This window comes from Ipomoea nil, unplaced genomic scaffold, assembly GCF_001879475.1.
Source record: "Ipomoea nil cultivar Tokyo-kokei standard unplaced genomic scaffold, Asagao_1.1 scaffold1407, whole genome shotgun sequence".
NCBI classification, from domain to species: Eukaryota; Viridiplantae; Streptophyta; class Magnoliopsida; order Solanales; family Convolvulaceae; genus Ipomoea; species Ipomoea nil.
In genome coordinates, this window is record NW_017617835.1 from 82907 (window position 1) to 154592 (window position 71686).

Below are 71686 nucleotides of genomic sequence, written 5' to 3' on the forward strand. Positions count from 1 at the left end.
TATACCCTCTAATTAACACAATCAGCTAACAGCAAACAGCTATTAGCTAACAGCCATTTTACCAAACAGGGCCATAAACACACACATATGATACAATAATGTCACTCATTACGTACAATATCATAAATTTACTGTGTTTGGTAAATTTGCATTTTTCATCTTTGATGTATAATAACTTTAACAAAGTACATAGTAAATGTATGTTAACATTCTAAGTGTTTGTATTGATGATTATGTTAGTAAGAACCAATAAATATATGACAACTACTCATTTCAAAATGTTAGATTGAAGATTTTTCTTTTATCCTCACAAAAAAAAAAAAGAGTAATTTTTTATTTAATTTTACATAAAATGTTATATAAGAATGTCTATATAATTTTATTTAAGAATTCTTTTTATGTGAACGATTAAATCACAAATGTATAATGAATATAAAAAATTTATTGTGTGAAGAGAAATGAGAAGGGTGAGCCGCCCCTCTTGGCGGATTGTAAGAAATTTATTGAGAGGAATATATAGGCCCTGTTTGGTAAAAAAATTGGCCTATAGGTCAATTTTAGCTTATTTGATTATTATTAATTGTTTGATTTAGTTAAAATACCAATATAAATGTTTGGTTAATTAGCTTTTTGCAACTCCAAAAGGCTAAAATTCAAAAAAGCTACTCCAAGTAGCTTTTTGAGAAAAGAAATTATACTAAACAGCTATCAGCTAACAGCTAATTTACCAAACACTTTTCTACAATCAGCTAATGTTATCAACTATTTATACCCTCTAATTAACACAATCAGCTAACAGCAAACATCTATTAACTAACAGTCATTTTACCAAACAGGGCCATAAAAGGATGCCAACAACAACAACAATCACTTGATCATCTAATACAAGTTAAATTAATGAGTAGGGAAGAGTATGAGTGTTTAGTTCAAATAATGTAATATTCTAGTTCAAGAATTTCATATAATTTAAGAAACGAAAATACTTTTTACCCCTTATAATTTTCCCTCCTAATAACATGACTTATAATCATTGGATGTCCTGAATAATCAGGAGGTAAAATTAGGTAGAAATTTTGTAGGGATGAATAATATTACTTTTTAAGAAATTAGAGGGACCGTATGTGTTGGGTTGAGATTCCCTCCTATGTGGAAAATAGCTCATGTTTGGACCAAGTATTTTTGTACCCACTATATAGTTTTATTGAGTCCTAATTATTATTATTATTAATGTATAATAATAATAAGGGATTATGAAGGGTTGGAAACAAAGAGACTTTTGGCATCTTGTGACCTTTCATGTACTTCATTTCCTATAAAAATGCTTAGGGATTTTGGATGCAAGATGGCCACTAGACTACACACACATGATATTGATTCGGCAGTAGTGCAAGACAGTAGAGAGCAGTGAAACAAAGCCAAGTTTCTTTTGCTTCTTTTTTTGTCTCCTTGGCCGGTCTTGTGAGGACATTCTCCACTACTTTTAGCGGCACGACGGCAGCGTGTTCGACGGGTTTTGTCACACGTTTGATGGATTTGTCGTGAGGTTTGCCGAAGCTCTTGGGTGTTTTATTCATCAATACTTTTTGGAGGTGGTAGCCAGAAACTTTGTACCCAAGATTTGTGATAGTGGAAACTTTGGTTGTGGTGGTCCGTGGTTTTTCCCCGTGGTTTTGGGGTTTTCCACGTAAATCTGGTGTCCCTTACATTGTTAGTTATTTTGTGCTATTGTGTTATCTCGTATTTGTGGACCGTGTCGGGGTTTGTGATTTTCATTGTCACAGGAAGTGGGATTTTTTCCAACAAAGTGGTATCAGAGCCCTGGTTGTTGATTGGGCATATTTGACATGGTATGTACGAGACCGGATATTGCTCATGCAGTAGGTGTTGTTTGCAGATTTCTCTCAAATCCAGGGAGAGAACATTGTGATGCTGTGCAGTGGGTTCTGAGATATCTTCAGGGTACTTCAAGTCTGAGTTTGTTTTTGTGTACAGGAAACATATTGTTACTGAGTACACTAATTCAGATATGGAAGGAAACATTGATATCAAGAAATCTACTTCAGGCTATTGGATTACCTATGCAGGGCAGCAGTGGTTTGTTGTTGTATCGCTGGGATTGCCATATCTTCCACATAGTCGGGAGGGGGAGTTTGTTGGGTTGAGATTCCCTCCTATGTGGAAAATAGCTCATGTTTGGACCAAGTATTTTTGTACCCACTATATAGTTTTATTGAGTCCTAATTATTATTATTATTAATGTATAATAATAATAAGGGATTATGAAGGGTTGGAAACAAAGAGACTTTTGGCATCTAGTGACCTTTCATGTACTTCATTTCCTATAAAAATGCTTAGGGATTTTGGATGCAAGATGGCCACTAGACTACACACACATGATATTGATTCGGCAGTAGTGCAAGACAGTAGAGAGCAGTGAAACAAAGCCAAGTTTCTTTTGCTTCTTTTTTTGTCTCCTTGGCCGGTCTTGTGAGGACATTCTCCACTACTTTCAGCGGCACGACGGCAGCGTGTTCGACGGATTTTGTCACACGTTTGATGGATTTGTCGTGAGGTTTGCCGAAGCTCTTGGGTGTTTTATTCATCAATACTTTTTGGAGGTGGTAGCTAGAAACTTTGTACCCAAGATTTGTGATAGTGGAAACTTTGGTTGTGGTGGTCCGTGGTTTTTCCCCGTAGTTTTGGGGTTTTCCACGTAAATCTGGTGTCCCTTGCATTGTTAGTTATTTTGTGCTATTGTATTATCTCGTATTTGTGGACCGTGTCGGGGTTTGTGATTTTCATTATCACAGGAAGTGGGATTTTTTCCAACAGTATGAGATCCAATGAATGTTGAGAGTTAGGACATATAACACTTTAAATTGAGGAAATTGTGTGATATAATTAGAACTAAATACCTGTCAAGCGTTAACTATTATGTAGTGTGATTATCACTGTGATGACACATCTGTTACTAGATATTACATTGTAAAGAATCAAAGTGTTTAAAAAAAAAATAAAGCAAGTGACAAATACTACGAGAGTAGAGTGGTGAAAAATGAAATTTTACTGTTTTATTATATTTTTATTTATTTATTCTTGATGGGTAAAAAAATAAATATATAAAATTATGGAAATGAAACGAAAATAGCAAATATGATTTCCCTCGCCCCAAAAAACAAAACAAATGTAGAGAGACATCTCTTTCTCTCTCTCTCTCTCTCTCTGAAGTACAGCAACTAGACGGGGACTTGAAAGTGGTGGTAGGGAGCAAAGGGAGTGAGAGCAAGTATTTGGAACCCATCTTTAGCGCATATCATATTACCCATGTAAAGAGTGAGTGAGAGAGAGAGAGAGAGATTGCTTTCTTCATAAAGCACCACATTTCTCCTCCGCCCGTCATCTCTCCATCATTTCTAATGTAAATTCATTCTCTCCTCTCCTCTTTGTTCTGCTTCACCGCACTGTGTTTGGGAGCTGAGAAAGAAGAAGATGCCTCGGCCTGGACCTAGACCTTACGAGTGTGTGAGGAGGGCGTGGCATAGCGATATTCACAAGCCCATCAGAGGCTCGATCATTCATCGGATTTTGAGGTAATGGGTCTTCGTTTCTTGATTCTTTTTTGTTTTTTTGGTTTCGTTGCTCAATGCCCACCAACTGTTTGATCAGATTTGTGTATGAGAGGCACAGCACTGCTACTAAGAAGAACAGGGAATGGCAGGTGAAGCTTCCAATTGTGGTGTTGAGGGCGGAGGAAATTATGTACTCCAAAGCCAATTCTGAGGTTTGCTCGTTGCCCTCTTTCATTCCTTCCTTGCAGGGTTGGCTTAGATGCGCTCAACATGCTTGCTAAAATGCTGATGTGTTTTCTCTCCATTTCCCAGGCGGAGTATGCTGATCCTGACACACTCTGGGATAGGGTTAATGATGCCATTAGTACAATAATTCGGAGTGATGAAAGCTCAGAGACTGGGCAGCATTTGCCTCCTTGCGTTGAAGGTACTAATACTGTTCTTGCATTAACTTAGTTACAGCATTATAGACTCTGTTTGGTAACTCTTATTTTAGAGCTTATTCCTTATTTTAAGCTACAAATAAAGGTAAAAGTTACTTAAAGTTACTTTCAGTCTTAAAGCTGGGTTTTAAGATAGTTATGCTAAACAGAGTCTATATATTCTTAGTGAGACATGTAATATATATGTGTTTGTTTTGGCATTGACTTTTGTTGTTCTTCAGCTGCTCTTAACCTGGGCTGTGTTGCTGAAAAACCCACTAGGAGCCAGAGGAACAATAATCCAAGAAACTACCTTAGCCCAAGACCTCAGCATCCTGTCCCTCCCACACATTTTAGTGGCAGTTCCAATGAGCATAACTCTAACTTAATGTCTCCCCAGTTTGTGAGCCAACCAACATTTGGGAGACCTGAATGTGGGAACATTAACAAACCTAATGCTTCATTGGCTGCATTTAGCCAGATTGTTCAAGTTCAAGCAGAAAGTAATGCATCTTTGAACTTGGGTTCTGTATTTCCCTTGTACTATGGCACCAACTTCCAGCCTGAAGTTGCCCAGTTGGGCTTCCAGGAACTGCAAAGCAATGTGATTGTTGGCAGGCCTGTTTATCCATCAAATGCAGAGCCTGCACAAATCGACCGCTTTCCAAGCTTATTCCACTCCAGTCTTGATGAAGATGCAGCATCAGATCTAAGGGGGAGATCTCAGGTGGAGTGTGATTTATCGCTGAGGTTAGGTATGTCTTCAGACCATGGCCATGCCCCGCTTTGTGGAAAGGCTTCGGCTAGCAGTTGCCATAAGGTGATGCCTCATGATGATTCTCGAGCAAGAGGAAAGTTCAGTGGTAAACCTACCATCCAAGGCAGGGAGGCTTGCTTCCTCGGGGCTGAACCTGCCACTCATCTCTCTGTAATGCATGAGAGTTGGCGAAACAGGGAGGGTAAAGTTCAGAAAGTAGAATCCTTTCTTAGGAAGCGAAAGATGCCCTTTCGTGAAAATGGAGATGATGGGCAAATTTTCTGGTAAGATGGATCCAACTTTCTGCCATTTCATTTGGCCAAATGAGAAGGCCAGGTCTGTAAACAATGGCATTTTGTTGTATTATAAAATTTTTGAGGGGAAAAAAAAAAAAGAGAAAAATGTCTGTGCTCTTTGCTGCTTCTCTTCCTAACCCATCTATGGTATCTGCTTTCTGTGCATTTTCTAAAACACCAAGTGATACTTAAGTTGGGTTAAATCTTCACTTTTGAGCTAGGTTTTATGGTTTAGTTAAAGTTTTAATTTATTTTGAGTGTTGTGTCAATGGTGCTCTCATTAAGAAGTCGGTAGTGCTAAGATTTAAAGAGAATTGAGAAGAGAGGGGAAAAAGGATACTTGATGTCGCTTTGTTCGCACGGGACCGGTTCAATTGATTTTTCTATATAGAAAGAGGTTTGAACTCTCAACCTCTTTTTTAAGGGATGAGAGGTCACAACAACTAAATTTGTTTAAATGACTTCTTTAGTTAAGTCTTCATTCCATCCATTCTTCAAAGAAGAAGAAGAAAAAAAAAAAAGTCTTCATTACATCGTATTGAATAACACAACTCTCCAAAGCGCAAAACATTTCTTTGACTTCAACAAAAAACTTCATATCTTGTTATTACTCCACTGAAAGAATTTTAGTAGTTTAAAACTCAAGATGCATTTATGTCATTGATTCTCTAAATTATTTACGTACCCCTAAGCGAAGTATATATTTGAATGGAAATTTATATGTTAGTTAATTACTGAAATGGTTCCTTGACTATAAGAAAATTACCAATTTAGTCCTTGATTATTTTTTTGACCAATTAAGTCCCTCAACTTTAAAAATTTTAACCAATTTGATCATCCGTTTGACCGTTAGTCAACCGTTAACTTGAGACCAAATTGGTAATTTACTATAGTCAAATGACCATTTTGGTAATTAATTTTAAGGGTGGACAATTGGGTTCAGTTTTCTCGAACTGAACCGTACCAAACTAGTTAGATTCGATAATATACCGAACAACCGAACGATAATAAATTCTTGTATACGGAACTATTCGGTAAAAACTCGAACCGAACTGAATTTGTACGGTAAAAACCGAACCGAACCGAATACCGTTTGAACTTTGGATTGCTATTTTGTTATATATTAGTCTTTGGATATGGACTATGTAAACACATATAACACATAATATAGAACTTTTGATAACAAACCATAAAGAAATTAAATAAAACATTTACGAGAGATACACGTGAGAATATGAACTGAACGGTAGAGCAAGCAGCCAAGCAGTAAGGGACTTGGATTTACTTTTTATTTATTTATTTATTTATTATTATTATTATTATTATTATTATTATTATTAAAATCAAACAGTATTCGGTTTAATTCAATTTTTTACCGAACAATTCGGATCGGTTTTTTATCGAATCGTTCGGTATACAAGAATCCAATATCGTTCGGTTGTTCGGTATATTACCGAACCAAATTAGTTCAGTTCGGTTTGGTACGGTTCAGTTCGAGAAAACTAAACTGAATTGCCCACCCCTAAAGTTAATTACTAAAATGGTCCTTTGACTATAGCGAAATTACCAATTTGGTCCCAAGTTAACGGTTGACTAACGGTCAAACTAAGGATTATATTGATAATTTCGCTATAGTTAAGGGACCATTTTGGTAATTAACTCTTTATATGTTATAGTCTTTATGAATGCCTTTTTTATAACTCCAATTAGGATATCTCCATTATACTTCACCTTTAAACTTCAACAAGAGTTGAAGACCAAAACTCAACCATCACTATCTTCTAATGTTAAACTATTGTAAATATATATATGCATTTATATTCAATTTAAAATTGAACTTTATATTTAAGTGACTTTGTATTTTTCTTTTTATAATTATTTCTAAGCAACTAAAAATATTAGCTAGTACCAATTCTAGACCATTAAGTCAACATGTGACAACTTAGTTTATGAATCACTAATAAGTCACGCCACCCAAGTAGACCATTCCATGACAATGCCTACTCATTATGAGTCAAAGTCTCCTCTAAAACAATTAAATTAAACCTAAATAAATATTAAACAACCTTATATTTATTTTATAAAAAAAATTATAATTATACAAGTATTTTTTTTTTTAAAGTTAAACCTTAATTTAACAACAAGTTTAGTTTGTGAAATATGTTCAAAATGGAATACAACATCTCCAAAAATAGACTTAATTATTAGATTCCACCATTTGTTATAACTATTTCAGAGAAGTCTTTGGTATTAAACTATTCCTAACAAATTATAATTTTTTTAAATACTTGAATTGCCATTATTTAATTTAACCCCCAACTATATATACCTACATAGCTTCACATTGAAAGCATCTAACGGCAATGTATAAGCTCAACTAAAAGCAATAATATTGACTCGTGTCTGTCCTCCAAGCCATTAGGAAAGAGAGCGAGTCTAGGCCAGAAGCTGACACATTGATCACGGACTGCAGATTCATTATGAATCAGATTCAGGACATTGATTTTGTCCATGTTCTTCGAGAAGGGAATCAATGCGTTGATTATTTGACCAGTCTTTGATCAATTTATGGACTGGGAACGATAATTCTGAAGCAACCCCCCAGAGATAATTAAGGGTTTGTTGGAGAAGGATGCCAAAGGTTTTGTCACTTGAAGAATTTACTAATCTAAGATCTTTGAGTCCCTCAGACGTACCAAATTTTTTTTTTAAAAAAAAAAACAATAATGTTGCTATCTCTATTCAATTTTGTACTCAACTTAGGCATGAGATATGTTGATGTTGAGCTCATAGTTGTTTTCTCTACCTCTATAAGTTATCTCTATCTTCCCGAACACTTGACTTTTCACTATAAATATAATTTTATACTCCTATTTTTTACTTATATACATGTTTAATTGTTTTCAATTACTTATTTTACTTATATGTGTTAATTAGTTGTTTTCAATGTGGTGAATGGTGATTAAAGCCTTCTCACCTGCACCTGATCACATGTTTTCTAAAAAAAAATAGATGGCAATTAAATTAGCAGAAATTCTAATCAAAATTGAAAACATAACACCTTTTATTGATCAACAAACAACAATCAGTAGCTCTCTCACTAGCCAATCAAAGTAATAATAAAAACAAAGATGACTGTGCACGCATGAACTGTCTGTCTGTGTAACTAATAAAGTACAAACTCAATAATGACATCACTAACACGTACACAAAATTCTCTATACCGGACTACAAATTATTTAGCACACGATAACACCAATGGCAATTGACATGGCCACAACAAGAGAAGTGGCAACAACACTAGCTGTGGGAGCAGAGCTAGGCGGTGGCGGCGCCGTGGGTGTTCCCCCGGGAGTGTTGGCCGCCGGTACTGGTGCCGGTGGACCTCCAGGGGTACCTCCACTAGGGGTAGGAGAAGACGGTGCCTGACCTGAAGGCCCAGGTGATGAAGGACTTGGGCTTGAACTTGGAGTTGGAGTTGGAGTCGAGGACGGAGACGGCCCCGGGCTTGGCTTCGGGGTAGGTGCCGGGGTCGGGCTTGGTTTTGGAGTTGGTGTCGGGGTCGGGGTTGGGGTCGGGGTCGGGCGGGGAGTAGGGGCAGGAGTAGGAGAGGGAGGTGGGGAGGCAGCAGAAACATTGATAGCAAGTTTTTGGCCCAATGGGCAATGCTGACCAAAGGTGCAAATGAAGTATTCTTCTCCACTGGAATTCAGAGTCACATTGGCTGGTCCGACTGTAAAAAGTGAAATCGGACTTGTAGTGTTGCAATTATCATATGCGCTCTTTGTTACCTTAGCCACATCATGTACCCCACTAGGAAAGTTGAACACTGTCCCAAAATACAAAAATAGAACATTTAGAAATTAATCATCTTTGGCATAAATAATGCGGACTACTTTTCTATAAACTCATAAAAAGTAAAGCTAAATAACACATTTTACATTTTTACCTATCACATTTACACTCTTATTTCAAATTCTAAATACCAACTCAAGCACACAATATATAATTGACACGGAACAACAAATCAAAAAATTTCCTATATCTTAAGAATTTAACATCACTGTATTCGACCGTAGAAACGCTGAGATATAGAGGTGTGTAAATTTCGGTTAATCGTTCTTTAGTCGAAAAACTTCTGTTTGGTTATAGTTAAAAGATTTGTAAAATTTCGGTTAACATTTAATTTGGTTTGAAATTATCGAATAACCAAATTAAACGAATGGTTACTCAAAATTATATATATATATATATATATATATATATATATATATATATGTGTGTGTGTGTGTGTGTGTGTGTGTGTGTGGATGTTTGGACTTTATAACTTGTGCTTTTATGTTTGTAGTGTTGTTATGGTATTGTGTTTATATATTTTCTTATGGATTTATTATTATAGGTATTATTTTAAAAATTTAGAACTTTAACTTAAAAAACTTGGGTTAATTGTATTTCAGTTTGATTAATTGGTAAATACGAAATTTAGTTCGCTTAACGGTTAAACCTTTAAAAACTTCCATTAACCGATTACACGTCATACTGAGATACACACAAAAAAAAAAAAAAAAAAAAATCCCAAAACTAATTTCCATACAACTTTCAAACTTTATAGCGCAATAACCATGAAATATTATTTATAATCTTCTTTTTACAAAATTAATAATATCATACGTCTTGACTCTTGAGTCTTATGATCTTGAATATTGAAATATGGAGGAATTAAAAGTCAAAAAAATTATTATTTTACAAATAAATAATTTGACACAAACTTTAGCAGCACTAATCTGCAATCCGAGGTTCATAAGTTCAATCTGTAACCTTTTAATGCATAAAAAAAAAATAAAAAATAAAAAATAAAATCATGGTCTCTATATGGTCTAGCTAGATATCAAGGTTTCTATAGAAACTACAGTACAAAACTAAAAATTAATGATCACAAAAGAGCAAAGAGATGTTTAAAATTTAAAACTCAATTAACAAAAAGGGAAAACCATTTATATATATATATATATATATATATATATATATATATATATATATATATATATATATATATATATATATATATATATATATATATATATATATATATATATATATATATATTATTTACCTAAAGTGTCACCGACTTTAATGGTCTTTCCGGAGGCCCAGGTGGCGTAGGTGGAAGTGCTGGGAGGCACAGTCCATCCCGTGGCGTCGCCGACGACATGAACGGCGGCGTTAGTTGTCTCAGGCAACGTCGTCGCCAAGACGGCGGCTAAGAGTACAACAAACGCGGCGAATTTGATCCTCGTAGCCATAGCTAGCTAGGGATAGTGTTCTCAGAGCTCCCCTGTTTGCTTTTTGGTTATGGAAAAAGCCAAGAATTGAGAGGCGTTTGGAGATAATTATTGTGTATGTATTTATAGAGTCTACTGTGTTCCTTAGCTTTTATATATCTAAGTGTTTGGACTGTGCTGGATGGCTGGTGGCCTAAATGGAAGTCTCTGGGTGGTTTTGGTCGTCGGTTAAATAAACCGCGTTGAATATGTTTTCTTAGACTTTCCTGGGAAATTTAGTTAGAAATTAGAAGATGTTGGAGTTGTTTGGAGTGGTGTTTGGTCTAAATATGAGGACTTGTGGAGTTGTGGATATTTAATAATTAGATTAGGGGTTAGATTGTGTTGCCTGTTAGGATTAATAGCATATAATTATGCTAGAAGCTATAATTATTTGAAATTTTAGCATAAAATGGCATGTAAGTCATGATTTTGTGGTATAAATATATGTGTGGTTTATTTTCGATTTGGGTCGGATCAAAGTAGATTCACACTTTTTCTAGTGAGATGAATAAATTGATATATTGTACACTCAAAACGGACAATGAATTTGATGTGTATTATTTCTCGGTAGTCACGCAGTACGATGGTTGGTGCGGGACCCCCTACGTGAGGTGAGCATGGTCCAACTTGTACAAACCGTTTCTCTCATTCTACCCAACCCTCTCAACTGCCGAGCTCCTATAATCGCGTATACGCGGGCGCCCCAACAATCACCAGCTACCCGACCTATCTAGGTCGGGGCCGAACTACTGATCTGGACCCAACAACAGGACGCCTTACCCTTAGAAACATTATCAAGGCATCTGTACAAGACCCATTTGGCCTCCACCGGAGCCTGTGCATGGGTTCCACATGCCATCCATGCTGGGAAACCATAACTTGTTCCCTCCTCTAAGCTATAAATACCGCATTTATTACTGAGAGGGGGACTTTTGGGCTACTTCTAAGCGCTAGCTCTTAGCTCATCAGGAGCCTTCGACCCACCGTCAAGTACTCCGAGCTCTAACACTTAAACCAACAAGTAGACTAGGCAAGGGGTCCGAGCCCGGAACCGACCCTAGAACCATATCTCGTAGCTGATAATATTCGTATATACTACATCAGGGTGAATGAGAAATTGATTTTCAAAGTAGACCCATTCGAGTTAAAAAATGAATGTGGAAAGACTTGTAAAAAACACTTGTCCCGCATTGGTTTGGGAAGTGAGTTTGCACCATTATATGCATAGAGCTTTTTAGAAGGAGCTTGAATTGTATAGCATAGACGCTTTCTCTCATGCGAAAGGGTGGTGCAAATTAAATTCCAAAATGAGCCTGAAAAGTCGACAGAAAGCTTACCAAGTGCAAATCAAATCCCAAAATGAGCCTGACAACTTTAAACTGCGTTTAGCTGTTGATTTGAGAACCTCAAAATTTTGTTTTGTTCTCTCCCTCTCTCTCAAATATTTTTCTTACGAAAAGTTCTGTCAACACATCCGGCAAAAGAAGAAGTGCTCGCCTGTTGTTCTTGTTCGTTGGACTTTTGTTTGAGTGCTCAAACATTAAGTCGTAATCCGTTTTATCCTATGAGACTAACGCTACAACACTCCTAGCACTCTCGGGAGGTAAAGAATCGATTTTTATGAAAGTGTGTACTACACACGACTCGAATTTCATCATTCTTCTCTGTTGGATTTACAATCTCATATTATAAAACCCTTTCTCGTTTTATTTATCTTTGTATAAATAAATTTTTGTTTCGTACCAAGTTTTGGTTGGATTAATTTTCTAAAAATTAAATCTTTTTGTGCTAGTTTCGTACTAGTTTATGGTTGGGATTGTTTTGTAAAATTATAAATTTCATTGTTTTCAAATTATATATATATAAACATTTATATGTTTTTGAAATTTTGTTTATATATATAGACAAGGTGTTCGACTTAGCCCTTCACCAACTCCCGCCCAATCGATTAAATCAATAATTCATTGCTTGCCTTGGAAATTAATAAGGAAATTATGTTACGTTTGGTTGGTCGAATAGGTCAGTAATAGAATAATATTATTGAGATTAGCTAGATTTTGATCCGGAGAGTATTAGTAGATTTATTTTATTGTTTAATTTGATTTCTATTCTTAGAAGTATATCTTTTAGGAATTAGTTATTCATTTTACAGAAGGATAGTCATTTCTAGCTTCGTAGAATATAGAATGAGTTAATATTAAAAATGGCCATTGACTATAATGGTTTTTCTCAATTTCGTTCTAAACGATTTTGGTAACTTAATGTAGTCTTAGATTTTTGTGTTTTTACTCAATTTAGTCCTCCATTTGTTATTCTGTCCATTTGGTGTTAAATAGATGGACAATTCAGTAATTTCAATATTGGAATCTCTTTACTCATAAACCTACGAAGTGTGAAATCCATCTTTCTTATACGAATACTCCCAAACCTGCGAATATAAATTGATTCGCAGGTCTGCGTATAATTCTGGGAGTAATTCATAAAAGAAAGAGACATTTCGCACTTCGTAGGGCTGAGAGTAAAGAGAGGTCAATATTGAGATTACTGAATTATCTCTTTATTTAACAGCAAATGGACGGAATAACAAATGGATGACTAAATTGAGTAAAAACACAAAAGTCTGGGACTACATTAGGTCACCAAAGTTGTTTAGGACGAAATTGAGAAAAATTAATATAGTGGAAGACCATTTTGGGTATCAACTCAATATAGAATTGAGTTAATACCCAAAATCGTCCTCGACTATAGTGGTTTTTCTCAACTTCGTCCTAAACGACTTTGGTGACCTAATATCGTCCCAGACTTTTGTGTTTCGCTCAATTTAGTCCCAGACTTTTGTGTTTTTGCTCAATTTAGTCCCTCATTTGTTATTCTGTCCATTTGGTGTTAAATAAATAGACAATTCAGTAATTTTAATATTGACATATCTTTACTCATAGACATGTGAACTGCGAAATCCCTTTTTTTTATGAATTACTTCCAGAATTACTCCTAAAACTGCGAATATAAAATTTGATTTGCATGTCTGGGAGTAATTCTGGGTGTAATTCGTACAAGAAAAAGGAATTTCGCACTTCACAAGTTGAAAGTAAAGAGAGATCAATATTGACATTACTGAATTGTCCCTTTATTTAACACCAATTTGATGGAATAACAAATGGAGGACTAAATTGAGCGAAACACAAAAGTCTGGGACGATATTAGGTCACCAAAGTCGTTTAGGACGAAATTGAGAAAAACCATTATAGTCGATGACGATTTTGGGTATTAACTCATATAGAATTATTAACTTTTTTAGTATGCTAAAAAAAAAAAAAAAAAAAAAATTGAAAAACAAGATTAGACACCACTTCGATTAGTACATCTATCTACATGTAGAACATGTTGAATTCTGAAGCTAGTGAAATTTGTAACCCACGTTACTCAATTTAAAATTTTGTACATCATATAAAATACTATACGATGCATATATTTATATATACAGCGATACGTACAGTAGGCATACTAGCAGTAAGACAGGGTTGGTTTAATTTGTTGATTGGAACCAAACTGTACGGAAATTGAAGCTTAAACTCTTAAAGTAGTTGAATAAATTAGTTTATATTAAGTATGTTATATAGTTGGGAAAATATAGTGGAGATGAAAAGTGAGTTGGGAAAAGGCAGTTGAACAGCATCTGATTGGAACAGTTAGGGCGGGTTAGTTGAATCTGATTCTATCCCAATTATATTGGGAAATGGGAATGGCATAATGGTCAAAATTAAAGTCGAGGAGGACACTTGTCCTTATTGTAAAGGCTACAGTGTTGGACCATGTCGCACTTTGATCGAATGTGTAGTTGGCCAACTTTGACATGTCCTCGATCATATATATGCCCACTTCCATGCTCATTAACTCATTTCAACACTTAATTAACACCTAAAGTGATGTCTCCAGTAAAATTAAAGGAATTTGACTTGTTTAAAAATAAGATTATAATGTGAATAAGAGTATCATTATTGGTGTTTTTATTTTATAATTTTTGTCAAAGTTCTTTTTTTGTAAGAGGAGAAAGGGGGGAGGGCAGAGAGAGGAAAGAGAATGGACACTGTTGTTTTATAAATGAGTTTTTTGGCATAATTTTGAGAGGAAAAAAAAAAATAGAAAAGTGATCTGCATTTGTATAACTTGCACGTCCAATAGATCTGTGCATTTCATATCTATCTTTAACAAAATAAAACTTATAAGAACTTAAATCTAACATAATTTTAATTTAATAAAATGATTGTGAATATAATTTATCGTTCTTAACATATTACGGAGTATTATTTTAAAGGCACTAATTATTAGTGGTTTCAATGTTCAACGACTATACAAAGTTGATTCGTTGATAAACTCTACTATCCACAGGAGATGGTGTTGTTAGGAATTGAATTTTATTCATGACTTTCGAGCGCAAACAACACAGGAGATAATATTAGCTATTATCGAATTCGTAATTTTTAGGTACGATAATTATGTTCTATCTATTCAACCAGCTAATTTTGGGACCTAGCATATGTTTTCTTGTGAGTAGCCTTTGTAGGGGTTGAATATATCAATCATGGGAGATTTTCATTGTTATATTAAGTTATAGGAAGGTTGACAATGATGTAAAACAAATTAAATAACTAAATGAATGATGAATGTTTGGTTTTGTTGTGTACAATGCCGTCTCCACTTATGTGGCAGCGGCTAATGGCCCGTTAGCATGTCCTTATGATCCCCCTTGGCGGAAGTTATGGCATTATGCGAAGCCCTTTCTTGGTTGAAGGACAATGGGTTTTCAGGTGGAAGCCTTTACACGGATTCATCAGTTTTGGTCTCGAATTTGAAGAATGTTGGTTCGTTTCGTAATTATTTCGGTTTAGTGTTATTGTCATGTATTCGTTTAATTAATGCTATGCCAGGAACTAGTGTCTCGTTTGTTAACAGAGAGTCCAATCAGGTGGCTCATGCCCTGTCTAAACATTTGTTTGCGTTAGCAGGTCGTTCAGTATGGAGGGATTTTCCTCCTACTTTTATTCAGCCCTTGGTGGCTAATGCAATCTGATCGTTTTGGCTTTCAAACAAAAAATGAATGATGAATGAATTGAGACAATGCATATATTGTGTGTTACGTGTGTGTCTCTCACTCTCTCCCTTCATATATAATAACTAAATTAGTAACTTTAAACTTTGATAATATTAAGTAGGAGCATAGTAATAGATGTTGGAAAAGTTCAATGCTAACTAAATTTGAATTAGTTGATACCAAATATATGCAAAAATTCATTAAAAACACAACCATAATATAATAATGTTCTCACATAATTCAATCAGTATTTAGTTATGATAAGACTTTAATGGTTATTTCAAAGAAGAGTGACAATGATGTAAAACAATTATCGAACTAAAGACATACATAATATATGATTATATGACGATATTTTATTTAATAAAGATAAAAATAAACACCATCCTATTATTATTATTATTATTATTATTATTATTATTATTGTTGTTGTTGTTGTTGTTGTTGTTGTATAGTTTACTTTTTAGGTAATCTAAAGCTTGCTTTAATTTCAAAGGTGAATTAACTTTTGTTTACGTTGGGCCACATTTTACAGGAAGAAAAACTTTTTAAGGAATATGCTCATATAATTTGTACTTTCCCAAATTAAACAAAAGGCAATGTTCCTATTATTAGGATTATTTAAATAACGTGTTAAATTTTGATTCTTCTTCTTCTTCTTTTTCAAGTGAACTTAATTATTTATTTATTAAAAATACTTATTATTAAAAAAAAAAAAAAAACTTAAAGACAATAGTATTAAATTTGAAACGATGATAAAATCTATACTTTTTAAAATTTTAATCTTATAATTCATTTCGAACTCAAGTTTTGATTGAACCCAAGTTTCGATCATACTTGTGATCCTAACTAACATGAATTCTCTCTGAAAAGAAACTCTGAATTCTTTCCTTCTCTCAAAGTGTTGATTGTAAAGATTGAATATTAGGAGTGTAAACAATATAAGCTAAGCTCGAACCTAGCAGGTAGACTTGAGCTCGATCAAGCTTAAAATTTAGACTTGAGTAGTTTGACTTGCTAATTTTTTATAAGGCTCAAACTTGGTTTGATTAATTCGAATTGAGCTCAAGTTTGAAATATAAATATGTGTATGTGTATTTTTTTTTTTTTTGTTTAATTATAAAGCTTGAACTCGGCCAACGTACTACTATTTAGTTTGATGACACTTCTGTTACCAGTCTAAATAGATGGTCACGGGATCGGACCTCGGTAGTGGAGGTTGTGTAAAGAATCATGAGTGTTTCAAAAAAAATAAAACTTGATGAACTCGGTTCAATTAACTCAAATAGAGCTTGATCTTAACCTTTCTGTGTATGCGCGCGTGGGAGGGGAGGCTTGCGAGCAACTCAATGAGTCAAAAAGTATTAAATTTGAGCTTGACGTTTGGTTAAGATGAATGGGTCTCTTCCACTAAGTCACACATAAGTTCATTTAGCAATTCAGATGGTAAAGCATAAATAATCCCCAATACATCACCTACTATGTATAAATTTATAATCATAATTAGTAATAAAAATTCAAAACTAAGCTAATTATTTAAAGAAATTTATATTGTTCTATATATAAAGATTTTGATAGTTTGTACCCTACCGCTCTCCTAAACAACAATACAACTACATTGATGCATAAGGACGGTGGACAAACTACTTGGCTACTACAAATACTAAAAAAATTAATTTAAAAATAAAAAGGTAAAACGATGATTAAAATAATTATATTTAATGTGAAGATAAAGTCAGAAATTTGTCTTTTGTGTTTCATGTTAAAGAATTCGAGCCTGATTTTTCTTTAAGTAAAAGTCAAGTTCTATATGCATGACTAGAGTTGAATCTGGATTAGTCTTATAATGGCGAAGATATCATACATCATGTACAATTGTTTTTTTTTTTTTTTTAATTATGATTTACCATTATAAAAACTCGAAGGACTTTAGGAACGCAATTATTGAGTATGATTTCTAGGAAAGTTAGACAAGCGGATTAATGAAAAAAAATATCCTTACTTTATAAAAGGTCAATTCATACAAATTAAAAAAAAAAATTAAAAGTAAGAAATTGAAAAAAAAAATCAATTCATTATTGGTCAACATCCTTCTTTAACTTTTTATTTATTATTTATTATTTTAGGAAGAAGAAAGTGTCCATATTTTGATTAATGAGTTGCTGATGAGGTGATAATAAAGCAAGCCCCGGTATCAAAAGGCTACAAATGAAAATCAACAAATTATTTCCACCTTAGTTTTATCATTAAGAGAGATCTGTTTTTTTTTTTTTTTTTTTTTAATACTTATAATTATTTACAATATTAATTATATATTTTCTCAAATATTTTCAGGCCACAAAATTTAAGTTCCCACCACCAAGATTTGACCTATGACCATCCATTTAAAATAGTAATCGAGATGTCATCACACTACATCGTAGTTGGCAAGAGAGATCTATTTATATATATATATATATATATATATATATATATATATACACACACACACACACACAATGCTTCCTCTAAAAAAAATATGAATTAATCTCATTCATCTATATAAGTTAATCAATGTCTGGAATTTTATTTTTTTTTTAGTACATATTTTCAAGCCGTTAATAAACCTGGATAGATTGGCAGGATTAATACTCATTTTTACGGGTGATATTAGTCGGGAGAATTCAACATTCGCGTATATATTTGGCCTTATATGTTGAGTCATTGAGTCACTGTGATTTATCTCTTCCAAACGCTCTGTCGGGCTGAGGTGTGGAGGACCCTTAAAATTGGGGATTCACCTTTTGGGAGAAGATCTAGGGCTATGGATATCTAAAATTTATTTCGAATTGAATTATGGCTCAAATTAATATATTTATTTTTAAATTTCAATTTGAATTGGTCCAAATGAATCGGTTTCGGTTTTGATTTGTTTGATTTGAATGTTCGTCTTACTCATTGTATCTGGGGAAGAAAACAAAGGAGAAATTAACAACAGAAAATGACATTGATTTCATGAGAAATTACTCTATACCATTCATTGAATATGACATTATGGAATTTTATTTTTTTAATAAATGATTTTTTTTATAGGGATGGGAAGACTGTTGAAATTTTCTTTCTAAAAATAAAAAATAAAAAATCACACAAATTATTTAAAAGTGATGATGCCATTAACTGATTAACTCACTCACTTCTTAACAATTTATTATTTTAATTTAACTTGTTATAAACCAATTTATCAGTAATTAATGAATTTTAAAAAAAAATTCAAATAATGTCAATTTAGAGTGATTTTATTGGAATAGCATATATATATATATTACATTATTTTATGTCCATGCTTATCCAGTCTTGGCATATGTGATATGTGGATGCGACTTGTATAAATTCTATTCCATGGGTTATATAGAATAAATAAAGAAATGTCTCTTCACACACTTTATCAGGACCAATAACAACTGAGATAAAGTTTTACTGTTTAAGTGATTTAATTTTGAGAATAATACATTTTTTATCCTTCAAGATCAGTAGTTAATATAAAATTCGTCTTTTAATTGATTTACAAATGTCGTTATCTAATTTTTTATCTTTGTTGCGAAACTGGTCTTTTGACTGATAGAGCTAAAAAAAAAAAAATATATATATATATATATATATATATATATATATATATATATATATATATATATTGTTTGTAATTACAATGTTTGATAATGTCAAATTATTTATCCTTTATTGATTATTAGTCTTTAATTTTAAATGATTGTAGTGTTATAATTACAAGATTAATGTAATGATAATTACTTTTTTTCCTTACACACATATATCTCGATAACTAAAAAGTTGACAACACCGAGCCAAGAAAATTTAAAAAGAGAAGATATATGAAGCCCTCTAGAAGTTGATTGTACACATGAAGGTCATGTGGAAGGCTGTGATTTCTCATTTTCTTGCCCACCCATCCCCACACTGATTTGTTTCTTTGTATATATATCTGATGGGTGTGCTTATTTATTTATTTTGAGCAAATATTATGAAAAATCGTGGTGTATATTTAAGGATTAATGTACACACCATAACTATTATTGAGTCAGCAATTTTTGGCATCTTTGGACATACATTTGCCCGCACGGGCTTAGCTCAATAGTTCAGTAGGTAATATTTGGGAGCAGAGGCCAATGTTCGAACCTCGGCGGCGGCAATGTAGAAATTATGTCCAAAGTGGGCAGATTCCTTGTGCGCACCGACATTTGGCCCTATCTGTTGAACCATTGAGTTACCGTGATTTACACTCTCTCAAATGTTCTGTCAGACCGAGGTGTGAGGAGTCCTTAGAGTTGAGGATTCAACCTTTTAGGAAAGACCGTGATTTACACTCTCTCAAATGTTCTGTCAGACCGAGGTGTGGGGAGTCCTTAGAATTGAGGATTCAACTTTTTGAGAAAAGAAGAGTCAGCAATTTTTGGCATCTTTGGACATACATTTTGGTTGACCTAGACAAAATCTTAAGGGTTTAATTTACAATCAATTTAAAAGCTTTGTTGATATTGTTGAATCAATCTGGTCCAAATTTCTTTCATTTTTTCTCTGCTGTCACTCTTGTTGTGTTCACTATTGTGGCTCACATAAATGAACCGTGACCTACTATGGCACAAATTTCTTTCTTATACTAGTTTAGTGTTTTTATTTGAATTTTGAGAATTTATTATTATTATTATTATTATTATTATTATTATTAATGTGCATTTTCCCTCAATAAAATTACAATATTTTGTGTAATATAATAAATTAATTAGAATTTTAAACACTTAAGTATGAAAATGAGTTGATTAAGATAAAGGAATAAGTCAAGCAAAATAAGAAAACATATTTAAATAGATAAATAAACATTGGATACTTTAAAGGTGATTGTATTATATGATTATTATAAAATAATCAAGAAAAGGCTAAGATTATATGCAAAGGGTGAATAAAGGTAACAAAAGTGCAAAAAAGAAAAAAGAGTATTTCATTTGAACACGAAGCTTATATTGCTGAAGTAATTAAAAACAAAACAACCAGCAGCTTCTATAGCTAACTAACTACGACAAATGTATCTCTGCATAATATTGAAAGTGTGCTTACAAGAGAAATTCAAACTGGAGTAAAGAAAACAGAAAACAAAAAATATGTTCCTTGTATATTTCTCCAATTTAAAGAACGAGGACAGACAATGAAAAAGTGGAGAAAAGAAAATTGGAAAATTGGAGTAGACGCAGATGAATACCGTAGATATGATTTGGTATTCAGAGAGTATACTAGTATAGAAGTAGAATAGGATCAAAACTGGCTTCATAACCATGAAGGCTAAAGCAAAAGTAACACCCAAATTGCGAACGCCCAGAAATAGGAACCTTGAACTATGATTCCCTGCAATGTTGTGTATTTGGCAACAGATAAGTTCATAATACAAGATGCAATGAAACAAGAGCTTATAAATCTCTTCAAGGTTTTTTTTATGAATATCAACAAGAATTAGTTAATGGAAGGTAAACCACAAACCCCCTAGGGATTTCCTAAACAGCAAGTACAGTTAGTTTTATAGCTTTACAATCAGTGCCATTTATTCAATACTTGTGACTTATGATTAGAATATAGTTGCCATCATATTTGCAAACATGAAATAGAACAAACATGTCTCTTCTTATTTCATCTTTACCCCTTCCTTCAACTCAGAAGCTAGCATGCTCTGATTTAAGCATAAAGGTGGGTGAAACTTCACCCTTGCAAGCAAATCCAACAGACAATCACGTGACCCAACATGTACCAAACAAAAACTTCAAAACTTACTTCAGTACTTCCCCACAAACTAACTTTCAGTTATCAGACAAGACAAGAAACACTTAAACTTGAAAACCTTGTTTTCTCTGCAATATCTTCCTATCTCTTTTTCTCTCCTTCTATCCAGGGCAAATAAATCATTGTAGTTGATACAGCACAGTGGCACACGGAATCATGGAATAAAAGTTACCATCAGTTTCTGATAAGCACCCAAAATAAGAGATAGTTTACTCAGAAAAAGGAATGAAGAAATTCAAGAAAATCAGGCAAATCAGAATACATAAGGAAAGACTTAACTCAAGAGATTTGACAAGAATAAAATCAAAGGCATAATCATCTCCTTTCTATAATTATTTATTCCCTAGCACTATAAATTAGAACCTCTAGATGAGAGTAAACGATCCAAACTTTACCCTTAGTCTTTAAGCTTTAGTAGCTGGGGCAAGAGCCTAAAACTCTTGTTGGGGAAAGTCTTAGGACTTCCTGTTTCTTTATTTCAGTTTCTAGTCAATAAAAATACATCATTGTTCTTTTCTCTAACAGTTTCTAGCTATTTTTAATTTTTAATTATGATTAGTAAGTCCTCTGCAAGACACATTGGGGTCTCTTCATGACATCTAGGTTTTTTCCCTCTTTTAGAAACATGCAAGCAAAAGTTACCTTTAACCTTGTGAAATGAGGGATGGCATAATCACATCAAGTATTTCAAAGGAAAGATAAGCCCAATACCTTCAAAGTCAAAATAGAGGATGTTGCAGATGAATCTTTTAGTCCTGAAAAACCAATATCATAAGAGATCCTCCCATCAGGTTTGAATAATCCATAGTTCTTCTCAGACAATTGGCCTTGCTTCAAATCCTCATTAAAAAGTGCAAAAACATACACCTTCAGCGCTGTTTTTGGCCTCAATGGAGTTCCCTTCTTCTTTGCAAGTCTTTTCCGCAAATTGTAATTGTATGTCCTAGCATTATCTACTGTAGCAGCAGGTTCATTCTGCCCACCATGTGAAGCCCATCCTGTTTCTGTAACTACAACTTCCATTTTTCTAAATCCAGCATCTTCCAAAGCTGCATATGCTGCATCAATCTGAGCATCAAGCAAATTATCATAATGAAGAGCAGGTTTCTCATCATAAATGCCCTTATTTGAGTTAAAGAGAGCATAGTTCATATCAATCTTGTCTGAATCATATGTGTACGCCAAGAAGGGGTAAGCATTTAAACAGAAAGGGGATCCTATCTGGGAGAAGAATTCTAAAAGTGGTTTCATGAGTTGAGCAACATCCTCTTTAAAAATACACGAGGAAGGAGGGAATGAATTTGCAAAAACAGCTTGTGAATGTGCAGTTGTTATCTGAATAGCATCACTAATTCCCAGATTTTTTGTGGCATTATGTAAATTTTTTACAGCATTCAGTAAAGCTGCTGACAGTTCAGAATCACTCCCTGCCAAAACTTCATTACCCACAGCAATCCCAACAATGTGTGTGTCAGGAAGGAATGCCTTCACATTATCCTTTACCCAATTCAGTGCATGATCTGCATTAGCACTCATATCTTTTACATTTCCATTTGAAAGTCCAACCACTAACTCAAGCCCAGTTCCTCTAAATGCCTTAATGACACTGTGATCTGCATCATAAATCCTAACATTTTTTATCTTTGCTGCTCTTAGGAGTTTAGCAACTTCATCCGGTGAAGGGATGTTATCTGCAATTCTTCCATAATTAATCCCATAAGTTCCAGTGAATGCTCTCACACTGAGTTTACCTGAAAATTAAGCAGCGAATGCCCTTGTGTCAAAAAACACAAAAGGAAACATAAAAAGAACAGCTCCACGAGATTATCCAGGAGACCATCAGGCATATTAGAGATATCAATGCATACACAAAAGAGCAATAAGCTAAAATAATTCCTGCAGTTTCCATTTATAGGTCCTAATATCACATTTTTTGCCATTTGTCCCGACACTATAATTGAGTTAACACAATAATCAGCAAAGAAAGAAGTTCTCCTGTAAAAGGCTTTTCAAATTTAAATCCAGTTATTTCAGCAGACTCTTTGTGGAAAATAAATAAGGTTTATTATTTTAAATTATATACTTATTAAAATAAATAAATAAAACCTAGCTGCAAAGCACCTTGTACTCAGATGGCATGCAGTCATGAGATCGAGCCTATGTGGAGGCATTGTTGACTTTGTGTGCTTCATTAGGTTGAGAAAGTATGTTTGAATAGATACTACAATGTAATAGAGTCAGTAGCATTCAAAAAAAATAAATAAAACCTAGCTTTCAGCACATAGATAAATCAATCAATGGTATTCCTAATTCAGTAGGCATATGTCATCAACCAACCGACAGAAGTTACGCAGCACCCTTACATGGAGTAAATACTTGATTGAAAATCATTCATTACTGTGCTAGTGTGCTCACAATGAGCAAAGTCAAGTGTATAATCATACTCGAATTCAAAATAGAGGGGGGGAAACTATTAATAAAACCTAAAAACTAGAAAACTTTTAGTAGAGAAAAGGGAGAATCAAATATATTGAAGCAAAATTGTGGCCCTTCATGATCCAATAAATTATCATCCTCCATGATCTTTAACAGCAGCAAACTTCACAGAATCACCACAATAGCCAAAAAAGTTCTATAATTAGTTATTTTATTTCTTTAACAACTCCATCAGACCATCAACATACAGAGTCTAATAGTTAAAAAAGAAAGGAAATAAATTATTCAAAAGCAGAGAAAGATTACCGTTATGATTGCAGAAGAGGAACAGTAGAAGAATCAATCGCAGAAGAATAAACGAAATCCTCATAGCTCCGAGGCAAAGATCGATGACGACGACTCCCTCTCTGATTCAGCAAATGCACAAGCTAGCTAAGCTACCTCAAACTTCATCATCCATTGTGAATGATACAACTCCTTTGCTTCCCCCCATATATCCATACGGTATTATAAGTTGCTGAATTGAGCAATAAACCCGAGCCTATACACAGGAATTGCAATAAACGTGTCTGTATACGTACGAAATGGAAGGTAAAAAGTAAAGAAGAAGAAGATGATGATGATGAAGAAAAAGAAGAAAGAACGCTTTCTGTTTATTGGATTTCGGATTTTTGGCGGTCCGTCTCAGTTAGTAATGACAAATTATATTGAAAAATGAAAATCATGAATAAATATTGACTTTTAATGTATTGAAAGTTCATTATTTAGTATACTAATCAATATGATTGACATGTGGTTCAGCACATCGTCTCTTAAGCATAAAGTTATAAATAGAGTCAATTATTTTGTCAGTCCTCTACTACTTAATGTGTTGATAATAGGGACGGAGATTAGTCTGTAGTATACGAATTTCAGTTTAGGCATTAATTCTTTGTGGTTCAATAGATTTTTAAAAATATGTATTGAACAAATATTATATTATAATAATAGAGTCTGTAGAACTCAAAAATAATAATACTCAGTAATAAATTTTTAGTATATAAATAATATATTTTTTTAAAATAAACATTTAATTTATTAAAATGTATTTTTAATATGTTAAAAAAGTATTTTATATTAATAATCCATCTTGCAAGGTGGATCTTTATCGATGATATAATGACTGGTTAGTAATAGCGTCATTATTAAATTATACGATATTTTGGTTAAAAATACTTCCATCGTTATAATTTCAATCATCTTTTTCAACTATTATTATCATACACATACATCCACCATATATTTTATTATCTTCTTCAATTGTATTAAATATCACATTTATAAAAAAATAGTTATTATTATTATTATTATTATTATTATTATTATTATACAATAATATAAGTATCTAAAATCTAAATAAATCTAAAAATTTAATATAAAATACTAATATTGGACACCGAGTTGTGTGCATCGCGCATAGAAAATAATAATAATAATAATAATAATAATAATAATGATAATAATGATAATAATGATAATAATAATAATCATCATCATCATCATCATCACCATCATCATCATCATCATAATAATAATAATAATATGGTAATGGACTGATGGTGGCGCCGGTGGTGTTGATATTTGTGGTGATAGTGGTAGTGATAGTTCAAGTGATAGCATATCATCTATAAAAAAACGTGAACACATACCCTTCATATTGAAAAATCAAAAGTTATAATTTTACCGTTACTAAATTTTCAAATTTATAATATGATGTTACAGTTACTAAATTTTCAAATTTATAATAATTACTAGTTTTTTACGCGCATTGCGCGATTGGGATAATGCCCAATGTTTTTTTTTTTTAAAAAAAATAAGTACTTTAAAGTATATCAAGACAAGATTATATTGGAATTGTTCATGCATAGATAATTAAATGTTGAATTTGCGTATTTAAATATGTAATTCTAAGTTTACAAATGCAAGATAATATAGTCAAGATTGATTATAATTGTCAATAAAATAATTGTATAGGTATGGTTGAAACCAAATACGGGACATAAGGGAGAGTAAATAAAAATTAGGGCATAAAATATTAAATATACACTAATATTGAAGAGCTAATTGATGATTGCCAAACAAAGACATTGCGAGATAGTTTTCTACTTCAATTTGTTGTGTGATTTGAATATTCTTGTTGTCAATAAATCCCCCAAGTAATTAATATGATTGACTTAATTATATATTTTTTTATTTTTTATTTTTTAAAACTATTATTATTATTATTATTATTATTATTATTATTATTATTATTATTACTATTATTACTATTATTATTATTATTATTATTATTATTATTATTATTATACCCTTAGCTCATTTTACAAGTTAATCTAAACAATTATTTTTTTCAAATATATTTTTACCAACCATTGATATAATTCGCTGGTCAAATTCGCTAATATAATCCGCTAACGCTAACCGCTAACTGCCGAGTGTCAAACAAGGACATTGCGAGGTAGTTCTCACTTCAATTTTTTGTGTGATTTGAATACTCTCCTTGTCAACAAATCCCTCAAAGTAGTTAATATGATTGGCTTTATTAATTTTTTTTTTTTAATTTTTTCATTGTATTAATAAAATACTTGGTAAATAAATATATAACATTATTTTGTATTATAACTTTATCTTTAATTAAAAAATAGTGCACAAAAAAAGATAATAGACAATGTAGTGAATATAATCAATTGATGAATTTGAATGTAAAGAATTTTTAAATTTGAGAAATATAAAGACAATATAACTAATAAAATTATTTCTCTTAATTAATTTATTGATAATGAATAAATTTTTTTTTAAATAAAGCATTGTAGGGACAATGTAGCGAATATAATCAATTGATGAATTTGAATGTAAAGATTTTTTATATTGGAGAAAAATAAATACAATATAACTAATGAAATTATTTCTGTTACTTAATTTAGGGAAAAGGGTCAAATAAGCCCTCGAACTTTTAGCCAGGAGTCAATTAAGCCCCTAAACATTCAAAAGTTACAATTACATGCATGAACTTTTAATTTTAGTGCATGGAGACCCAATTACCGGGAAATCACCTGCAACTCCCGGTAAAATCCTCCCTGGATGCTGACTGGCCACCATATTCCTTGCCACTCAACCAAAAAAAAAAAAAAAAAAACAGTGATACCCAGACCTCTAGTTGCGGGGCTCAATCTCTCACCATCAATCCCCTTTTTTAGCATTCTCTCGAACCCTCTTGGAATCTCTTTTTTCTTATGTTCTTTGGAGAAAATATATTCTTTATCGGCGCCCCTAAGAACCCAAACAAAGTTATGCTCGCTCCTCTCCAAACCGGTGGCGATTTCTCGAATTTGTGGGTGGTGGTTCCGAATGAAACGAATATGACAGAGTTTTTTTGTTTGGTTGTCTAGCTAAGCTTGAATTTTGTGGCGCTGTTGGTAGAATGGTGGGTGCTTTTGGAGGCACCATTAATGACGTGGACAAGGTTGAAAGGTTCAGGGACCTATTGTTTCTTCTTCCCACTAATTTTTTCTCTGGAAAAGAAGTTCAAGAAAAGGGCCTTCCAGTGCTCTGCATGTGTTGTAAATTCTGCCAGAATTGAATTTCAAGAAATCGTATTGACCTTTGAGGAAACACTCGAACTCAGGGCTGAAACTTCCTTTGAGGGAAGGGGGATCTCTGAGGATGTCGGCGTCAACGGCGAAGGGCTTGCCCATCTTTTCCGTCTTTATCTACAATTCTCTGTTTTGCCAAATTTTAGAATTAAGTTACTTCATAATTGAAAACCACTAATAACTCAAATTCTGGTGGACAGAGATCTGCTACACCGCTTGCACAGAGTCACAATTTTGTGCACTCGGATGATTATTTAGTTTTGGAAGATGAGGGTGGAAGAGTCAAGCTGAGTGGCAGTTTGTTATTGCCTTCGACATATGTAACTGGTTCGCATTATTAGTTGCTACACGATCTTTTCCCAAATGAAGAAGAAAATAGTGAAGGCGGAGGCGCTGGGGAATCGACGCCGTGTTTTCGTTTCGTTTATTTATTTTACTTTTGTTTCAGTTTTTTTTGGTTGACTGGCAAGTCAAATTGTTAAAGATGGTGTCCAGTCAGCATTCATGAAGGATTTTACCGGGAGGTATAGGTGGTTTTCCGGTAATTGGGTCTCCATGCACTAAAATTAAAAGTTCGTGTGTAATTGCAACTTTTGAAAGTTTAAGGGCTTAATTGACTTCTCGTGGAAAGTTTGAGGGCCTATTTGACTCTTTTCCCTTTAATTTATAGATAATGAATAATTTTTTTTTGAATAAAGACATTGTAGACACATAATTCTAAATTAAAGAATGCATATGTATTATTTTTTGTTGTAGCTACTAAATTATTACGGAGTATTTTTAATTTAATAAGAGTAAAATAGAGTACTAATTATGTCAACTTTGATTGGGATGAGGTTCGAACCTAAGACCTTTCTTATTGAAATCAATGAGTAAGTTAATGGTGAACTAACAGAAATTAACGGAAAAAATAATATTTAACGGAAAATCATATTCATTAAGGATAAATTAGGAAATCTTGGAAAAATTAAAATCTGATCAATCTGAACCATTCATTTGATTAAAAAATTTAACCGCCATTTTTTCTACCCATTATAGGCCTAACTCTCTTGGGCTCTTATTAGTATAGTAGATAATATAACTCTGGGTCTTAATTTTTTACAATAATTATAAAATTAATTCTATATTTTTTTTACTAAACATGTTGAGTTAAACCCGTTTTACCAACCAAAGCCTCAAAGGCTCAAACCCTACCTTTTAACTTAATCTTTCATTTCTCAAAAAAATGCCTCCCACAGTCCCACTGGCCCTGTTTGATAAATGATTGTTAGGTGATAACGGTTAGTTGATTGTGATAATTAGAGGGTATAATTAATTGATAACATTAAATGTTGTAGAAAAGTGTTTGGTAATTAGCTGATAGTTGTTTGATATAATTTCTTTTCTAAAAAAGTTAATTGAAAAAGTTGCTAAAAATAATTTTTTAAATTTTAGCATTTTAAAGTTGCAAAGAGCTAACTAACAAAACACTTATATTGATATTTTAACTAAATCAAACAATTAATAGTGATCAAAAACCTAAAATTAGCCTATATTTTACCAAACAGGGCCACTGTCCCACATATTCAAAAAAAAAAAAAGAGTCTTTCAAAAGAAAATAATAATAAACTGAAGGAGGGCTGTTATCGGCGGTCGTGTTGAGCAGCCGCAGGCGTCTCTACTGCAGCGAGGAGTAGAAGCTCACGAGAGTCACAAGCTCACCTCGCCTTCTGTTAGGGGTCACAGGTCACTCCCTATACTTAGCATTTACAGCTATTGATTTGCTCGTTTTCTTTGAGGTCTTGCCTGTGTTTGGAGAAATGAGTAGGTTCCCTTGGTTGCTTTGCTTCATCTATCAAGTTTTGGGGAAAAGGGGGAAAAAAATTTGATCTTTCTGAAGTTCTTATTTATTTATATTTGTTTGATATCTTTACTCCAATTTATCTTTAGGGGTTTTGTTTTCAGTTTTTGGACTTGATGCAAGTAGATCTGGAGTTTCATAACTTTAGTCGAAATATTTGTGTTTGGTTGCTGAAAAACTGCAGGAAGATTTTAGCATTATTAAGTGAGTTTCTTGAAAAACAAGAGCCATGGTGTGTTTAAGATATCTGATGTTTTGCTATAAATTGTTTATACCTCTATTGGAGTCTGTTAATAATACAAGTGTAGCAGAGGTCAAAAATATTTGTGTATGTGTGTTTAGTTAGAACCAGAACTTCCGGTACTGGTTCCAAAAATGGATGAATCTTGACCGGACAAGAACGGGATGTGAATGTTTGGTATTTTCTGAAATGATTATATAGAACTACTATGTAGTGTGATGGCATTGTTACCATTCCAAATGGATGGTCACAGGATTGAACCCGGTGGTGGGGCATTGATTCTTTGGGCTGAAAAAGATTGAGAAAGTATAGAACAGATATTACCTTGTAAATAAATTTTAAAGAATCATGAGTGCTTTCTTGTATGTAGATTGGTTCATAATAGAGAAGAGTTTGATTTCTTATCTCTATATTTAGCATGCAAAAGGCTGGATCTTAACTTCTTCAATTGAATCGAGAAGACTTGATTACCCAAAATAAGAGCTGAATAAGTTAATGGCTGGAAAAGTGTGTTTTCTTTGAATATGGAATGTTTAACTGATGAGATGCTTGGTCCATTCATTTTCTTTCTATAGAATGTGTAGCAATTTGGAAAGTTACATTCTTTCTATAGAATGTACAGAATCAAGTTTGGTTGTCCATCCTTTTTGCTTTGATATATGGTATGCTTTGCTCTGATTATGCTTATGTTTCACTTTATTGGATGACGTTGCCCTTATTTTTTCAGTGTTTATTAGTTTAGCTGTCAATGTCCATTTCTTTGCTTGTACATAATAATGTAAATGGGGATTGGGGGGTCATTCATGAGTTTGAGTTTGTAAGTTTTATTTTTATTTTGGGTTAATTTCATGTGATATTTGGACCTTGAGCTTGATCTGCTTGATTAATCCTAATATGTATTGCAAAATGTTCCATTTTTAGTTGTGTATTCAAGAAAAAAACTTCCCTTTTTTAATTAATGGCATAGGATATCTAGACCCATAGATGTATGCCTAGCTCCCGATCAACATTAATCATTCACAACTTGACACTTTATTAGTGTATTAAAAAATGTAGAAGCTTTTAGAAAAAATCATGTAATAAGAATGCTAAATCATCTCCTCAACTGGTTATGCGAATTTTACTAATATTTCCATGAAAATTGTCTAAACGGAGTTGCTTTAGAGATTAGTCAAACTTTATGAAGATGGCAATAATATTTATGGAACCAACTAAGATAATTAATTGTTAATGTGCTTCACAACATTTCTTCTGCTGTGTATTAAAAAATATATTAAAAATTAATACACACCCTCATTTGAGTGACTAGAATTTATCATAGGGGAGATTAGATGTACTTAACCTTATGCATAAAGTGGCAATCCTTTTGACTTAAAAGGATTAATAGTAAGTAAAGGATATAGAGTGTACCCTATTTCAATTAGAAATGGAAGAATTACCTAATTAAGTTAGAAATAAAATCTTGGAGGGTTTCCTATTAGATTGTTTGCTAAAAGCTATTGTTTTTAACCGTCCAGTTTATTATTTCATATAAGAATAAATAGTTTGAATTTGGGAGGGTTAATTTTCATGCTTAACGGATTGAATAGACAGTACTCAGATTAATGGTACTAGGGTTGTGAATTTTGCACTTAACTATAGGAGCAAAACAGCTGCCTTATAGTCCCTTGATTTTCTAGATTGCTCTTATTTTTATGTTCTTAGATATTGAGCTAAAAGCTTTGTCATTTTTGTTTTTTGTTTTTTTTTTTTCCTTTTACTGCTCAGAAAATAGGCCAATTTTTGTAAGCGGTTAAGGTATTGTCCGAAACCACTTCGGCAGCCCCCTCCTATATCACTGTTGCTGCTCCCCACAGTTCAAATCCCTATCATGACTTCAACCCGAAAATTGAACTGAAAATTCCCATTAATTATAGCAGAGCAAATAACCCACATATCTCCTCTCTGGATTTCAACATGCCCGAGCCAATTTCTATACTGAACAATTCCTTGGCCCGAAATGCCATCTCTTCTTCCACCTCCCCGCCAATTTTAATTGATGGGCGTGAGGAAGATGTGGTTCTGGCTCGATCCAAAGTCTTGCATCGGATGGAGGTTTTGCGGCGACGCTCTCGTCGAATCAAGCAGCTTTCACGGATATATCGGGACTACTACTGGGCTTTGATGGAGGAGGTGAAGCTCAAGTACAGAGATTACTATTGGGAGTATGGAAAAAGCCCTTTTGAAGAAGACAGCGAAGAGAATAACATATCCAACGCAAACCATGTTGATTCTGCCCTGGGAACTGGGGAGAACCCAAACTGCAATACTCTTATCAGTAACAATGGTAGCAATAAGTGCGGGGTATGTAATTGCAAGTCGAAAGCCATGGCTTTGACAAGGTTCTGTCATATGCATATCCTATCAGACCCCAGGCAGAAGCTCTACAAGCCTTGCAGTTATGCGATCAAAAGGTTAGGCCTTTTTTTGATTTCATAAATTATATATTTTGTGAACCAGCTTGGTTGGCGTGAGTGGCCGTGCACTCTCATCCCTTAAGAGAGATCGGGAGTTCAAACCCCTTCTCGTATGGAAAAAAACCAATTTGGCCAGCACTCTGCCCCTTAATTGAGCCGGCCCGGTGCGAATGGGCCAATGGGGATTAGTTTGAGTATCGCAAATTATGCCGTGCAACAATGGTGTACACGGTTGCAAAAACAGCGTCGTTTTGATTAAAAACGACGCATCCAACTTTTAAAAAAAAATCAGTTTCGATTGCCGTTAACAGCGTTATGTTGTGCATAATTTGAACTGTATATCCAGAATGAATGAACTATATATCCAGAATGAATGAACTATATAGTTCAAATTATGCACAACATAACGCCGTTAACGGCAATCGAAACTGATTTTTTTTTTTTTTTTTTTAAAAGTCGGACATCAATACGACGTCGTTTTTGCAACCGTGTGCACCATGTTGCACAGCATAACATTTCTTTGAGTATGGTATGTGCTTAAAGGTGCCTCCTACTGTTAGGGTCTGCTCATGACACCTCATGGTCTAACCAAAATTATCTATTTTGTGTGTATACAAAAAGAACTTCACATGTATATGAGAGGTGTCTTTTCTTGATAAATGAAGTCTTACTGGTCATCTTATGTTTTGAGTTTTTCTTTTGGAAGAACTATATTTACGTAATTTAGAATGGTGCGTGCATGTTTTGTGCAGAAACGTGATTGTGGAGATATATTAGCTATTAGGAATTTGAGTTGTTAACAATATTTGTGTGCTATTTGTTTGCAGTTCTCCAACAGGGCCCATACTGTGTGGGAAGCCAGTTTTGAGATCCATGGTTCCTTGTCTCTGCAGTCCCCATCTAGAGAAGGCGGACAAATATGCAACCCGGGCTTTGAAGAAGGCTGGCCTGAATATATCTTCGACCAGTAAGCTCGCCCCCAAGTTTCAAGTCATAGTCGCCGAGTATGTCAACCAAATTCAGAACAGGAGAAGAGCATTGAAGGTTGCTTCTGAGAACTCGGAAACCAAGGAGGACAACTGCGCTTGAACGCGTCGGTTACTCCCGGGAACTAGGACTGTATATTTCTCAAAAAAAGAAAAAAAAAAAAAGGCATATAAAACACTTGTGCCCGAGGTTTTTTTTTTTTTTTTTGGGGTGCAAAAATGTACCTTGGAGTTGATTTCTGTTGTTTTTCTTTAATGTGTCCTGGCCTGTAGCTTGGAGTGACATTATATTTGTCTTTCTTTCATATAGTTTTTTTTTTTTTTTTTTTTTTTTTTTGTTTTTTTTTTTTTCATTTGTACAGTATATTGGTATTTTGGTAGTGATGAAACAATAGATTGAGATTTTAAATGACTTTATCAAGTTCATTCTCTATTTCGTTTCAAATTTATTAAAATATATTAGTAATAATAATAATAATAATAATAATGTTTGCCTTGTTTAATTCAATAGCTTTGGGATTAACTTTTAGTTGTTTGACTTAATCTTTTACACCTAAAAAAGGGGCGCATATTTAAATTTGGAGTAATTTTTATCATTAAAAGGATCAAATAAACTTCTAAATTTTACTTGAAAAATTAATTAAATTTTTAAATTTTAAAAAAATACAATTACACTCTTTAATTATTGTATTCAATGTAATAAAAACAATTATTGTACTCCGTGTAATAATAATTCTTATAATTTGCAATTAGTTTTACTGCCATAAAGTATTTAATCAATATTTGACATGATATCAATTTATATTATATTTTGAATGGTAATATAGGCACACAACGTCAGCACTATAGAATTTTACGTTATTTGTATGAAAATAGTAAATAATTGAATATGAGGTGTTATTTAAAATTATTTGAGAGGTCAAGAAATAATTTCAGCACAAATAAGGGGTCTAAGTGAAACAATCCATTTTCTTTCGCAAGTCGGGTCGAGCCGCCCCTTTGACGATTCCATTTCAAATCAAAAAAGAGGAGTAAACATAAGCTAAGCTACGAGAGAGAGAGAGAGAAAAAGAGAAAGAGAAAGAGAGAGTAGTTATGGCTTGGCAAACGGCGAGATTGATCGCGAACGTGTCAAAGAAGGTGAGGCCTATCACGCAATCACCGCTGTGGCAGCAGCAGCAGCACCGACTATTCGGATCCCCGGCGCCGGAAGTCTTCGTGGACAAGAACACCCGCGTCATATGTCAAGGTATCACGGGGAAGAACGGCACCTTCCACACCGAACAGGCCATCGAATATGGCACCAAAATGGTATTTTCTTCACTGCTTTTGATTTTATTTGATTTTATTTTGCCTCAGTGATTTGTTAGATCTCTCCCTGGAACATATGTCTTGCCACTTTAGACGTGATCTTTTTTTTTTTTTTTTTTTTTTGAATGGAATTGTAATGAAATGGAGAAATGAAAATGTGTTATTGAAGGAGGAAATGTTATCGTGATCTTAAACCAATATAACTAAATTCTCCTTCATCAAGGGAAATAGCAAACTAGAGCGAAAGGGAGAAATCCATGCTGTGAAAATGAAATGAGCCTTTTGGGAAAGTTCTACAAAAATAATTTATTTTTTGAACTACTGTTGTGTATAGGCATAGCTGTGATTATTCAACCTTCATTTGTGTTATGAAACAAATATTTTAATGGGTGACATCGGAAGGTGGTGATGATTTTGCTAGTTGGTTAGATGAATTTGGCTGGAGATTTCAATATTTTCCATCTTATTAGATGGTTCATTTTGTTTTAAGAGTGCAGAATTGAAAATGTGGCTAATTTTTTGATAGTGTATGGAACATGCTATATTCTCATTCTTACTTTCGTATGCTTGATTAGGTTGGTGGAGTCACCCCAAAAAAGGGTGGTACTGAACACCTTGGACTTCCAGTTTTCAACACTGTTGCAGACGCAAAAGCTGAAACCAAGGCTAATGCTTCAGTTATCTATGTACCTCCCCCCTTTGCTGGAGCAGCGATTATGGAGGCAATGGAAGCTGAATTAGATTTGGTTGTGTGCATCACAGAGGGAATTCCTCAGCATGATATGGTAAGCAGCATTCAATAAAATTTGTTGATCATAGCTGACAAAGGCAGTCTGTTGATGAACACTCAGACGATGGCGTACTAATTGGATAGTAAGTATCATAGAAAACGGTAATTATTTAGATGACATAACAAAAGGGCCCTGTAATGTCTATGTTTAAAGAGTTACTCATTTAGCCACTGGAATTGGAATAAACATAAATTATTCTTAGCTTTTTTTAAGCTCAAAGCTCTGCAACTTGAATAGCCTAAAGTATGCTAAAACTGCCAATTCAAATGTACAGTTAAAGTATAAAGGCATTGAACATAGGACCTAAATGGCTGCTTGACATCATTGGTAATCCTGATTTTATAGCCTATAAGTGAGTTTATATTTTAGAACAAACTTTCTATTGTCGGAGACAAGTGATTTAGCTTTAAAAAATGACAACAATAATATGAAAATTGCATCATTGCCTCTATCTCAGACTTGATGAAGCCCGAAGGATACTCTAGCATCTTGATATTATCCTAAGACTTTTCCTAATTAATATGTAACTAAGCACTTTACCAGAGAAAATTCCCTGGTCTTGACTCTTGAATGAAGACTCCAAGCTACATTAGCTTCATGCAAGGTTGAATTGGGAATGATTGTTTACAAACAATAAGAAATTATGTGGGCACTAAAGCCTTCTCATATTATTTTTAACTGGTTTGCTTTAATTCTGTGGTTGATGTGAATATGCTTAAATATTTAATGTTTCTACAAATGAGATGTTTCAAGGTTATTACCCTCTAGTTTTGAGGTTTTTGGTACTGAGAGTCGATCTTGGGGAACCTTCTGCTTAGGGCTTTTGCTTGTACTTGTACCTTGCTTATTGCATTGTCTGTCTTTTCAACATCTTGATTCCATTACTGGGTTGTCTTTACTCATTCCAGAGCTGATAATTGCCAATTGCAGGTTAAAGTAAAAGCTGCTCTTAAACAGCAGACCAAAACTCGTCTTATTGGTCCAAATTGCCCTGGTATCATCAAACCAGGTGAATGCAAAATTGGAATTATGCCTGGATACATTCACAAGCCTGGACGTATTGGAATTGTTTCTCGATCTGGCACATTGACATATGAAGCAGTAAGATACTAAGATATGTTCTTATTGGAATATTGTTTTCATGTTCAATTGCATTGAATTCTCCAACTGTTTTAAATTTAGACTGTCTGCTGATAAATTGAGTTGGGCAAAATATTTTCTATGAGTTTCTATTTAATGTTGGATTTTGCTATATCAGTTCTTTCTTTCAATCTGTGCTTCTACATAACTGCATTTGATGTTATCTTTGAAAAGACACTTGGATGAAAAAAATCCAACAAATGTTTGGGTGGCCACCTACTGTTTTAGCCTGCCATAGTTATTAGCTTCTACCTAGCCAGCAAGTATGGCCCTTTGCCATCCACTTGACCATCACACTCATGGTCTCTAACTCATAAATCATTAAATTGTGACGTGGAATGAATATTGAAAAAAAAAGAGGGAACTTTGCCATACAATTTTGTAATGATTCCATCTCTTATGTTTTAGGTTTTCCAAACAACTGCTGTTGGCCTTGGGCAATCAACCTGTGTGGGGATTGGTGGGGACCCTTTCAATGGTACAAATTTTGTTGATTGCTTAGAGCGATTTGTTGCTGACCCACAGACTGAAGGTAAATATTTTCCTATAGTATGCTGTGGCCATCGTATTTGTCCTTTGGCATGTTATTATGTTTGTTTCTTGGAATAACGTTTTGTTTAGCTGGTTGTTTGCATTCTTTCTCTATTTTTTTCTATTTAATTAGTTTATAGCAGAATTAGAGTTTGAAGCCATTGTAAAGCAACAAATTGATGATCAGTATGTAACTGAATATTTGTTATGGCTTTTTTTTAGTCAGAACATTTGTTATGTATGTTCTACTAAGGTGCATAAAGTACCATTATGTGTGACATTCCCAAATCTTTTCCTTACACCTTGGTAAACTTCCACATAATGTTCCTGCATAGTGTATGTTGGCTATTCTATTGCTCCATCTTTGATATCACTTGCAGTTGAGAACCAACTTGCGTGTTCTATCCTTAATTTACCTTGACTCTTTCAATTGGTGAACAAAAATTTGATGATCATTAAGAAACTAATCTCTCATAATCTGTAGCACTAGAAGATGTATTGGAGTCTTCATTGTGACAACTTTTATAGATTCACTTATTTCTCTAATTTCTCAATGAAACATGTACTTTAAGGTTCACTTTCTGCTCTGCACCTTGGTATTTACATGCCAATTATAATTTTATGTGTCTGATTGAGAATGCTTTGGCCACCCTAGGTATTGTTCTTATTGGTGAGATAGGTGGTACTGCAGAAGAGGAAGCTGCAGCCTTCATAAAGGTGAGCATTGGATGTCATTTATTTGACACATTGACTAGGGATTTCATAAACCAAGAATTGTGAAGTACACTATGGAATATTGCTTGTGAAATATTGAGGGTAGATTTAGTTGAATGTACAAGAATGTTGAAGGAACAACTTCAATAAATTTCCACCAGATTTAATCATGTTGGGATTTTATTGCATTTGTCTACTTGTTGTTTACATCTTTAGGTTACAAGTCTTTGAAATATTTATGGTGCCTAAAGAATTGTAATTGTTATACATGTGGCAACTGAGATGTCTATATTGCAACTGGAACAGGAAAGTGGGACTGAGAAGCCTGTTGTTGCTTTTATTGCTGGACTTACTGCCCCACCTGGACGGCGGATGGGTCATGCTGGAGGTAATGTGTTGTTATCTACTTATGTGTAGTTGCATACTCAGTCTTGTGAATTGTGATATTTTCTTTCTTTACCCTGATAGGCTTTTTGGTTTTGGCCGGGGGTTGGGGACTGCAATGGCAGTAAAAGGGGAGAAAGAAAGATTTCAATGAGTTTCAATTGATGCAGAAATATTTGAATGGGAATGGAAAATTAGCTTGAAAAACATTTTGCATGCAATTAATTCCTACTTCTGTTAAGGGGAGGATCAAGAGAGAATTAATTATTTGCAATTGCTAATAAATTCCAGCTGGGGAAAACCTGTGTTCTAATCCAATATATTGCATGGATGTTGGCAGTTTACCTATATGGTGTCTGATATTTCAACATTTATGACTTGTGCAAACCCATTTTTGTTATGGTACTCAGAGTTTAATAATGAGGCTTAACCTGTATCTGTAGTGTTGAGTGATATTCTCAGCAGCTAGTTTAATATAGAAGGAAGTATTGAGGAGTGGGGAGAATGGAGGGATCCAAGTTCATGGTTGTGTTTACGTAAAGAAACAAACTATTTTACCCATGGCTTATGGATTTCTTGTTCTCCAGAAATTTTTGGATTTATTTTCACTATGCAGCTTTACGGTTTTTGCCTGCTATATTTCATTACCTGATTCCTTTATCTACTGTTTGGATATGCAGCTATAGTTTCTGGGGGGAAGGGTACAGCTCAAGACAAAATCAGGACCCTTAAAGAAGCTGGTGTAACAGTATGTGAATCTCCAGCAAAACTTGGAACCACAATGCTTGATGTCTTCACAAAGAGGGGTCTTCTGTAAAGCATGAGTGGATATTTTTGGTTCATGAGTTTCTTCTTTTTCCCCGATTTTATTTCTTTTTGACTTGTGGTATATCCAACCATCATTGAAACGCATTTATCTGTTAACAACGTAGATAAATACAAGGCGGCTGTGCTGTTTTCTAGCATTCTTTAAAAGCCTGAAGTGTTTGGTTTTCATAGTGCTTCGACTGTCTACCCTGCTCCCAATCAATGTCCTCTCCAGGGGCATTGGTAGCATGCAATTTATTTCGTCCCCCGTTGTAAACAATGACTTGCGTTTTTATTAGCTTCCAATAATGAAAAGAACAGCTTTGTGGAGTAGTTGGCATACTAGACTATTGTAGCTATGAACTGATGAAGCAGGTCTATTTTTTTAGTACAAATTGTTGAAACATGGTTAAATTTTTTTGTGCATGAGCTAAAAGTTTCCCTATTACAACAAGTATACAGGTATTGTTACTATCAGTTGGTTAACTTTTATATTATGATGATGTGAGATTGCAAGCTTTGTTGGAGAGGCATTAGCAAGATGAGGTCTTTCTATGCCATATTACATGTTATGGCAAATGGCAATGTTTTTAGGTTATTGGGTGAACACAAATGATCTTGGTATATTTGTTACAAGTTAATACAAAAAAAGTGTGTGAAGCAATAACGCACCATATTATATTTTTATGTAGTGGTGGATATCAAAGAATGTAGAATGATATGATGACTAGCATTTGCAATCAATCCAAGGATATGATAAAACGGGTGGGAGTTTCACCATCTTATGGAGGTGGTTCTACTCATACTTTTTACTCTATTTTTTATTCCATGTTGAAGTGTCATTTTTTGATTGATTTAAATAGTTTATTTATTTATTTTTATTTACCCAATAAAATTTGTACACGTGGTGAGAATTATACTCCATGAGATCACATATATCATTTTCCAATTGTTAAAGGATTTAGTTCTATAAATTACGTAATGATTCGAGTCGAGTTTTGACTGAGCAACTTGATTCAAAACCTCTATCAAGACAACCATGACTATCAAGATTCAAATCTAGACCTGGCTCTGTCTACCTCTAGACAAAGGTAGAGGGTAGAGGTTGCCTTTGTCAACATCTAAGATCCAAATTTGGACATCTTGAGAGAAATAATAAAAACAACATTGGAAAAAAAAAAATAGCGATTAGTCGCTAATTGACAACCACTCTTAACGTGTCTGTGGATGATGTTGGTGCGCACAACGTATACCAACTTGTTTATATTTTATTATTTTTCCTCTCTTATGAGCCTCATAAAAAAAAACCTTTATCTAAGGATTTTTTTTTTTAAAGAAAAAAGAGTAATAAATGCGTTAAGTAGGAGCATGCAGTTCATATGCTTGGTAGGTGCTATTGGTGTGCAAAATGCACACCAACTAGTTGTGTTGTTTCAATCTACAATGAAACACACAAAAAACTTAGGGTCCGTTTACTAACAGAAAACTGTTCTCTGTTTTCATTTTTTAATTTTTCAGTTTTCATTCTCTGTTTTCTGTTTAGAAAACTTGTTTACTAACATAAACTGTTCTCTGTTTTCTGTTTTCTGTTTTCTAATTTTTTAGTTTTCACCTAAAACTTAGTTTAGATAATATTACTCCGTAATATTTTTGAGCTAATATTTAAAATTTTTTTTTTTTTTTGGATATATTCATTTGAATGACATGTATATGAATATATAACTTTTACTTTGAATTCTGATATATGTGAGATTTCAATATCGGATATCTAGACCGAACTTGCATTATGATGTAACATAATTAAAAATATTCGAACTAATAATATATTGAGTTCAATCAAAATCTAAAACATTATATAGAGTTTAATTCTTAATTTTGATAATGTAAATAATGTCTAACTTAAAAGTGTAAGCAAATAAATTATGTTTAAATAACTAAAGTAAGTAGAAAAGATATAAAATAGTGATAAGTAAAATAAGATGATAATGAATGTAATCATAGTAATGTGGTTATAGTGACATATAACTAAATAGATGATAGATAAACGTTCCCTTATATTCCTACAACAATATCATTTTCATCTTTCATACTCTCCCTCCCCCACACCTAAAAAAAAATCACAAAAAACTTTATTACTGTTAATGGATTACTCTAACTCTCTTAAATTGCCATACAACTTTATTTATAAGGTAGAGAGAGGAGAGTGAAAAATGTTGCTAAATATCAATTTTTTGTTAGAAAAGAAAATATAAAAAAAGTTGCATAAGGTTATTATGCTTAACGTCGCATGCATGTAACGTGCTTTCTTAACACGTTAGAGTAGTTGTTAACTAAATAACACGTTAGAGTAGTTCTTAACACGTGAAATTCCCCCGGACTAAAACACGGTACGCCGTGCCGGTGGGGATGGGTCTTTGACTTGAGGGTAGTAGGGATAGGATAGGATAGTTGGATCTCCATGAGCTTAGGCATCGTTCCCATCACTTGTGTGGGACGGGGAGCCTATTACAGACGAGGTGTGTGGATGAGTTGGTGAGGTTTGGGCTTACAAGGCTTGAATTTACCTTTTGATCTCTTTTGTGAGCCATTTTGGCCTTTTGATTTTGATATAGTAGACTTAGATGGTTGGGAGCTCTACACTTTGATTGGGGGGTCACTTTTGGGCCACCTCTTGTATATATTTAGATGGTTGTTTTGTTTTGTTATGGTCGAAATGGCCAAGGACTTGATTTGAGCCATAGTCCACTTTTGGGGCTATGGCGTATGCTTGTAGACTCTTAGTTTTGAAATAGAATAAATGCACAGTTTAAAAAAAAAACATTTTAAAAGTTTTTTATTTGCACTTTGAACTTGTAAAATACGGAGTATCATATAACAATTTTTTTTTTTTTTTGGAAATCTTACATCTTACGAAAATCTTAAAAGGATCACTTTAAAATTTTACGGAGTAATAAAACGTACTCCGTATAAATGAAGAAATATGTATCGGATTCTACATTTCTAGTTTTTCTACGGTTGTACACCTGTGCTTGCGGATTCTTTTCAAGTGCTGTCTGCTTGCTTCAATCCACTTTCAAAATTCCCTCCTATCCTCGCTAGGGTTCCGCCGGAAATGAAGCGATCCTTAGACTACTACGAGCTTTCCGACGACGAAGGGGCTGAAGAACACTCATTCCACCTCTCCCGTGTCCTTAAAACTGATTCCGCACCTCCGCCTCCTCCAATCGAGTCATTCGCTTATTCCAAAACTGACACTTCTTCGAAGCGTTCCAATTCCAATGTTATTGACATCGACGACAGCTCTTCGGAGGAAATCGAGGATAAAGTGGAGAATTTAGACGACGACGATGATGACGGCGTTGACGAGGAGCTCAAGGCGGTGAATAAAATCCGCAGCCGTCGCAGGTTCGTCATTGCCGATGAGGATGAGGATGATTGTGATGAAATGAAGTCTGCGAAGAAGCGGCGGGAGGTTTCGGGGTTTGACGATGAGGATGAAGAGCTGGAACTGGAGTTGAACTCGGAATTCGAAGACGATGAGGAGGAGCAGGAGGAAGAGAAGGATGAAATCGACGTTGTTGCCAAGGCATTGCATAAGTGCGGTAAGATATCTTCTGACCTGAAGAGAGAGTTGTATGGCTCAGCAGGCGTGGCTTGTGATCGGTTCTCTGAAGTTGAGGAAGCTTCTTCACTGAGAATGGTTACTCAGGTATATACTATATTCGTAAAATTGGAAATTTGAAATGCAACCATGCATATTGCTTCAAGTTGGGAATATTTACCAATTATTCTGCTTTTGTACCAAGGATGATGTAAATGAGGCTTGTGCAGCAGGGGACTCAGATTTTAAGCCAGTGCTGAAACCTTACCAGCTAGTAGGAGTCAATTTCCTTTTTCTGTTATACAGAAAGAAAATTGGAGGAGGTATTTATTACTAAAAGTCCTTGTTTGCTTGTTAGTTGTTTGATGCCAGATACAGAAGAGAACTGGTCTCTTTTATTTTCTAGTTAAACTGCATGTGATGCCTGCTTTGAATTACTCAAACGAGTACATTTTGGGGGAGATAGAGCTTACTACCAAAGATTACAATTAAGTGCAAACAACAGAAGGCAAGAGAGTAGGGCAGGAGGCTAGATTTATCCTCTACAAACAAAGAGTATTGTCATCTAGAAATTCTAAAATGTGGAATCAATAGCTGATCAATTCTAAGAAAGGTTGAATTTACGAGGAAGCTGCATCTGAATGCAAAAAAAGGGTCATGATTTTTATTGGAACTTGGAAGCCTTCACAGTCTGCCACCTTGGTATCTTTACCGGTAGGATAGAGGAACATAGTAGCCATGATTCTGTGTGAAACTTGCTAGTAAAAATTTCAAAGAGTTATAAACGTGCTGCATCTGAAGGAGAAGAATAATCTATGCGTATTACGTAAAAATCTTAACAAATTCCTGTCTACCATAGGGCAGCAGAAAGTATTAAAACTGGTTTCAGGGGTCTCATCAAAACTTAAATTCTTAAAGAAAATCTCATTGTACTCTTGTCTCTTGAGTTAGAAAGCAGTTCCATTACTTCAATTTTTATTATTATTATTATTATTTTTTATTTTTTTTTTGTTTCTTTTTTCCTTGTTTTATTATTATTATTATTATTATTATTATTATTATTATTATTATTATTATTATTATTATATTATGATTATTATTAATTTATTTTTTTAAATTCACGTTTCTTGAGTTTTGCAGCAATACTGGCAGATGAGATGGGTCTTGGCAAGACAATACAGGTTTCTAAACCTTGTTTTTCTTTATCAGTTTTATGCTGTTTGTTTTAATGCCGAATAATCAATTTATCTTTCTTGTAGGCCATAACATACTTGACCCTGCTCAAGCATTTGGAAGATGACCCTGGACCCCATTTAATTGTTTGCCCTGCTTCTCTTTTGGAGAACTGGGAAAGGGAGCTCAAAAAGTGGTGCCCAGATTTCACTGTCCTCCAATATCATGGTGCTTCTCGTTCTGCTTATTCGAAAGATTTGAGCTATCAGGCGAAGGCTGGATTACCACCCCAATTTAATGTTATACTTGTGTGTTACTCACTCTTTGAACGACACAGGTTTGTCTCTTTTGAAATCAAGATGATATATTTTAATTTTTGGTATATATAAAATTAAATTTCTATCAAATTGGAATGGCTGCCTCCTGACTTTGTGGGCTATACATTTAATTAAAGATTCACTTTACTAATATATTTACTACATGGACTTCCTCAAAGTTGCAAAAGGCGCTAGGCGCTAAGCGCTAGTCGGGCACCTAGGTGGTGCCTCGCGGCTGACTAATTAAAAAAAAAAAAAAACAAACAAAAAACAGTAGCAGCACCGCAGCAGTGACAGTTTCCATTTAATATTGGCATTTAGCCATGAACTACAAATCTACAATATATATCATATATGTTTGTTTGTTTAATCTACTGTGTCTGTGAGTACATGCTGGCTCTGGCTGTTGACGATGAGGCTGGCGATGGGCGTGTTGGGAAATTGTTGTGTTTTTGTTTGTTTGTTTGTTTGTTTGTTTGTTTTTTTTTTTTTTTTTTTTTTTCAAAACAACGTCGTTATGAGCGAAAAAAAAAATCAATTAAAAAAAATAACTCAGCCGACTCGGGCGCCTCGTCGGCCGACTTGGGCACCTTGTTGGCCGACTAGCAAGCGCCTAGGCGACTGCCTAGCCGATTTTTGCAACACTGGACTTTCTTGCATCAAATATGAATGAGTAGGATCAATCTGTATTTTTAATTTATACTCCATATCATGTACTCATCAACCCAAGTACCCAACTATAACATGATCATCTCTTGTTATAAAAGGAAGGGAATACTTGGCTGACCTATAAGGCTTTAAGCACAAAATGGTTCATTTTAATGGTTGTCAAAGTGTCATATCTAGATATCTAATTTCATTAATGTTATTGAACTTTCATATCTCATGTCTTACACTTAACAAAAAGAAAAACATGTCTCATGTTTAAAACTTATGCGCAGTGCACAGCAAAAAGATGACCGCAAAGTTTTAAAGCGGTGGCGATGGAGCTGTGTTTTAATGGATGAGGCTCATGCTTTGAAGGATAAAAATAGCTACAGATGGAAAAACTTAATGTCTGTGGCACGAAATGCAAACCAACGCCTAATGCTTACAGGGACACCACTACAGAATGATTTGCATGTATGTTAACTGTTTGTATTCCTTTTCTCAAATTGTGAGTATGCACTACATAACACCATGTTTTAGTTGTTGCTTCATAGTGCATTTACACTTTCAAATATATAGCTCATATTGCACATGGAATGCAAACCAATGCATAATGATAGTCTGAAGTCTGAAGAAGTTGGCTCAAGAAGTGAAGGGTACTTTGCCCTCATGGGGCTCTGAGATTGTCAATGCTCAATTTGTGCATCTCTTATATGGCTATTATTGAAAATGTGATGCATTGTTTAATATGGTTTATTGTCATTCCCAGATTGTGGTCTAAATGTTTCACTATACAGTTCTTGCTTCTTATATCTTCTGTTCCTATTGCTCTAAAATCAAATTTGAGCTTTGAATGTAAATGGTGCTCTTAATAAGCTGTTTTGTTAATTGTTATTCCCCAACGATTTTCTGCATAAATGTCCTTTCTGACTTCTTATTGTTCTTGAATTAGTAAACTGATGAACTATGCATTATAAATTTTAATACCTGATTCTATGAATGAGTGAATCTGTGATTTGCTTTGCTTTGTTTGAAGTATTGTGGCAATTATTTTATGAATGAGTAATGGATCTCCTGGATTCTTCTGAGATGTTACTTAGCAAATCAATTTTATATGTTTATGCAATTTATGGTATCTTTTCATATGAACAATTCTTTATTTTTGGTTTGACTTTTTTCAGTTAGTGGTTTTCCATTGCAGGAACTATGGTCTATGTTGGAGTTTATGATGCCTGATCTATTTGAAACAGGAGATGTTGATTTGAAAAAACTTTTAAATGCAGAAGATAAGGAATTAATTGCTCGAATAAAATCTATACTAGGACCATTTATTTTGAGAAGATTGAAATCAGATGTAATGAAGCAACTTGTACCTAAGATTCATAAGGTATCAAATATTCTTCATTTGCAATCTACTTTAACTTTCCCATCTGAAAGAACTTTTAGTTTTGTTCTTTTAACGAATTTCCTGATTAAATGTTTTCTTTATTCTATTGACTCGTTTTATTGGAAACATACACGGCAGATTCATTATGTATATATGGGTAAACAACAGGGAGGCTTGTATAAAGAAGCAATTGAAAATTACCGTGCAGCTTCTGAAGCTCGCACGCCGAAGCTATCAGGAACTGATTTGAATAATGCTGTTGGTATTCTTCCTCGAAGACAGATATCAAACTATTTTCTTGAATTCCGCAAGGTGCTGAAAGCTTTTGAGCTATATTGATAATTTTCATAGATCCTGTTACTATAAATAAAGGCTTTCTTATTGCTGGAGACCTTATCTTTCAGATTGCAAATCATCCATTGCTAGTAAGGCACTTTTACACTGATGATGATGCTATTCAAATAGCAAAAATGTTGCACCCAAGAGGTGTCTTTGGTTTTGAATGTACTTTGGACAGAGTGATTGAAGAGCTCAAGGGTTATAATGACTTCTCTATTCACAAGGTATTCTTTTTGTTTGGCTTCCATAGGGTGCACAAAGAATGCTGAGTCTTTCATAGTTTAGAGATTGTCCTATCCTTGAAGGTTCTCTGACTGAAGGAGAGATTGTGTGACTATATTATCTATGATGGGACACATGAGAAGTGTGGGTAGAGAAATAACATTAACGCCCTGGTATCTATGCCATAAAACTCAATTAGCTATATTTTTTTGTTTGCATCAATTTTCTATTGGACATCTTGAAATCTGTAAAGAAAAACAGTGGTTTGTCTTATACAGTACACAATAGAAGACACTATTTTGAAGTATAAAGATGGTTGAATTATATTAAGAGTTAATTCCATTTTTGGTCCTAGATTTATAGGTGTCATTTCACTCTTTGTCTTTTAGGCCTGTTGGACAACTGGTTGCAGAATGGATTTTGTTTTGATCTTAATTCCTGAATCTGAAAAAGCTTAGGGCCTTATGATAATTTATCTAAGCAGCCTAGCTGTCTTACTGATCAAATTAATTCCAATGCCCAATCAAATGAATGTAAGTACTTGTTTTCTCCCAATTTATATGACACCGTTTGACTGGGCAGAGTTAAATAAAATTTGAAAGGTTCACCTTGTGAACTGTCAACAAAGTCCATGTTCATTGAATTTTATTGTTTGATAAGTGTCTAATTCCATCTGCTTATAGGAAAGCCACATTGCTGATTCAGTTACGTATATATTTTAGTTTTATCAGTATGTATGCATTGGAATTGACATCCTCTGCTTCTTGCAGCTTTTACTTTATTATGGTGACAATGGTACAAAGGGAATTCTTTCAGAAGAACATGTTATGAGTTCAGCAAAATGCCAGGTACACCGTATGGTTTTGAAATTTGAGAAGTTGCCACTTGGTTTAGCTAATATTTATGATGAAATAATAATTCAAGGAGCTTTTTGCTGTAGGCACTAGCTGATCTCCTCCCTTCCCTAAAGCTATCAGGGCATCGGGTTCTTATATTTAGCCAATGGACATCAATGCTAGATATCCTTGAGTGGACGTTGGATGTCATTGGAATCACTTACAGGCGTCTTGATGGAAGGTACTGTACCAATGCTTGCCCCAATTCTTCAGATTTCTTTTGATTGAAGTTGGAATGCTAATTTTACTTGTATTTGTTATCTCAGTACTGCGGTGACAGAGAGACAAACTATTGTAGATACCTTCAATAAGGACACTTCGATAGATGTATGCTTGCTCTCCACGAGGGCAGGGGGACAGGGTTTGAATTTGACTGGTGCTGATACTGTAATAATACATGATATGGATTTTAATCCCCAAATGGATCGGCAAGCTGAAGACCGCTGTCATCGCATTGGACAGACAAAGCCAGTTACAATATTCAGGTATTTTTGTCACACTCATCTTTTCCTAAAGCATTCGAATTTCACGCTGCTGATATACTTTTGTTGACTTCCCTCTTCAAGACTGGTGACAAAAGAATCCGTTGATGAGAACGTATATGAAATTGCAAAGCGAAAACTCACATTGGATGCAGCCGTTCTTGAGAGTGGAGTTGAAGTGGAGAATGAAGGTGATATGTCTGTCAAGACTATGGGAGAGATTCTATCATCAATGTTACTTGGCTGATCAATTTCAGCAAGCCCCATTTCATTCTGCTTTTCCATTCTTTAACTAACTTTATTAATCGGCGGGAGATAAACTAGATAGCATTGGGTGCTTGTAGCAGGCAGGCTAGTTTTCCATATGTATCCAGTTCCCTCCCCTATATGATATGGGTCATGCTTCTAAAGGTCACATGTTCTACTAGATGTCTAGATGCATAGTAATTGTACTTTATGACAGTGGGTACCAGTGGGAGCTTGGCTCAATCTTTTCTTTTTTTGGGTTCCGCTATAGGAAATGAAGAATTAAATTTAGCCATTATATAGAGTGTCGTCTTATATTTTTGAAGTACAAGATCTTTGGCAGCTTTATATTTTTTATTATAATGAAGGGGATACCCTATATACACAACTATTTGCCTTAAGTGAGGTTCGAATCTTACACCTCCCACTTAGGGGAGCAATCGGATACCAGTGGACTACAAGCCACTTGGTAAGGCAGCTTTATATTTAGTCGGGCTATTCTCCAATCTCCTTCGGGAAGTATTATTCATATTGAAAACATTGGATTACTTGTGAGTTGTCCTTCTCTTGGAGCGAGATTTTAGGGTGATTGGTAATATTATTTATAGATAAAAAAGTTTAATACATATTATTTATATCATTTTTTCTTAATGGGTGCGCATCACATCATGAAGACGACTAATGCTTATAGTTAGTTGGAGTACATGTGTAATTGTCTACATTATGGTATTGCTTCCTTCTGATGTCCATCATGATAGAAGACTTGAGTCCACTAATGAAAACGTTGCATTACGTTCCACCCTGTTGTCGTCAACGACCGCTACCTATAAATCTCCTCGGACAGCCAAAGAAAGAAAGAACACATTTCAAAGTATACATGCGTACCTGACCGTTTGACCAAGTTAGCCACGATGACCAACCACCAATCTTGAATTCTAGAATGTCAAATGCTCCATACTACACCATTCAACCTTCTAAGCCCATGTATACTAGTTAAGCATATTATATCATGTCTCATGGCCTACATTGCAATGTAACTTAAAGAACTTGGAATTGAAACTTTTCTTGTGATCACTGATAATGCTCTGAATAAAACTCATTTTGTGATCACTGATAAGATCGACCAGTAGATCGCTTTCATTGGGGGTTGAACTTGGAATCTTGTCTTGTGGTTATATATCAAGAGGTCAACAACCCATCCAACTCAGATAGAGTGGTTAAACTAACAACATTTTAGTTAGTAACCTTACCAGTGACAGTGTGGTAGCAACCTCTCAAAGTGAGGGGCTCCTTGTGCGCCGTAAATAAAGGTCTAGCCTCTATGGTTCGATTGAGTTACCATGATTTACATCCTCCCAGATGCTCTGTCGTGTCGGGGTGTGAGAGCCCTTGGAATTGGGGATTCAACCTTTTAGGAAGAACTAACAACATTTTAATTGTCGATAAAATAAATGACATGTATGTATATATATTTTTTTAATTTTCAAAATTAAACTTCCATGTCATATAACGTAGGCGGTGATGCGCTTCAATTCAAATCCTGAATCTTAATATTACTAGTGTTTTTGTCCATTTTCGAAACGACGAATCATATGAAACAAATGGATGGATAGAGACTAATAATATTTTATAAGATATGGCTTATGTATGCATCACATGTTGGGTTATAATATTATATATTTAGCAAGAAATTTGGACCCAACAACTACATATTGTGCATAAATCAGTGTTTGTTTGTTCATTAAAATTGGGTGCCAAATGTTGTCTGCTTTATGGCTGCCCATTAAACTTGGAGCTTTCAGATTTAAAGTTCAAAAAGTATGTTCTTTCTTATCTGTCGTCGCTTAATCATATCGCTTATATATACGTGCATACAATTTTATGCTATCTAACCACGTCACTTCTTACCATAAACACTATCAATTATATATATATATAACTTGATTGATAATTTAAATATCATTGGTAACGATATTATTGATGACCACTTTTCTGAATATATAATGCATGAATATATGCAGTTTATCTTTGTCCAACTAGAATTATGAACTTTAGATTAAAACAATGAGATACAGAATTCATATTCGTAAAGTATAAAATTTCATAACACAAAATAATTAAAAAAAAAAAAATCACAATACAAGACACATAGTATAGCATTATGGATTTTGAATTAAAAAGACGAGATACAAAATTTATACATGTAAGATACATAATTTCATAATACAAGACACGGAAAATCATAATACAAGAAACATATGCACAAGTTATATATTTACTTATTTTTCAAATCTGATTTAGGTACATGATTTGTGTTCATAGGCACACAAATTCATAATATAAAACACAATTATTAATTTGTTCCAGGTACAAAATTCATACTCTCAAACAAAACACATACACATGAACCATGGTTCATAGTGCATTGTGCACCCTGGTCTATGATATAAGGATTGTCTTTCATGAGTAGTTTGAACTTTGAAGGCTATTACATAGGAGCGAGGTTTACTAAGCAGGGCCAACCCTGACCATGTGCAGTCAGGGCGACAACATAGGGCCCCCAATTTATGGGGGCACAATTTTTTTAAATATATATTTTTGATATAATCTATTATTTTTATACTTGATAATTATTATGATTTTAGAATTCATAGATTAGTTTTAATTGCAATTGAAAATAAAATTTTAGAAGGAAGTGGTATCAAAATTTTGGTGAATGATTTTGTATTTAAATGTATCATGAAAAATTTTTGAATTGTATTTTTTTTCTTTGTTAAATTTTTATGCATTATACTTTGACAAATTTTTTTACATTTTTATTTTTGTTATAGCATACAATAATTTGAAGTTCAAGTGGATGTGGACTAAATTACTTCACAGTTATATAAATATTGTAGACTTATATCTTTATTTTTCAAAGGTTTTATGAAATTATGTTTCTTATTTTTATAAATAGAGATCTCTATGTATCATTGTAGTGGATAATCTAAATGTTAGAAAAAAAATCATCTCCCTCCCCTTATGTTCTTGTTTATCCATTATTGTCTTTCTAACTTTACTTGCATCCTGAAACAAGAAGGAAAATGGTCCATAATAACGATTCAAATTAAACTATTTGATTATCGACAGTAAAGTTATTATGAGGCAAATTCAGGATTGGGATATCTTTGCTGCGTATCCAACTCACCAACTGGCCTTCTGGTTCATGCTTTTCTGCACTTTGGAGAAAACCCATTCAAGCCTCAGCTCCACTCTGCATTAACTTAATTAATTAATAATTACTATGTGAATAACTGAATAATATAATATTGATATGTTGGTGATAATGAACCAAAAGTCGATTTAATATCTCAAAATAGTTGTAAGTGTACAAATGATACACATTAAACCCTTTTATGTTGACTAATTTAATTGACAAAATAATTAAAATTTATTTTGGAAATTAACCTATGGACCGTCTCCTATCACATGCATTCTACAGCAATAGCAATAATTAGGCGCAAATAATTAAGTGGAAGTCGAAAGTATGGGTCTGATATTTAGTCAAAGGATGGCTTATTTATTGTGATGGTAATTTATTCTATAGTATGGCTTTGAGTTGGTAAAGGCGTATGGATAGCACATATTGGGGAATTGGTTGAGTGAATTTTAATATAAAAGGATGGAATGCTTACCTCTTTATATTGACACGAATTAGAATATTATTATTTTTGAGAGGATGTTTCCAGAATCACTACTTCAACAAATTACTTTATACTATTGTTAAGGAAGTGTTGATCGTACTGGGTCAGTTCGACTGCATCAGGATCAGCAGCATCAACAATTGAGGTCAATGAAGGCATGCACGTACAATCCTGAGTAGATGTTAGGAAGGTGTTGTAGTGGTAAAGGCTGAGGGCCGTTTGTACTTACCTCTTGTAATACTCCTTGGTGAACATCTATAGTGGATTGAGCAGACGTGAGTTGCCCCGTAGACGTAGGAGAAGCGCTCCGAACTGCGTGATCAATCTCTGAGTACTTGTTTTATTTTTATGCTTTTTATATTTCGTTATTTATGTTCATTGAATAACTTAATTAATTGATAATGTAATATCTCTTATAAAACAAGTAGAACATTAAAGGTATAATTGAATTCAAGATTCACGGTGCAATTTCAATTGGTATCAGAGCCTGTAGACTTAATTTATTAGTCTATCGATCTGGCTATTCCGTGCTTCTTGAACTCAAGATTTCAGCAGCTTTTATTATTATTGTTTGTTATACTATTTTGTTCAATCTCACTGTTTATTTAGTGTTTCAGAATGGACCCTGTGAAGGTTCTTCCCCAGTTGACAGGCGACAACTATGCCTATTAGAAAGCTCGCACACGTACATATCTTAAGGCCCAAGGAGACGCTGTTTGGCGGTCCGTGGTGACAGGTTAGACTCATCCGACTAAAGCCAGTACCAGTGATGATGGAACGCGAGTAACTAAACCTGAAACCGAATGGTCCCAAACTGAAATAACTAATGCTGGATATAACGATAAGGCCTTAGATACGATTTACTCCCTTATGCATGAAATTCAGTTTTCTATAGTTGTAGGTATTGATTCAGCTAAAGGTGCTTGGGAGGCTCTTGAGTCAACTTACGAAGGAACTACGTCGGTGAAACAATCAAAGTTGCAACTGGTTCAGTCCGACTTTGAAGAGCTTCGGATGAGACCATCACAAACTTTCACACACGCGTACAGGAACTGGCGAATCGTGCAATGGTCCTTGGTGAACCGTTCTCGCAAGCAAAGCTTGTTAAGAAAATACTGAGATCCTTACCCCCGAGGTTCAGAATGAAAGTCACGGCTATTCAGGAACACGCCGGCTGGGAGAACAAAACTGTTACTCAATTAATGGGAAATCTTAGAACCTATGAAATGGAAATTTTAATTGATCACACGAAAACGAAAAAATAAAAAAATATAGCTTTTGCCGTTGAAGAAAATAATGTTGTATCTGATTCAGACGAAACAGGTGATGATACAGTTGTCTTTTTGACTAAACAGTTTTCTAAAATTTTGAAACAGGTATCCAAAAATTCACGCAACAAAAATCCACAAAGAGAAGCAACATCGTCCAAAGCTGGTCCCAGGACAGGTTCGTCAAACTTCAAACAGTCTGTCTCACGTCCAGGACAGTCCAAAGAAAAACCTAACAATAAAGGAATCAAGTGTTATGAATGTGAGGGCTTTGGACATGTACAAGCAGAGTGTGCCACCTACCTTAGACGCAAAAAGTCTATGTCAGCCATTACCTGGAGTGACGACGAGCGTGACGTTGAAACAACTGGATCTGATGTCGAAGAAATCTCGGGTAATTTTGTTGCTTTTACTGCACGTATTGCTGGATGTTCAGAACTTGAAGAAGGAGCTGACTCAGAGGGAGGTGAATATGTCTCAGCGGAAGATTTAGAATTAAATGCTTTATCTTTTGAAGTTGAGTTTAATAAGTTGTACCCCAAATGGGAAGCCCTAAGAAAAGAAAATCGCAAATTGGCTAGTAAGATAGGGATTGTAACAAATGCTAGTAAAGTGTATCAAACTCAAATAGCTGATAGGGATCTGCTTCTTAAAGAGGCATATGCCCAAGAAGAGAGACTGAAATAGGAGGTACAGACCCTGAAGCAGGAGCTAAGCACCTACAAACGACAAATCCAAATGATGGACACCACTTCAACACTTGACAAAATCCTTGATTCCGGAAGAAAAACTTCTGCAAAATTCGGTTTGGGTTTCACCGGAAGCAACTCAAAGGATAAAACGGTATTCGTCAAAGCGTCTGGACCTGATCCAGGAGACATTCCTGAATCCAGCTCAACGAAACATAACAGTGGTATAGTAAGGTCAAACAAGCAACAGTACAAACTCTATAACCCCGTATATCATTATTGCAGGTTGCGTGGTCATACCAGACCCGAATGCTACTACTTTTACAAAGATCAAAGAATCGAGAAGTTCAGGCACAAGAACATCCAACCCTTTACAAAACATATTTGGGTTAAAAAGACTGACTATATTTCGTTTGTCTCTTTTCAATCTAAAAGTGCAGGACGAGAAGAGCAGTGGTATTTCGACAGTGGGTGTTCTAGTCACATGACAGGAAATGTCAAATTTCTAAGCAACGTGAAGGCTAGCAAAGGTGAAGTCACTTTTGGTGATGGTGTTAAAGATCAAGTCACTGGCGTAGGCACTCTAAATGTGACTGGCCTACCCAAGTTAGAAAAAGTACTGCTTGTGAATGGTCTTCGTGAAAATCTCATAAGTATAAGCCAACTCTACGAACAAAATTGGAACGTGTCCTTCACCAAAAATAACTGCAGTGTCCTGGACGACGCAAATCAATGCGTTATGGAAGGTAAGAGGTCAACTGACAATTGCTACATGCTGACCAACAAGGTTGTTTTTCTGCAGGTCTAGTGTTGATGAAGCTGAGTTATGGCATCAAAAAGCTGGGACATCTAAGCTATAGCTCAGGAAATTTCTAAGGCATCTCAAAATGAAAATTGACAAATTTGCAATTGAGGGTTGCAATTAAGAATTACAGGTTCATTACTCTTCAATTCTTTTCGTTAATTTCTTGATATATTTTTTTGGGTGTCATTGTCTAATGTGTCTTGTGAAATACCTGCAAATTTTCCTATGTCTAAAGCTGAGTCTTTATGTGTTCCTTTACCTAATTTGGTGCCCTCTACTTCAATATCCTTGCACTCATCAAATCTTGACATTTCTTCATCTTTGCCAGTATAATATTCTGCATCTGTGATAGGATCTGTTTTAGGATCAGGGAAATTATCCTTTGAATTAATGGTTCTGTTCCTACATGCTCTCACACTGCATATATGTTTTATTTGGAGTGTATCTATGATTGATTTTTCCCTCTATTTGATTTTTTTTTTTTTAATTTTCTCGCAATTAGTCCTTTTTGTTACCTACTACTCTATGTGTTTACTAAACTGCGGGTTAACTCTTTGTGTTTTGTTCTTGACTGTTTTCTATGTGTTTACTTGTTTTGAGTGCTTTTGAACTGATAAACCTATTTTTGCTTAGGTTATTTTATTGGTGTTTCTTGTGTTGAATCTTTGAATTCGCTATGGTTACTTGAATGAAAATTTGATGCAATTTGTTTAATATTTGTATTCTCCTGTGTTATTATGCGAATGTGTTTTTGTTGGTCCGGTCATGACCGTATCTGTGTTTGCTTGTGTACTTATTGTGCTAAACTGTTATAAATTCTTACCTGAAGTTGATTTATATGAATCTGTGCCTGATTTTGATCTATTTGAATCTCTGGTTGAATATGCTTTACATGACCGTACTTGTTTTGTTTGTGTGTTTTACCGTGCTATCTGGTATGAATCTGTGCTTGACTTGGCTTTATATGAATCTGTGCGTAAATGTGCTTTACCTGAATGTGCTTACTGTTTTATTTACCAATCTATCCTTTTGAGTGACCCAATTGTGTGCTTTTTGTGTTATTTGCTACGAATTTGTGCTTGAATGCGTTTTTTTTTTTACTTGGTATGTTTTATCTTCTTAATCTGCTCTAACTTAACTTGTGCTTATATGTTATTTGTTAAAATTGTTATCAAGTTCTGCGTTTCTCGTTTCTAATTCTCTTGTGTAGGATCAGTCCAATCGGGCACTCCGTCAGACTCAATCCACTATTGATGTTCACCTTTGCCAATTTATTGGCAAAAAGAGGGAGATACCATGAGTATAATAAGGGGGAGTATGGTTGAATTAAGGGGGAGTATATGGTTTTTTGATTGGTCTGTTTTTGGTTATGGATTATGGATTCTGTCTTGGCAAATTGGCTTTGGTTGCATTATGGGTTGAAGTATGCCTTGTGTTGGATGATTAAGCTTTTATTTAGCTTAACTGTCTATTTTATATTGGTATTCTGGGCTTCTACTTATTATCTCTCTATTTGGTACTCTATTTGAATTATCAGTTTGCTTGTCGAGCCTGAAGCTTTATGAATGGAGCATGGTCCAAAGTGTCTTGGTAATTGTCAATAAATTCTAACACATAGGTTTTATGCCAAGCAAATATACTAAGGGCAAGTTATTAATGAAATTGTTTAAAAGATTAATTTATTGTTTGCCAAAGTATATATGCAATAGTTTTTGCCAATTAAATTGTTAAAGGAGGAGATTGTAAGTGTACAAATAATACACATTAAACCTTTTTATGTTGGCTAATTTAATTGACAAAATAATTAGAATTTATTTTAGAAATTAACCTATGGACCGTCTCCTATCACATGCATTCTACAGCAATAGCAATAAGCCAATAATTAGGCGCAAATAATTAAGTGGAAGTCAAAAGTATAGGTATGATATTTAGTCAAAGGATGGCTTATTTATTGTGGTGGTAATTTATTCTATAGTATGGCTTTGAGCAATCGTTATATCCTACACCACGGCGCACATAGCACTGTGCGTCGCGCGCCTCCCAAAATGACGTCGTTTTGGGGTAGTGTTGGGAGACGCGGTAGGAAGTTGCTGAGATTATGTGTATTTGTTCACAACGTTATGTGTATTCGTTCACAACTTTATGTGTATTGGTTCCTACAGTTATGTGTATTTTTTATACAATTATGTACATTCTTTTTATACAATTATGTACATCTGAATCAGAAAATTTGTGTGTATTATGTTAAGAGTTGATGTGTATTATGTTAAAAGTTTATGTTTATTATGTATTATGTTAGATTATGTGTATTATCTTTTAAAAAGAGTATGTATATTTTGTTATATAATTATGTACATTCATGTATAACATTATGTGTATTCTAGTATAACATTATGTACATTCTTGAACAGCGGGTTTTTTTTTAAAGAAAAAACTACTGCCATTCACTGGGGCGGGAAATAAAAAAAAATAAATTAAAACGACGTCGTTTTGCATCTGGGCGCATAATGCAACGCGCGCCGTGGTGTAGGATATAAATTGCCGGCTTTGAGTTGGTAAAGGCGTATGGATAGCACATATTGGGGAATTGGTTGAGTGAATTTCAATATAAAAGGATGGAATGCTTACCTCTTTATATTGACACGAATTAGAATATTATTATTTTTGAGAGAAAGTTTCCAGAATCACTACTCCAACAAATTACTTTATACTATTGTTAAGGAAGTGTTGATCGTACTGGGTCAGTTCGACTGCATCAGGATCAGCAGCATCAACAATTGAGGTCATTGAAGGCATGCACGTATAATCCTGAGTAGATATTAGGAAGGTGTTGTAGTGGTAAAGGCTGAGAGAGCCATTTGTATTTACCTCTTGTAATACTCTTTGGTGAACATCTATAGTGGATTGGGCAGACGTGAGTTGCCCCGCAGATGTAGGAGAAGCGCTCCGAACTGCGTGATCAATCTCTGAGTACTTGTTTTATTTTTATGCTTTTATATTTCGTTATTTATGTTCATTTAATAACCTAATTAATTGATAATGTAATATCTCTTATAAAACAAGTAGAACATTAAAGGTATAATTGAATTAAAGATTCACGGTGCAATTTCAATAGTATTTATATATACACACAAAAATATATAAAATACTATTCGATATATATCCGAAATATATATATATATATATATATATATATATATATATATATATATATATATATATATATGACGGTAATAACGTTACCGGTAAATAATAATATAACAATGCTATAAGAGAATACGATAGTTGTATCGCTTTTGTCTCAGTATAGAAAGTACAATGTGTCCCCTGCTCAGCTGGGGGAAGTTCTATTTATGCTAGGTCCTAACGGTAACAACATGAAGAGTCATCATTGGGGAGCTGAGCTAACGGCAAGAATATGAAGAGTCATGAATGAGGCGTTGGGGCTTTAACTCTCTCTCATCAAAGGTGGCATCAATGGTGGCTTCAAAGACAATAAAGGTGACACCTGTTGGAATTCCTAACCGTTGGAGTTCTGCCCGTTGGGTTCCCATGTGATGCTGAGTCAATACCCATTTGTGATCCGGGTCGAGTGCCAGCCCTATTATCCTGTCAATATATATATATATATATATATATATATATATATATATATATATATATATATATATAACGGACCCAAAGATTATATATACATATATATATCTACGAAAAAGATATACCAATATATATCAACAAAAAATTGGAACTTATAATACTCAGATTATAATTCCAATCCAACAAGAAAGAAAGGATTTTGCTTAGAGCATAATCCAAAACAAAAAAGAAGAGAAAGAAAGGAAGAAGGTTAGTATGAGTTAGGCGAAGTGCCTTTTTCCTTAAAACCTTATTTGCCACCCCCCAAAAGTGCTAAGAGTGTTGTGGCCTAGACTTCCTAGGATAAAACGTACTACCGTTCGATGTTTGAGCACCCAAACAAACGAACCCGGCGAAGTAGAGCACGGGTAGAACACAACTTCAAGAATGGAATAGGAGCAGAGTTTTGGAGAAGAAATTGTGCTTTATGTGTGTTGTGTTTCTTCTTTCTACCTTGTCACTCTCTTGTTATGCTTGTACTGAAATCTGCTGCTCCAACTACAGTCTTATATAGGAGGTGAAGAATCATAGCATTCAATTTGACATTTAATGCACGATTTGTAACACCTGAAACAACCACCATTATGTTGAGATTTAATTCAAAAATAAAATTGGAATTAATAAAAAATTAATTCCGTAACGGATGAACTGAATCTCCAATCGTCCAGAACCAACGAATGGTTCACGCTGTTTCAGCTCGGTTACTTTCGTCCAAGACAACTTTCGACCTCCCAAGGTCGAACTTTCGGCCTTGGACCATGGTCTCGGTCGAACTTTCAACCAGTGGCTGCGGCCTTGGACCATGGTCTCGGTCGAACTTTCAACCAGTGGCTGTGTTGGAAAAATGATACCGGAAGTTGACATAACTAAGCCTGCAAGGCCAACTTCCAAACAACATTCATGCACCACAAGTGCCGGCACACACGAACTCAGGCTTGGATCAAGCCTTTTCGAACTCATTTGGGATTTGATTTGCACTCCCCTCCTATACGCAAAAAAAAACCTCTATGCTATACATTCAATAAGCCTCTAAAAGACTCTTGTATAAATAGTGGGGCAAATCCTCTTCCCAAACCAATATAGAACAAAAGCTCACTTTTTCCCTTCATTTTCCAACTCAATGGGTCTACTTTGAAAATCAATATCTCATTCACCCATTATCCGTTTTGAGCGTACAATATATCAATCTCTTCGTCTCACTACGAAGAACCCGAATCCACTTTGACCCGACACATTTCGAAAGTGGACCCCAGTGATAAATGTACCACAAAATAACCACTTAAAATGTCATTTTAATGCTATTTTCCAACATGATAATCTTATTCCTGTTCAATTCTGATTAGTTCTAATTATTCTGATCTAGTGTATTAAATGGATCAAATTCTGATTAGTTCTAATTATTCTGATCTAGTGTATTAAATGGATCACAATATTGAATTTAATTTAAGGAATAATTGTTGATGCATTCAGTTCATTATTCTATTATGCAATATATAAATTATCAGGTGTTATATATAATTTACATATTATATTCCACATCACCAAGATTCAAAGAAGGCGTGCCATTCACGCCAACAACTAAGCCATCGCCATTGATCTTAAATTTGTTTTTATTTTATTCGTTTTTTAATATCATAAAATCAAAATTTTTTAATTATTTATGTTAAATAAAAGTCATAGCCTTGTTTGGCAATTAAATTATATGATAGACGATTATATTATTAATTGTATTAATTATTTTAACTTGATAATATTAGCTATATGTTAAATTAATTATTTATTATTAATTAGTTGACGGTACGTTACAAAAATAGACCAATGGTTATAACTTGTGTTTGAATGGTACATTACAAAAATGTAATGGGGAAAATTTTGAAATTTACAACCACCAAATTTGAATGGATTAGCATTTCAATTAAAATGGACTAGATGAGATCGACTTACACTCTCCACTTAAGGAATAAGGCAAATTATTGTATGGACCATGGTCCACATAATGTTATGTGGATCATAATTAAATGTATAATTTTAACATATTAAATGTACATTATTTTTGTACTGAATGTACATTATACAATATAATGTATACTCAGAACAAAAATAATGTACATTCCCTAAATATAATGTACATTATTTTTGTATTAAATGTACATTATTTTACAGTAGACAAAATATGGTCCACACAATTTGTATGGACCATGGTCCATACAAATTCATGGATAGGACTTAGTCTTATGCAAGAATCATAGAATTAATATAATTTACAAAGCCGCCAAACCTTACGTTGTTACTTGTTAGGTAACATTGTCAACAAGGACAAGCTAAGACATTAGTCATATGTAATAAATGTTTAATTTCTAACGTCAAGATCAAATTTGATTTTTTTTTTTTTTTTTTTTTTGAGTACTAATCAAATTTCAAATTTTGAGAACATGTTTTTAAATACACAATGAAAGGATTTGATTGGTATAAATTGTTGTTCCCACGTCCTGGCCCGACAGAACGCAGAGCTAGACTTGTACTTACTGCGCACAATAGCTGCCCTGGTAAGACTCGATCCCGGATCATTTGTTCTCAAGCTTCATCCTGTGACCAATTGAGCTGCCCATCAATCCAGGCTTGATTGGTATAAATTAATGTTAGGAATGCTTGATATACATAAGTATTTAGTTGATCAAAGTTTAATACTTAGATAATGATGTCTTAATATTTATATTCATTAGATACATATGGATTGATCAAATTTATAATAAATTAATCAAATAGGTTATTTTACTTAATTAGTATAAAATATGATACACATATCATGACCTGAATTGAGAAATGATGTATAATATAGCAAGCACATATAACTAACATACCTCCTTTGTCCAAGAAAAAACATATAGCCCCTGTTTGGTAAAAAAAAATGGCTTATAGGTCAATTTTGGCTTATTTGACCACTATTAATTGTTTGATTGTTAAAATATCAATATAAATGTTTGGTTAATTAGTTTTTTGCAACTCCAAGAGGCTAAAATTCAAAAAGTTACTCCAAGCAACTTTTTCAATTTGCTTTTTGAGAAAAGAAATTATATTAAACAGTTGTCATCTAACAGCTAATTTACCAAACACTTTTCTACAATCAGCTAATGTTATCAACTATTTATACCCTCTAATTAACACAATCAGCTAACAGTAAACAGCCATTTTACCAAACAGGGCCATAATAGAAAAAATTAAACTTATGCATAAGAAAACATAATATATTTAACATAATGTATAAAATTATGTAAGTTACAAATATTATTAAATTTATTGAATATGACAGTTTTTATTGATCATTTTAAGAGAATAAGAAAGATAATTTTTAACGGATAAAGAGAGTATACTATACTATTAGAAAATTCATGATTTGCAACGGAAACTTACAACGAAGCTTATTCCATCACAACTTTGCAATGATTTTGCATTTTCACAACTTTGCAATGATTTTGCATTTCATTGCAATTTTGTAATAGAACAAAATGTCCATTGCAACTGTATATGGTGCAAAACATAGAAAGAGTGCCAAAATTTAGTGGGAAACACTTTTGCAACATATAAATAAGTACATTGCCATTATTTTAATGGAACAACGGATGTAAAATAAAATGGTTGCAAATGATTATTTAAAAAAAAAAATCAAATCAATTGCAATGGAAAAAAAAAATCATTATATTAGACCAATAATGTTTGGAATGTCAAGACCAATGTGTTTGATGAAATATAATACCTTTTATTAGATATTTATGAGTCATGAGAATGTCATTGTCCAGTCCTTGTGTGTTCTAAAAGTATAGAATAACGAACTTTGAGAAAAGCTTCCTCCATATTAAAATGCCATTTATCATTAAGTTAATTGAAGCTCCCGATTTGGTTAATCGAAGTTCCTACTTCCTATATTCCCCTCCATCTTTCCTATTATATTGTGTTATTTCATTTGCTATTTGTTTTGTTACTTGTCATGCATCACCAATCTTTGTTTGGGCTTGATTTCCACAAGAAGATTATATACCTTGGTACTTGAGAACACATAACCTTTGCTCCTATCGCTAATTTTTTAAGAACAATATACCCTCTCATACAAAACTCACTCAAAAATATAATGCTCTCTTCATCAATAATTTGTCTCCAACCCTACAAGAATCACCATATATACATGTTTAGGTGAAAGTATTAATACAAGTGCAAAGGGTGAAGGCCCAGCAAATAGCTAATTAATTAAACATTGAACGTATATATGAAGACTAGTGCACTGAGCTGAGTATATACTCGTGCATACTAGTCTATTTGTGTATGAATAACAACTATCTATCTAACACCACTAAAAATTTATGCATTGAGTTGACTATAGATTCGTGAATTTGAATCGGGTTAAAGTGAATTTGTATTAGAAGATAAATTTTATATATTTATATACGCTCAAAAATATTAGCGAATGAATGAGAAATTAATTATGTGTACATATGAAGTAGATACTCCGTAATAATTTGCTATTATCTCATATTGTATTATATTTGATTACCTTATTCGTTATAACTAATACGTATGTGCTTACACCCTAACTGTGAATTTGACAATAATATTATATTTTATAATACCTATTTGATTGCTTAGTGAGCACTCATTTCATATGGGATAAAAGTATTTATAAATATTATCGAGAGGCATAAGACTTAAGACTTTCGTTATTCAACCATTATAACTAATCAATATAAATATTATTGTAAACAAAATATTTTGAGGTAATTTATTTAAATCTAATTAATCATAAACTAACATGTTCGATCCATAGGTTTAACAAAGAGTCTATTTTATTTAATTTCTTCTATAAACACATGCACTAACACTCATTTACATTACCACTTAAAAGATGCCATTTTTTTTTTCATATTAAAATCACTGCTAAATATTCCTCTTTGATATTATTACAAGATTTTGTTAATAATGATAGTAATGAATTGTTATATTATATGGTTAATATATGAGTGGCTGTAGTTAGAGTAGACTTAGCTTAGCCTATTGTATAAAAGTGTTTTGAATTACCTATTTCTATAGGTTACTATTGTTGTAACAGAAAGAGTTTATCGATCAATTTCAAACTGATTACTCTTATCGATTTAAAGTAAAATTTTATTTTTATTAGTTAGATTTGGATTGATTGACCCCATCATTGAGGTTAAAAACACCCAACACAATAATTAAATATAAAAAATTAAGACAATAATGATGACATGTAAAAAAAAAAAAAGTGAATAATAGAATATTAATTATATACTTTTTTTTTTTTTTGTAAATAAAAAGTGTATACTTTGGTCACATGTGTAATGACAAAAGGGAAAAAGCAATCAATCACCCAACACATTAGGGAGTTGGGTGTGTAACAATCAATTTTCAATTAATAACCAAAAATTTTACATAACCATAACTAAATAATATGTTGGAAATTTTAGTAAAAATAACATTTAAGTGACTATTTTGTAGTACAAATATCAGTGAGATCCACTATTTCTGATTTAGGTCGGATCAAAGTGGATTCGTCCTTTTCTAAGTAAGACAAAGAAATTGATATATTATACGTTCAAAACAGATAATGGTGAATGAAAAATCGATTCTCAAAGAATGCTATTTGAGTTGGAAATATGGTTATGGGAAGGCTTAAAAGAAGTATTTGTCCCATATTGAAAAATTGAAGTAGGTTTGCACTAGTACAAATACAACTCCCTTTTTAGATGAGCTTGAATTGAATAGCACATGGGCTTTCTTTCGCGCACAGGGGTGTGAATCAAATTGTAAAATTGAGCCTAACAAGGCTTGATTCGTGTGCACTTGCATACACGTCTTCATCTGTTCTTCCTTTTTTTCAGTTTGAGTGCTCAACTATTTAAGTCGAACTATATTTTTATCTTGGGAAACCTAACCTAGTGAATAAGGTTTAATTTTAAGGCAAGCATGTGTGACGACCGAGAGTACTCACTCAACCCAACCTGAAGGCAAGGTTCCTTAGCTTAATAAGTCTTTGCTCCAAGACCTTTGTGCCCGGCCCCGACCTGACTGCTCGACTAAGGCCCCTCGATTGTATATGATAAGTAATAAGAGACGAGCAGCAATAGTAACATCCAAATTGGGTATGATAGCTATTGGTCAGTCAGATATTTCGTTACACGTGAGCGTCTCTTATTAGTCTTTGAGACCTCCGAGTGTATGAAGGACACGTGTCGACGTGTCGTACATGCCAACTTCCTGGTATTTGTCTCCTCCAAACTCCTATAAATACCACATTGACGTTTAATTGACATATTTAATTTTTAGAGAGTAGAAATAAAGTGAGAATACATAGAATTCAAATCGTAAATATTAGAAAGTAATATTAATAGAGAATTATAAGAGGGTGATAGAGTCTCCTATTTTGTGAGATTGAGTCAGATTTAGATGAAAATGTAATACTTATGCTAAAAAATGTAATATTAAATAAAAATAAATTAATCGTTACTTATAAGAAAAAAATGTAATACTGTTAAATAAAAATGTAAAATTTAGGGGTTGAATAATTACCTACAAAAAAAAGTGTAATATTAATATTAATTATGAATAAATTGATTGATTGTTACTTAATGAGAGAAAAATTAAAGTTTAATATTTATGGAAAAACGTAATACTTTTAATAAAAAATGTAATACTTTAAAATTAAAATATAATATTATAGGAGTCACTTATGAGACAGTTTGTAATATTTATGAATAACAGGACCCGTTTTACAAATGAAGATCAGTTTCAACTGTTTCATAGGAGATTTTGACACTCTATATATAACATTGGCTTTTAATATTTTAGGATTATATTTTGGATGAGAATGTCTAGCAGTACGCGTAGTTAGTTGCAAATAAAATAAAATTGAATAACATTAATAAAAAAAATTACCTTTTCCATGAAATGATTTGAAATTGTTGATAAAGAAAGAAACATAGCAATTTCCTGAAATATACAGAACAGTTTCGGGGAAAGGGAAACGTAGGATTTGGGGGGAAACTTGGAGAGGGTGAAAACGTGTAGGAAGGAAGACTGGGACAACCAAACCTGTGTACTCTACTCCACTCCTACCCAAAACAATTCATCAATTAATACTTTGAAAATTAACATGAAATCACATCATATAGCCCCCCTTTGACTTAGTCTATAACTAAATTCTTCTTTTCTTTTTAATGTATGTATGTATATATTTTTCTTATTAAAAAAGTACAGAGTCATGTGATGATCTTGGAGAGTCTTGACCCAAAGGCAATTAAGAAAAGTGAGAAAACAATAAAGAAAATATCATAATAAAAAAGATATTTAACTTTTTATATATGAGTTGACTTCAAAATAAAAATGCATAATTCAAATTTTTATATTTTGGTAATTTCTCGACTGATAATCAACTAATATCGTATACCAAGATTAATTAATTCGTATGTGATAAAACTTTAAAAAATAACGGTTCTGTTTGGCAAACCTAGCTGAAAAACTATAAGCTAGGAGCTGAAAGCTGAAATGCTATATAAGTTAGGAGCTGAAAACTGAAGAACTGTTAAACTAGCTATTATGATTGAAAATGTTTGGTAAAATTAACTTTTTGATAAGCTGATAAATGTAAAAAGACTAAAAATGATATCTTCAAAAAAGTTAAAGTAGTTTGTTTACATATTAAAATTAACATTTTAAATTAATTGGGAAGAGAAAAAATGTTTTAATTGAGAAGGGTAGAGTATATAATTTCTTAAAAATAATAAAGATAACAATGGAAAAAATGTTAGGAAGCGAGTAACTTATTTTGAAAAGGTAACGTTTCAAAATAAGCTCTTATTTTAAGCTATGAGCTTATTTTGATAACATTACCAAACAGAGCTTATAGCTTATTAGTAGTTTAAAATAAGTTATAGCTTATAGCTTTTATTTTATTTTATTTTACTTTTATATATGACATAATTTGAGGCTTCAAAATAAATAAATATACATAATTCAATATTTTTGTTTTAGTTTGACAATAAAATTTCTGGTGACACAGTACTCCCGATGACGACATTGCATAACCCAAGACTCCTCAACAAATAAATTTAACTTAAAAGATTGTACCAGTAGTATACATAGATTTAAATTATAATAATATATATAATATTCAAATCCTAATCCATAATCAAACAATGCAAGGCAGAATTATAAATAGACCCTGGAGAGACCGGGCCACATTGCAACGTGAATACAATACATGGTCATTAAATTTCAATATGATAATATTGTATGACTGTAATTTTTTAAAGAAATTTGTCAATACAAAACAAGATAATCAATTACATATACATTAACATTTGTAGTATACAAATTATAAATTTTTAAAAGATAAATTGTGAATATTTAGACTGGGGTCTACAAAATAATTTGTCATGGGCCAGAACAATTGACCAATGACCATAGATAATTTTACATATAAAAAGGGGCAGTGGCTATACCAAGAAAGAAAACTCAACAAACAAATTCTCAAGTACTGTACATATCATCATATAATCAAACCTTCAATTCCATGCTGCAACTTTTTTCCACACGCTTCCATGGCTCACCACATCCAAGATAGCCCCAAGAAGAAGAAGAAGAAACCTCCAAACAAAATCACCGTTCTTCGTTGCTTTGGATTTTCAGGCCGCCGCCGGGATGATCATAATCTGTCTTCCGGTACTGATAAACCCAAATCCCCGCCCTCCGCCGCCGGCAAGAGGAGAAGATTATGGCTTAGCCTTTCACTGTGCCGGAAGCAGAAATCTGCCGCCAAAACTGTTCCCATAGCCGACGCCACGGCGGCGCCGGCTGATGATGAGGTCAACCGCAGCAAAGAAATTCATGTTATTGTCAAGTCAGATAGTGGTAAGATCAAGAAGACCTCTTCCAAAAACCGCCAACTTCCGGCGGCTCCTGCCGCCGCCGCCGTAAGTCCTCCGCTGGTTCCCGCCGGAGAAACTATCCTTCATAAGACCAGTAAGGTATGTTAATCTTCCTCCCATATACCTAAATGAATTGCTTTTGATTCTTCACCAACATTAAATATCTTAATTTTTACCCCGGAAATTAACAATAAACCATCTGATTAAATATCTTAAGGGGCCTTTAAACTTTCTTAATTAAGAAATTGTTTAAACTACTAGGAATTTACTTCATTCAGCAACTCAAAAAAATTAATGTATTAAAAAAATACCTGAATTTTTACCCATTTTTCTTTAATTTTCTATTTTTGGCAGTTTGTGGAAATCTAGGAACTTAGTAAACTGATGTACTTGATCGAATCGGTTTCAGGCTAGCAGGTACGATAAAACTGAGAGCATCATCTTCGAGAAAACCAAAACCTCAGATCACTCGAACTCCACGGAAAATCTCACGATTCATAAAAAGGCATCCAAGAAAAACATCTCAGCCGGAGCCGGAGCAACGGACGACAAGGCCGTGCTCAGCCGCGACTCCTCAGCCGGAAAGTCACAAATAAAGAAGAAAAAACCGGCGAACACGGCGGCCCACGGCGGCGTTCATTCCGAAAGCAACATTGACTCGACGAGAAACCAAGATTCTACATACGGAATGTTGATGTTAATGGTGATTTTAATAATAATGTTGCTTTGGGGGAGATTATGCGCCATCGTTTGTACGGCTGCATGGTTCTATTTCGTGCCACGAATCAAGAGAAATGAAGAACCGCCGGAAACTGCACGGCGGAGCGACGACGGTGGGGTTTCTAACGACGCCCTCCGTTTCAGCTCGGCGGAGAGGAAGAAGAAGGTGGTGTTGGATGGATTTCTTGAGAGAAATAATCATCGTACGACAATAATTTTGTAGATATATTATATATATAATCATATCGTTACTTTTTGTCTCAAGAAATTTTGTTCACTCTTACTTTTGAATCCGAAAGATGTTTTGAAACATTTTACGTATGGGTTTATTTGGATATAATGAAGTTAACTTAGTATAGGAATGAAAATTTTGGTTTTGTAAAATTAGGGTGTGTTTGGAAACCCGGAAAATGATTTCTGGAAATCATTTTCCGGGTTTCTGGTGTTTGGCTACGCAAGGAAAATGAAAGTCAATGGAAAACAACTTATGGTCAATGGAAAATCACACCTATTTTCCGGAAAATGACTTCCCCTTTTTTTTGGGGGAAGTCATTTTCCATCTTCTAAACACACACACCAAAGCCAGACTTCCTCCTTCAACAACACCATACCTTCACTGGTTTCTGGCCGGAAACCAGAAAAGTTCTCTGGTTTCCGGCGGAAACCAGAGAGATACCTTCACTGGTTTCTGGCCGGAAACCAGAGAAAAGTTCTCTGGTTTCCGGCGGAAACCAGCGAGAAAGCTCTCTCTGGTTTCCGCCGGAAACCAGAGAGCTTCTCCCTGGTTTCCGCCGGAAACCAGAGATCTTCTCTCTGGCTTCCGGCCGCGGAAACCAGAGAGCTCTCTGGTTTCCGCCTTTCAGGCCGGAAGCCAGAGAGAATGGCGGAAACCAGAGAGTACAACTCTCTGGTTTCCGCCTTTTTTTTTTGTTTTGTTGTTTTCTTTTTTTTTTTTTAATTTTTTTTATTAAATAATATTATTTGATTTTATTAATAAATATTATTATTTATAATATTATTGTAAATGTTATATATTTTAAACAAAATAATTAATTATTTAAAATGTTTAATTATACAATTCTATATCATTTCCAGAAAATGAGCCAAACACCAAAAGACAGTTTTCCATTTTGCAGCCAAACACCAGAAAAGAAAATGACTTTTGGAAAATGACTCATTTTCCAGAAGTCATTTTCCAGAAGTCATTTTCCTGCTTTCCAAACGGACCCTTAGTCGTACGTAGCAAGTAAATTAAAGTTAGTTTCTTGAACCTAACGACAAGGAGTTGGAAGAGACTGTACAAGCTAAGGTCACATGGTGTTACTTTCCAGTCTTTCCTAAATGCACTTCCACTTTGATATTTTATCTGTCTTATTTATTTATTACTCCGTATTGTTTTTGTTAATTCAATTATTTCTTTTTTAAAAAAATATTTTTAATAGTTTTTGAATTTGTCTCTTTATAATGAATAACAAATAACATATTTAACGTAATTTCTAAATATATAAATTTTATATACAGATACTAAATTAAATATTACGAAAATTTGAATTGTAAATAAGAGTTAATTCCATTTTTAGTCCTATAAAACAGTTCACTTTTAGTCATTTTTGTTGGAACCGTTGGTAGGAAAATAAATAATAATCAAATAAAATTGACTATTATTTTCTGGAAAGAAGGGAAGAAAAGATGAAGAAATTTGGCTAGTGTTTGGTGTTGGGTTTTTGCAAGAGTCGAGTGAGCACTCTTTCCTTAAAACCTTATTTGCCACCTCCCAAAGATGCTAGGAGCGTTGTGGCCTAGGCTTCCCAGGATAAAACTTGCTAGTGATTCAATGGTTGAGCACTCAAACAAGGAATCCGGCGAGCAAGACACGGCTATGAACACAGGAGGCTAAAGAAGGAGTAGAAACAGAGAGGTTTTGAGGCTAAAAGGAAGAACTTTTGTGTTCTATATTTCTGTGTGTGTAAAACTCCACTGCCTCTACCCTCTTTATATAGGGTTGAAGGAGCCAATAGCCTTTATTATGGCAATTAAAAATGACATTAAAGCTGCCTTCCAACAGCTATAACAGCAGGCCACTACCTGGGAATTGAATTCAGAATTGGAGTTAGATATTAATTCCGTAACAGATGAATTCAATCCCCATAATAGTCCAGACCGTTGGCGTACATGGTTGGTCTCAACTTTCGACCTTACCCCTCGTGCCCGCAGGTGCCGGTGCACACGAGCTCGGGCTTGAGCGTACAATATATCGATCTCTTTGTCTCACTACGAAGAATCCGAATCCACTTTGACCCGACCCAAATAGGAAGTGGACCCCACTGATAATTGTACCACAAAATAGCCACTTAACATGCCATTTTAAGCTATTTTTTCCAACAATTTTTTATCAGAACGTCCTCATTTGGTCGTAGTATTATTGTTATATGACCATTTTTGGTCATCCGTCAAGAAAATTATTGAAATGCCTTAAAATACAAGGACATTTCGATCTTTTTTATACAAAGTAGGTTGACCCACTATTTTTTTATGTTTATTTTTTTGAAAAAAATCAAAATTGAAGACTGAAATGCTCGTGTATTTGACGAAGTTTAAACTATTTTGTTGATGGAGGACCAAAAATGATCATGCCACAATAATACTAGGATCAAAAGTAGATGTTTTGAAAAAAAGACTAAAAGTGGACTGTTACCTATAAATATAGGACAACAAATGAAATTAACTCTGTAAATAACTTCAGGTAAATCTAGTTAACTGAACTAAACACCTAAATTGTGATAGAATTGTGAAGAGAGTAAGAAATGAGTTGATTTCGGGGTCCAATTGACAAGGTGAACTATGATACATGTTTATTTTTAGTGTATTATTGATTTATTTTTAATATGTTGACTATATTTTGATACAAATTCGTTTTTACTGTTCTATATGCAAAAAATAAACCTACAATATATTACTATACTAAAATAAATCTATACCTTTAATTTCAGTTGCATTTCAGTAGCATATCATAAGGATTAGAACATGCTTCAAATATAGTATTGGGAAGTAGCAGTTGTTGTACCTCAATATCTGCAGCCTTATTAACTAAATGGCAATTGGTACATACAATAGGACAACTTGCTTCTTGGGGATATATTTCATGGAATTGAACTTGGGTTAGTTCACGAATGTTTGTTACTTAATTCTATAATATAATGGATCTTAGTTGGACAAGGATTATATTCCTTCACCCTAATTAAGGGATTAATTAAGTTGTTGTAGGATGAGTGTGGTTCACATTTCACAACACACTACACCAAGGCAATTATTCATGTTAGAATTGAAGTAATTAATATACCATGTACAACAAACTAAAAGGGTGTAACCAAGAGGAAGTAGTTTTGCTATACGAAGACACCTCATGTTTTGTTTTTTGGGATGACGAGGGAATCTTGCAGGTCTTGTTTGGTAACATAGTTAGCTTATCAGTCAATTTTAACTTATTTGAACACTATTAGTTGTTTGACTCGGTTAAACAACTAATATAAGTGTTTGATTAATTAAAAAAAAAAACTGCTCAAAATAATTTTTTTCAATAAACTTTTTGAGAAATTCATTTTGCATGTAATCAACTATCAGCTAATTTACCAAACATTTTTTTTATTTATTTACAATCAGCTAATGCTATCAACTAATCAAATCCATTAATCCAATCAGCTAACAACTATTTACCAAATACTCCCATTATATGAGGATATACACTGAATAAATGGTATAAGGAGACATCTTGTTCTTGATTTAGTAAATGGTGTAAGGAGACGACTAAAGGTTATATTTTTTCTCACTTGGATGTGAGTGCCATGGATTAGGAGGATTCTTTCGAGGCGCATGTCAAAAGTTCTAAGTGTCAAATTTTTTATTTTTTTTTTTAAATTTTTGTTTTCAATCTTTTTGTGTGTGTGAGAGATGCAAATAATTTGTTTATTATATCATTTAGCATCATAACTTGAGTTATAAAAATAATAATCCTACCATAACATGTTTGAATTATATTGTGAATTGAATCTCAAAATAGCAACTTTTGAAGCATAATTTACTTTATGTCAAACT

General features: G+C 33.8%; 7 protein-coding genes across 9 annotated transcripts; 5 read left to right on the forward strand and 2 right to left on the reverse strand.

Moving 5' to 3' along the window:
• The first annotated feature begins 3183 nt into the window (after window positions 1-3183).
• On the forward strand, window positions 3184-5219 carry LOC109186170. Its single transcript, XM_019336095.1, has 4 exons — window positions 3184-3590; window positions 3667-3781; window positions 3882-3996; window positions 4234-5219. Exons 1-4 carry the CDS (start codon window positions 3490-3492, stop codon window positions 5034-5036), a joined length of 1134 nt encoding a protein of 377 aa, XP_019191640.1. The 5' UTR covers window positions 3184-3489; the 3' UTR covers window positions 5037-5219.
• Window positions 5220-8086: 2867 nt separating this feature from the next.
• Window positions 8087-10644, reverse strand: LOC109186873 (blue copper protein-like). Its single transcript, XM_019337053.1, has 2 exons — window positions 10158-10644; window positions 8087-8873 (listed from the first exon to the last, which is right to left on the reverse strand). Exons 1-2 carry the CDS (start codon window positions 10345-10347, stop codon window positions 8284-8286), a joined length of 780 nt encoding a protein of 259 aa, XP_019192598.1. The 5' UTR covers window positions 10348-10644; the 3' UTR covers window positions 8087-8283.
• Window positions 10645-20430: 9786 nt separating this feature from the next.
• Window positions 20431-24394, reverse strand: LOC109186536 (glucan endo-1,3-beta-glucosidase 11-like). 2 transcript variants are annotated; one of them, XM_019336557.1, is made up of 3 exons: window positions 24023-24393; window positions 21992-23031; window positions 20431-20851 (listed from the first exon to the last, which is right to left on the reverse strand). In XM_019336557.1, the coding sequence occupies exons 1-3, from the start codon at window positions 24084-24086 to the stop codon at window positions 20789-20791; spliced, it is 1167 nt and encodes a 388-aa protein (XP_019192102.1). In that variant the 5' UTR covers window positions 24087-24393; the 3' UTR covers window positions 20431-20788. The 2 variants fall into 2 exon arrangements, with proteins under 2 accessions (XP_019192102.1, XP_019192103.1); XM_019336558.1 differs by lacking the exon at window positions 20431-20851 and adding an exon at window positions 20869-21461 and having other exon boundaries at window positions 24023-24394.
• A 4536-nt stretch (window positions 24395-28930) lies between these two features.
• Window positions 28931-33127, forward strand: LOC109186539 (INO80 complex subunit D-like). 2 transcript variants are annotated; one of them, XM_019336560.1, is made up of 3 exons: window positions 28931-29073; window positions 31197-31882; window positions 32713-33127. In XM_019336560.1, exons 2-3 carry the CDS (start codon window positions 31386-31388, stop codon window positions 32972-32974), a joined length of 759 nt encoding a protein of 252 aa, XP_019192105.1. In that variant the 5' UTR covers window positions 28931-29073; window positions 31197-31385; the 3' UTR covers window positions 32975-33127. The 2 variants fall into 2 exon arrangements, with proteins under 2 accessions (XP_019192105.1, XP_019192107.1); XM_019336562.1 differs by lacking the exon at window positions 28931-29073 and having other exon boundaries at window positions 31189-31226; window positions 31346-31882.
• Window positions 33128-33873: 746 nt separating this feature from the next.
• On the forward strand, window positions 33874-38891 carry LOC109186538 (succinate--CoA ligase [ADP-forming] subunit alpha-2, mitochondrial-like). The gene is made up of 7 exons (XM_019336559.1): window positions 33874-34182; window positions 34758-34967; window positions 35904-36074; window positions 36522-36645; window positions 37300-37361; window positions 37665-37746; window positions 38423-38891. Exons 1-7 carry the CDS (start codon window positions 33967-33969, stop codon window positions 38557-38559), a joined length of 1002 nt encoding a protein of 333 aa, XP_019192104.1. The 5' UTR covers window positions 33874-33966; the 3' UTR covers window positions 38560-38891.
• Window positions 38892-41543: 2652 nt separating this feature from the next.
• Window positions 41544-48155, forward strand: LOC109186535 (protein CHROMATIN REMODELING 19). Its single transcript, XM_019336556.1, has 12 exons — window positions 41544-42258; window positions 42356-42473; window positions 43291-43331; window positions 43410-43660; window positions 44582-44762; window positions 45490-45675; window positions 45814-45987; window positions 46080-46238; window positions 47007-47084; window positions 47177-47313; window positions 47399-47617; window positions 47699-48155. Exons 1-12 carry the CDS (start codon window positions 41662-41664, stop codon window positions 47859-47861), a joined length of 2304 nt encoding a protein of 767 aa, XP_019192101.1. The 5' UTR covers window positions 41544-41661; the 3' UTR covers window positions 47862-48155.
• An 18280-nt stretch (window positions 48156-66435) lies between these two features.
• On the forward strand, window positions 66436-67978 carry LOC109186158 (uncharacterized protein At5g23160-like). Its single transcript, XM_019336085.1, has 2 exons — window positions 66436-66973; window positions 67284-67978. Exons 1-2 carry the CDS (start codon window positions 66548-66550, stop codon window positions 67815-67817), a joined length of 960 nt encoding a protein of 319 aa, XP_019191630.1. The 5' UTR covers window positions 66436-66547; the 3' UTR covers window positions 67818-67978.
• Window positions 67979-71686: the final 3708 nt, after the last annotated feature.

Bases quoted from the DNA above. Each gene is read 5' to 3' on its own strand.
- LOC109186170 (XM_019336095.1), top strand. From the start codon at position 3,490: ATGCCTCGGCCTGGACCTAGACCTTACGAGTGTGTGAGGAGGGCGTGG. The intron at 3,591-3,666 runs GTAATGGGTCTT...CTGTTTGATCAG, and splicing joins ATCATTCATCGGATTTTGAG to ATTTGTGTATGAGAGGCACA. The intron at 3,997-4,233 runs GTACTAATACTG...GTTGTTCTTCAG, and splicing joins TTTGCCTCCTTGCGTTGAAG to CTGCTCTTAACCTGGGCTGT.
- LOC109186873 (XM_019337053.1), bottom strand. From the start codon at position 10,347: ATGGCTACGAGGATCAAATTCGCCGCGTTTGTTGTACTCTTAGCCGCC. The intron at 8,874-10,157 runs GTAAATAATATA...ATTTTGGGACAG, and splicing joins TAAAGTCGGTGACACTTTAG to TGTTCAACTTTCCTAGTGGG.
- LOC109186536 (XM_019336557.1), bottom strand. From the start codon at position 24,086: ATGAGGATTTCGTTTATTCTTCTGCGATTGATTCTTCTACTGTTCCTC. The intron at 23,032-24,022 runs GTAATCTTTCTC...CTTAATTTTCAG, and splicing joins CCTCTTCTGCAATCATAACG to GTAAACTCAGTGTGAGAGCA. The intron at 20,852-21,991 runs GTATTGGGCTTA...ACAACATTGCAG, and splicing joins CCTCTATTTTGACTTTGAAG to GGAATCATAGTTCAAGGTTC.
- LOC109186539 (XM_019336560.1), top strand. From the start codon at position 31,386: ATGCCCGAGCCAATTTCTATACTGAACAATTCCTTGGCCCGAAATGCC. The intron at 31,883-32,712 runs GTTAGGCCTTTT...ATTTGTTTGCAG, and splicing joins TGCAGTTATGCGATCAAAAG to TTCTCCAACAGGGCCCATAC.
- LOC109186538 (XM_019336559.1), top strand. From the start codon at position 33,967: ATGGCTTGGCAAACGGCGAGATTGATCGCGAACGTGTCAAAGAAGGTG. The intron at 34,968-35,903 runs GTAAGCAGCATT...TGCCAATTGCAG, and splicing joins GAATTCCTCAGCATGATATG to GTTAAAGTAAAAGCTGCTCT. The intron at 37,747-38,422 runs GTAATGTGTTGT...TTGGATATGCAG, and splicing joins GCGGATGGGTCATGCTGGAG to CTATAGTTTCTGGGGGGAAG.
- LOC109186535 (XM_019336556.1), top strand. From the start codon at position 41,662: ATGAAGCGATCCTTAGACTACTACGAGCTTTCCGACGACGAAGGGGCT. The intron at 43,332-43,409 runs GTTTCTAAACCT...TCTTTCTTGTAG, and splicing joins GTCTTGGCAAGACAATACAG to GCCATAACATACTTGACCCT. The intron at 45,988-46,079 runs GTGCTGAAAGCT...CTTATCTTTCAG, and splicing joins ATTTTCTTGAATTCCGCAAG to ATTGCAAATCATCCATTGCT.
- LOC109186158 (XM_019336085.1), top strand. From the start codon at position 66,548: ATGGCTCACCACATCCAAGATAGCCCCAAGAAGAAGAAGAAGAAACCT. The intron at 66,974-67,283 runs GTATGTTAATCT...AATCGGTTTCAG, and splicing joins TCCTTCATAAGACCAGTAAG to GCTAGCAGGTACGATAAAAC.